This window comes from Quercus lobata, chromosome 5 (assembly GCF_001633185.2).
Source record: "Quercus lobata isolate SW786 chromosome 5, ValleyOak3.0 Primary Assembly, whole genome shotgun sequence".
Taxonomy (NCBI): Eukaryota; Viridiplantae; Streptophyta; class Magnoliopsida; order Fagales; family Fagaceae; genus Quercus; species Quercus lobata.
This window is the reverse complement of record NC_044908.1, coordinates 13,815,394-13,887,482: the sequence shown is the minus strand read 5'-3', so window position 1 is coordinate 13,887,482 and position 72,089 is coordinate 13,815,394. Positions and strand designations below refer to the sequence as shown.

General features: G+C 35.6%; 4 protein-coding genes across 4 annotated transcripts; 1 reads left to right on the top strand and 3 right to left on the bottom strand.

Moving 5' to 3' along the window:
- Window positions 1-43,792: 43,792 nt before the first annotated feature.
- On the bottom strand, window positions 43,793-45,065 carry LOC115990002 (probable WRKY transcription factor 19). The gene is made up of 3 exons (XM_031113867.1): window positions 44,964-45,065; window positions 44,518-44,859; window positions 43,793-44,431 (listed from the first exon to the last, which is right to left on the bottom strand). The coding sequence occupies exons 1-3, from the start codon at window positions 45,063-45,065 to the stop codon at window positions 43,793-43,795; spliced, it is 1,083 nt and encodes a 360-aa protein (XP_030969727.1).
- A 33-nt stretch (window positions 45,066-45,098) lies between these two features.
- Window positions 45,099-48,756, bottom strand: LOC115990001 (TMV resistance protein N-like). Its single transcript, XM_031113866.1, has 3 exons — window positions 48,509-48,756; window positions 48,234-48,467; window positions 45,099-46,062 (listed from the first exon to the last, which is right to left on the bottom strand). Exons 1-3 carry the CDS (start codon window positions 48,754-48,756, stop codon window positions 45,099-45,101), a joined length of 1,446 nt encoding a protein of 481 aa, XP_030969726.1.
- A 13,212-nt stretch (window positions 48,757-61,968) lies between these two features.
- LOC115990000 (TMV resistance protein N-like) lies at window positions 61,969-66,932 on the bottom strand. Its single transcript, XM_031113865.1, has 3 exons — window positions 66,805-66,932; window positions 63,902-64,838; window positions 61,969-62,409 (listed from the first exon to the last, which is right to left on the bottom strand). Exons 1-3 carry the CDS (start codon window positions 66,930-66,932, stop codon window positions 61,969-61,971), a joined length of 1,506 nt encoding a protein of 501 aa, XP_030969725.1.
- Window positions 66,933-69,073: 2,141 nt separating this feature from the next.
- LOC115989999 lies at window positions 69,074-71,296 on the top strand. The gene is made up of 5 exons (XM_031113864.1): window positions 69,074-69,875; window positions 69,962-70,132; window positions 70,211-70,689; window positions 70,767-71,148; window positions 71,196-71,296. Exons 1-5 carry the CDS (start codon window positions 69,074-69,076, stop codon window positions 71,294-71,296), a joined length of 1,935 nt encoding a protein of 644 aa, XP_030969724.1.
- The last annotated feature ends 793 nt before the right edge of the window (window positions 71,297-72,089 follow it).

Here is a 72,089-nt window from a genome sequence, read left to right as displayed (position 1 = left end):
CCACCCCACGGGGTACGACACCTTAGGGCTTAAATGTTCACACCCATTTCCCTTTTTCTACATAAATTCCTCTAAAGCCATGACCGGGCATCGCCACTTGGCCAGCGACTAGCTTTTCAAGTCCACTCTCTACAAATCATATTGTGAGGGACCTTTATTGTGTGAGCCCAAAAATGTTAGTGGGCCGCAAAGGAATCGTGTCCTTACAATTGGCGCCGTCTGTGGGAAAGCTTGCGCGATGGCACAGGTGGCGGTGGAATCGACTCATGGGCCAGCAGAAGTTTCTGGGATCTCCTCCGTCTCTGGCGGCATATAGTTGTTGCTCCGACGTAAGCTTCTGCTAGGGGCTACGTCTCGCAGTGCTGAGGGCGCGGGCATCTCTAGGGGCTTCCAGCCCCAGGCCAACTTTTCTCGCCCTGACGAAGGGGCTTATGATCGAAAAGTAAGACAAGTACATTAACAGATCATAAGTTTTGGACAGAACCAAGGCCTTGCATGGTCCTCGGACTCAAGCCTATGGGGAAACCAAGTACATTAAGAGATCATAAGTTTTGGACAGAACCAAGGCCTTGCATGGTCCTGGGACTCAAGCCTATGGGGAAACCAAGTACATTAAAAGTTCATAAGTTTTAGACAGAACCAAGGCCTTGCATGGTCCTCGGACTCAAGCCTATGGGGAAACCAAGTACATTAAGAGATCATAAGTTTTGGACAGAACCAAGGCCTTGCATGGTCCTCGGACTCAAGCTTATGGGGAAACCAAGTACATAAAGAGATCATAAGTTTTGGACAGAACCAAGGCCTTGCATGGTCCTCGGACTCAAGCCTATGGGGAAACCAAGTACATTAAGAGATCATAAGTTTTGGACAGAACCAAGGCCTTGCATGGTCCTCGGACTCAAGCCTATGGGGAAACCAAGTACATAAAGAGATCATAAGTTTTGGACAGAACCAAGGCCTTGCATGGTCCTCGGACTCAAGCCTATGGGGAAACCAAGTACATTAAGAGATCATAAGTTTTGGACAGAACCAAGGCCTTGCACGGTCCTCGGACTCAAGCCTATGGGAAAACCAAGTACATTAAGAGATCATAAGTTTTGGACAGAACCAAGGCCTTGCATGGTCCTCGGACTCAAGCCTATGGGGAAACCAAGTACATTAACAGATCATAAGTTTTGGACAGAACCAAGGCCTTGCATGGTCCTCAGACTCAAGCCTATGGGGAAACCAAGTACCCAAGTACATAAAGAGATCATACGTTTTGGACAGAACCAAGGCCTTGCATGGTACTCGGACTCAAGCCTATGGGGAAACCAACTACAAAAGAAAAAGAAAGAAACTGCTATGGCCTATAAACCTCAAACTCCATCTGAAGAGAACTCCTCGTTAACAGTTGGGTCAATCCCTCTATTGCACGGGTTCCCCGGTCTGCCCTCGGATCTCCAGTGCAAAAAGGGTTGATGCAATACAGTACAACATATTACTCCAAAAGCACAATCAAATTCCCTCGCTACTTGGACATTGGTCTAGTTTGCATCGCGCAGCACTCAACAGTTATCCCGAGGAGAAAGGTATGTATAAAGAAATAAACACATCTTTTATTAAGACGAATGAACAGTACAATGTATAATGAAAAGCTGAAACGAGCTCACATTAGAGCTAGCTACGTAAGTAAAAGAAGAATACAAGAGAGTGAAGGTAAAGCCGAGGAGATATCTCAGACGAGAGGTTGGCTACTACTTCGAGGCTTTATTCCTCCTCAAAGCCTCTGCACGCCCATAACTCATGCAGCAAAAGAACCTGACTCGAGCCTCACACCGCTGAAGGAAAGGTGCAGGGAGTCGGAAGTTGAGGAGCCTTCACCAAAAATTTGCCTGCAAAGAGGCAGAGGCGCTGAAGGCGGAGAATCTTTCTTCTGACACACCAAAATTCTGGCGTGAACAGAACCTGCTTCGGATTTTGACTAAAAGAGGGAGAAATACCCTTTCCCCTCTGACGAAGCGAAGTGTTCCTTTGAATTTACGCCTCCTTTGCCCGTAACTTACTACTCTGAGTCTCTGGAGGACACGACGCCTCCGTGGCGGAGAGAGCTCTTTTTCCCCAACCCTCGCTTCAAACATGATATGCTCAGGGAGGAAACTGAAGGACCTGTGCACAAGTAAGGCAGCTTTCTATCCTATTTATTCAAAAAGCTAAAGTGGTGGCACTTAATGCACGCAACGTCCCAAGGAACGCTACTGACAAAACGTCTCCGGCTCGATTTCCCACGCCATCTGTAACCACGATATTAAAGGAGCCTCGTAAAGGCGCACCTCGAACACTGGGACGCCAAAAAGTACCGCGTGACCAAAGACTACGGAGATGCCTCTAAATTGGTGGGCCTAATAAATTCGCGTCCCAGGCCCGTTCTACATGAAGGCCCACGGACTACGGCCCACGCCAGGGAATAACTGTTGCCAAGGGCAACCTCCTGCTCGGAAACTGGTGAGATACCTGAGGAAAGACCAAGTGCGTAAAAAGGGCATAAAGTTTTGGGCAGAACCAAGGCCTTGTATGGTCCTCAGACTCAAGCCTATGGGGAAACCAAGTACAAAATTTTTTTTTATTTATTACAAGTTTTGGGCAGAACCAAGGCTTTGTATGGTCCTCGGACTCAAGCCTATGGGGAAACCAAGTACAAATTTTTTTTATTTATTACAAGTTTTGGGCAGAACCAAGGCCTTGTATGGTCCTCGGACTCAAGCCTATGGGGAAACCAAGTACAAAATTTTTTATTATTATAAGTTTTGGACAGAACCAAGGCCTTGTATGGTCCTCGGACTCAAGCCTATGGGGAAACCAAGTACAAATTTTTTTTTTTATTTATTACAAGTTTTGGGCAGAACCAAGGCCTTGTATGGTCCTCGGACTCAAGCCTATGGGGAAACCAAGTACAAAATTTTTTTATTTATTACAAGTTTTGGGCAGAACCAAGGCCTTATATGGTCCTCGGACTCAAGCCTATGGGGAAACCAAGTACAAAAATTTTTATTATTATAAGTTTTGGACAGAACCAAGGCCTTGTATGGTCCTCGGACTCAAGCCTATGGGGAAACCAAGTACAAAAATTTTTATTATTATAAGTTTTGGACGGAATCAAGGCGTTGTACTTTCCTCGGACTCAAGCCTATGGGGAAACCAAGTACAAAAATTTTTATTATTGTAAGTTTCGGACGGAACCAAGGCGTTGTACTTTCCTCGGACCCAAGCCTACAGGGAAACCAACCGCTCGAAAAAAAAAAAAAAAAAAAAAAAAAAAAAGGTTTGAATTTCGCAAGATGGGCTATTTAATAAAAAGGTCGGGTCACTTCATCCACGGCTTAAACACTTTAAAGGGTAAGGCCCAGCGAAGGAGTAAGGAAGGTGCTAGAACGCCCCAGTATTTATTGGCCTAAGAGGGCTGTTCATTTGGTGGGTGATATGTCTTCAAATAGTTATTTCTCACACGGCATCAAGCCTTCAATTCTCTCCTCGGCCAACATGGGTAATTATTACTTTTCACTGGTCGGCCTTACTGCGCCAAGCGTTTTTATTAGAGTTTTAGCGACATCTTTTTATTATCAAGTATTTTGGCCTTAGTTGATATTGATCTAAATGCTGTATTATAATGCCGAGCGGCGCTAGCAAATTTATAAAACAGAGACAAAACATGCAAAATGAAATAGAAACAACTTTTATTAATATAAGGAATTATTACAATGTACAAAAAGGGGCTTCAGCAAGCCTATACAAAAGAGGGGCTGCCGAAGCAGCATTAACATCCACAGTACAGATAAGCAAACGGTCAGGCGCCTTTTAAACTCGTCTTCAAAGTCTCTCCAATCTCTGCCTCATTACTGCTCGTACTAAGAGAGGAACTCACTTCAAAAAGAAAATGGATGAAGAAGAAGGAAATAGTAAGGAAGAAATCAATGAAGAAGATGGAGGGGATGAATGAAGAAGATGGAGGACATGAGTAAGAGAAGGAGGAGAAGAAGAGGGAGAGAGATGAAGAGACAAAGAGAGGAGTAAATGAGGGAAAAGGACAGCACCAGGGCGGAACTGGTGCTGGGAAGACTATAAGAAGAAGGCGGGGGAGGGCACCAGGGAGCAAGAGAGGGAGAAGCAGAAGCACTTAGCCCCTGCCTCAGCCCTGACTCCTAACACGCTGGTGCCATGTTAGGTACGCTCGTGAGGAGCCGGGTGGTGCTGGTCTTGGGTGTTCTCAACTCAGTCACGCCGAGAATTCGACATGACGAGCCCCTGCTTCGGATTTTGGCTGAAAGAGAGGCGGGACAGATCTTAAGTCTGCGCCACCCTTGCCCTGACCGAGCCATTTCAAGTTTTATCAGAACATGGTGTTTTGAGGAGGTGTGGTTCCTTCATCATTCGTTATGGAGGGCGTGTACGGATATGATGTATAACAAACGGGCTAAGTAGACGCTAAAGGAGGATGCGGGTTTCAGATCTCAGAAGAAAGAAGAGGAGTCTGTACGAAAGTGACTGCCTCCTGCTTGTCTTCTTATAGGAGGGGAAAAACGGATGGAATTAAATGCGTTCAAAGTTTCCAAAAGAATCTGAAGAAAAAAGAGGCGCCCGTTCCGTTTCCCCACCTTATCAGATGAGCCGCCGGACATAAATGTGCCTTGTGAAGGGAATTCATTTAAGGGCGCGTCTGGGACATCCAAGCGGCAGGAGTAGATCACGAGCGGATTAAACGGAATCCCTTGAAAACCGGCTGACTTCCTGGAAAACCGCTCACATAAATGCGAGATTGAACTAAACAAGCCATATTAAGGGCCCGGGTTTGCCAAAACCCTCCTTTCCAACCCGGAAGTCGGATAGAAGGGTTTTGAGGGGCTATTGTGGGGCCCAACAATTCGTGGACCAGGCCCATTTGCCCTTAGAGAGTCCGAAGGCCCAATCCGAGGAGAGTTGTGGCCTAAGCTCTACAACGCAGAGCGCAAAATAATTTTGGGAGGCAGCCGAGGACAGTTTAGTCCTCGGCAGATCCATAATCCCGCCGGAACAAAGGGGTGAAATTGGCATAGGGACGAATTTGTAAGGAGATCCAAAATGCCTTGGGGAAGTTATCCTTATTACCCTTCCAGATAAGACCCAGCGCCTGACAGAGCCGTACTCTGCAGCTCTATCAAACCATCCCCAACAATTCCGGGATTGGACTGATAGGACAAATGTCAGTGTTTGTAAAGATTGACCCTACACGTGGACGAAGGACAGCGAATGCAAGCTAGTATAAAATAAGGAAGTAAGTAAATCTGAAGGGGAGTCCCACCCCGTCTCCAAAAAAAGAAAGACTACATGGGGAAACATCTCAATAACACCGGACTTCACGGAAGAAAGTCCGCCGCTGGGTAACCGGGATAAGGCCTCAAGAGGTCCTCGGATCATCTCCGAGGAGCTCCACCCCACGGGGTACGACACCTTAGGGCTTAAATGTTCACACCCATTTCCCTTTTTCTACATAAATTCCTCTAAAGCCATGACCGGGCATCGCCACTTGGCCAGCGACTAGCTTTTTAAGTCCACTCTCTACAAATCATATTGTGAGGGACCTTTATTGTGTGAGCCCAAAAATGTTAGTGGGCTGCAAAGGAATCGTGTCCTTACAAGATACAAGTATGCTATAGTACATTTTCAATAAAAATTTTCAATAAAAACTAGATAAGTTATTTTCAAACTGTTGTCATTAATATCTACCCTTAAAGTATATATTAATCATTCATTTTTAGAAATATTTTATGAGGAATTGAAAAATCTATCAAAAAAGTTAGTAACTTTTTCATTTTTCTATAAAAAGTTTCATAAAATGGTTTATTAATGAAAAGTTTCATAAATTGATTTATACATAGATTTCTCTTATTTAAATGGATTACTTGTGAATATCAATCCCTCTATAGGTTATTTTTGCTAAATAATACTCTCTCTCTTTTTTTTCCAAAAATAAAGGGCAAGGTTTAGTTATAGCCAATGGCTACAATTCCCACTAAAAAAATTAATATGGTTATATATTTTAAAAACCTAACAACTGGATTACGTGTTTTTAATGTTCTTAATATGTATATCAAATTTCATATCAATTAGATGTTATTTATTATTCAATCCATAAAATTATTTTTTATGCTTAATTTTAGACTACAAAAACTTGAAATTTAAGTATTTGATTGATGACATAGCTATTGATTTTTTATCTTTTGAAAATTTTGCAAGCATGGAGGATATAAGAAGAAAATATAATCCAACAGTGGATTAGTCAAAATTCACATATAACAAAAAGATAATTAGTGAAGTTATAGCCATCAACAAACTTTGTCTTAAAAGAAAAAAGAAATGATTAACAAGACAAAACTATAAAGATGAAATGATATATGTACTTCTCTATTAATCAAGTGGTCATCCACAGTGTAGCTACAATTTATTCAATACAAGAATCCACATTTGAATATGAAAGTTCAATTAGTGTATAAAACACTATGAATGTTTAGACCCCCAATTAACAAATTACCAATTCAAGCTTAATATCAAACAATTAATGTGCGGAATATGAACATAAACTTAATACAAAATTGATAAACAATCTAAACCAAATAAAATCACATCCAAAGTAGAAATTAAATGACAAAGATTAAGGGAAGAGAAATGCAAATACAAGGACAACACAGCAATGTGTTATCGAAGAGGAAACCGAAGCCCTCGGCGTAAAACCTCTCCACCACCCTCCAAATGGTAAATAATCCACTAAAGAATGTAGTTGGGATATATGAATAGCAGAAGACCCTTCAAGCCTAATCTACCCAATGTACCTAAGCCCTCCAAGCTCCTACTCCAACGAGGTTCCGCCGAACCTATTTCTTCTTTGGCTTACCAAATTCTGCTACTTGACCATAGCATCTACCAATATGAAAATGGTCTTTTCTTAATTGCTTCCCAAAGCACCAAACAGCCTTCTCACAAATATGGGTATGGTGAGAAAGGGTTTTGGTAATATACCTCTCAAGGATTTAACAATGGAGAGGAAGAGAGAAGAGGAATTTGAAGAGTCTCTATGTGAAGATTGTAGATGAATCAATCTTGTTTTTCTCTCTCAAAATTCTCTCTGGAAGCTCTCTACATTTCGTGGGTATAAGGGTCTATATATAGTACGGTGAGAAAGGAATGCGAAGAGTCAGTTTTTCCTAAACAGGGTAGTTTAGCGACTTGGCCTTGCGACTGGGCTAAGTCGCAAGTTCAAACCGCGAGCTAACGGCCTGGCCAGCCTGGGACTTTTGTCCTGTAGTGCAACAGTTGGCATGACTCTTTAGCTCCCTTGCATACTTCACACATGTGCCAACTTTGGCGGCTTGCCAGTCACGAGTCACCCGCGAGTCCAACTGCGAGTCTTTGCGTCCTTGCACAATCTTGAGCATTTCTTCACACTCTCTTACTCACTATCCTTACATGATTTTCACCTAAATACAGGGTTACTAATTGCTAAAATACAAGCAAATTTGGCACGGAATAAAGCCAACAAGATGGTTGATAAAATTCAACCTTACAACTCCCCTTTTGGCTATTCCGTGACAAAACCCTAAAACAAACTCTAGACTTAATATGTAAGTTGGGAACAGTTGAACAAAACTCATTCACACCTAACTCTAGAATCTGATAAGCTCTTGAATCATATAAACAAGAATCTCCTGAAACATAACAACACAGTATCATCATTGTATGTAGAAAAACTTGTAATTGCATATGAGACAAGCACAATGCGATCAAGTAAAATGGAATGAGAAATAAACCATGGCTTGACCAAATAGGCAATCACTATAAAATAGTGACCACAATGCTCATTCACACTTGGAATGAACATCCGAACATACAAGTCAATAAGCTCAATGCAAATCACTTGCATGCCCAACAGTCAACCAATGCACAATACATAAAGTATATGCATCTAGAAACAAAATGCTACAAGGGCATAAGAGTGAGAGTACTTAAAGAAAATGTATAACATTTTGCTAGAAGTACTAGGCAACAAAACATAAAGGCTGCATAAGCATGGTATAAACCATAAAAGCCTACAAAACACATGGAAACAAACCCTAAAAGCTTACAAAAGCAACATGGGTACAAACTCGAAAAGAATACTAAATAACAACTTTAAATATTAACAAAGCAAAGTATCATAAGTGTTTTAAAAGTAAAACAGATCCATGAGTTTTAAACCAAAACAATAACCAAAGTAACATAGCCAGACAAAACCAAGAGTTTATAAAGACAATAGAAGACTATAAGTAAATAACTGATAAACTAGGCTAGCCAAAGTTAGGCAATATGTCCAAAGGTATGTGTGAGTGTATATGACAGCTTTCTCCTCTTGAGCACACAACTCCCCCTTTTACTATGCACACTTCCCTTTGTGTTGCTCTCCCCCTTACTATAAGCTCTCCCCCTTTTTGGCACGAATAGCTAAAGGCTGTCCTCTAGCTTTTGCTGAATAGCATTTAGCTGATTCTTCATGGTCGTGAGGCACAATTGAACTTGATTATTGGGGGAGTAGATAAGTCTTTCAATTCCGGCAATGCGCATATGAAGATTTTCAAACAAAGGACCCAACCTATCAGCTTGAGGACCAGACTGTTCTGGCTGATTGCTAGTCGGCTGTAACTCAGGGGTGATAGGAGAGATAGTCGTGGTATGCATAGGTGTATCTGACCCATGAGCAGATGTTGTAGCAAGAGATATGTGTTCACTCTTTGGTGTTTTAGAAGAGTGACTCTTGCTAGCTTGGAGAGTTATCATGGATATTGGTTGAGGACGGTTCATCATTTTTCCATCTGATAAGGGATTGACACCTTCAAGAAGTATGATCTTCATGATGAGACTACAAAATGGAATACATGCTCGTGTTGCTGATCGAGCCACGGTCTTCCCAATGGTCTAGAATATATGGGCACAGATATTAATCAAGGCTCCTGTAATAAGATCACATAGGAATTTAGCTTTTCCAAGATTGATGAAAGCAGTGTTGGACAACGGGTAGAGATTGGAGAACATGATCAGCTTTAGTGTGGTTAACTCAGGAGCAAACTTTGCAGTGTTTATAGATGTGCCTTTACTAGAGACTACATGATCAGGCCCAAGAACTTGCAGAATGTCTTGAACCTTAGGAGTTCGATCATCATAAGGGTTGAGGTCCACATCCTCAGGTCTAGTGATGTGAAGGACCTTGGCTATGTAGTTCGGATTGATGGAAAAATCTTTTCCTCTTACCCAGCATTTTAACTCAACTCCAATGTATCTGGCATTTGAGAAGAATTCCTTAACCAACTCTTCCATCGGGTCTTCGAAATTCCCGAACAGATTGGCCCAATCTTTAGCTTCAAAGATTCTAGGGATAAAAGTTGTCCCCAAAGTGTCAAACTTTACCACTCGTTCCACTATGGGAGTAGCATCTTCAAAAATGCTTGAGTGAGTCTGTGAATCGAGAGGAGTTTTGAATCCCTCACGGTTTGAGTCTTTAGACAACTGAGATGAGAGACGAGTTCGTTTAGCAATAGGGGATGATGAAACATCAGTTACAATCTATTTTTCTTTGGAAGATCGGCGAGACATCTACAAAAGAACAAACACATAGCAAAGATCCAAGTGCACAGACACATGACACGAACATCAACTTGATTAGATTCAAGATAGTAAAAAAAATGGAGACTCATTGAAATTCAGACCGAGATATCACTTAAACATAGTACATGAACCCAGTCAACAATATGTGAGAATTAGCAACACTGAAGCAATGTATACTAAAACATGTAACAGATGTTCAGCAATGATGAATAAACAGTCACAGTTCAGTACGCTGTAAACTATGGTCAATCACAAAGTCACAAATATCTATCATTGTGACATTCTACCATGAGAATGATATGCACAAAGCAACACAGTCAAGATACACATCTAAGAAATAGTCAAGAATACAAGTGAAGCAAGCATCAAATCACTAGAATCAACAAAACCCCTTTAGCCAACCCAATAGAGTAAACTCATTCCATACATGAATAACATATGTCACAAAACTCAAACAACAACACAGAAATCAAGAAAGCGCATGCTATAAACATGAAATGCTATAAGATAATAAGAAAACCCATACCTTTTCTTAAAGAATGAGGTTGAAATGATGTAAAAATGGAGGTTCTTCTTCGAGAGTGACATGTTGAGTTTGAGAGAGGTTTGAAATGGGGAAGACAATGAACAGTCATAAAAATTCAAGGGAAAAACTGAAATGTTTTAAAAACTGTCCAATTTGCGCAAAACATGCGTTTTTCGTGACTGAGTCAAGTCGCGTGCAAGTCGCCAGGGCTAGCCATCAAAACATTTGAAAGAAAACTTTTGAAAAAATTTTCTAAGTGTTTTTCGCGACTGGAAGTTCCACTCCCGAGAGAGTCACAAACTGAGCCGCGAAAATCTCTGTGTACCTTTCGTGACTAGACCTTTCACCCATGAACAAGTTGCTAACTTGAGTCGCGAAAAGCATGAAATCCTAAATTTTTGAAAAATATTCTAAGTCTTTTTCGCAAATGAAGCATTTACCCGCCAATGAGTCACCAATGAGTTGCGAAAAATCTCTGTGATGGACTCGCAACTGGGGCATGCGACTGGTTCTACTCGCAACTGAGTCACTAGAACAGGGCAACACAATTTTTTGAAATTTTTGACAATTTTTGTAAAAACAAAGTACTTTCCAAAAGCAACTAAAACACTCAAAAATCTTTTTGTGATTGATCAACAAAGATTGAGCATATGAAAACACATTTAATTAAGTACAATCACACAAATGAATATGGCATTCATTGAATATAAACATGTGTATTGTGTGTGAATATCAAAAATGAGATAGTCCTTATTCTAATGTGAAACTTCAATGATCAATTTAATTAAGTCATATACAACTAGCATTAGATGATGTGACCCATTTCAATTATAGAAATATGCATATATGACCTCTCACAAAAACTTGAGTACAATATCTTTAAAGCTTTTCATTTGGCTCCATGTTTAACATATCATTTGATCTTTTTGAAACAATACATCTCATTGTGAGATTGATGCCTAAAATTTTTTATATTCTACTTTGATGAGTTAGCCTTTGACTTTTTGGGCATCATACAATTTTAATTTTTGGACGCTTTCCCTTTTTCCTAGTCAAATACTAGTATGTGCGATAGGCTTTTGCAACTCAATATCTCTTTTCATTTGGAGATTTACATTTGGTGAGCTATTTTTAGCAAAAACAATAAAATAAAGAGTGAGAAGATATATAGACACAAATCTATGCATGTCTCAAGATTAACAAAACCATTCACTAATCATTCATAACAAGGTTGAAGATTTATGTACAACAGTCACATAGATTTCAAGATTTCTCCTACAATGATATAAGTGCATAGGGAACAAGTTATGCTCGTAGATGCACAAAGCCATTTGCACAAAGGTACAAGATAAAAACATATTTTGAGACAAAACTCAGCAATGATGATCAAACTTTTTGGATTTTCTATTTTTTATGTGGTTTTTGGATTTTTGACACACAAGAAGGAAGAGATTGATCAAAAACTACAATGTAAAAACATTTTAAATGAATGAAAGCAAAAATAGACAATTTTCAATTCACATAATCAATAAACAAACTAAAAGTCACACGACATAGGAAGTATTAATGCATGGACATGTTGTAATGCTTATGCATGAGTACCCTTCATCACCCACACGTCATGTGAGTTTGGGATGATATCCTTATAGGATTGGATACAAGATTTAGGACTTTCAAACCTTCTAATGAAGCTTTCCGAGCAGTTGGTGAATGCACCAATCATCTTCATCACGTCCATCATTCTGGGATTACCATTTCAATCTCTTGATGGCTCAACAGCCCAAGTCCTCTTGTCATTTCTTGGCATTCTTGACCTTTGATCACTAGCATTCCTCAGTGCTCTCAGGTTATGACAATTGGGTCGGGTGTGCCCTTGAAGTCTGCAGTGATGACACACATGGTTCGTTATAGGACCTCTTTGCGATCGTGGAAGAGATTTTGCTCTAGCTTTAAACCTGACCACGGATTGATTATGGTGCTTGTTCAACACCCACTGGTCAGTTACATTCTTCTTCTTCTCAACATTTTCCTTTTCAATAGTAGAGGCAACTACAATCAGTTCTTTGGCCTTTACAAACTTCACTTCTTTAGAGATGTTCACAGCTGAACTACTTTCTCCGATGCATCCTAATCTGGTTTTGTCAAAGAAGGTCTTCTGAGAGGGAAGGATATCATTAAGCTTCTTTGTGGAGACTCGCTCTACCTTGGCATTTGCCTGAACTACCTCAAGCTCAAGGAATTTCACCTTGGTGTAAGCTTCGGTTAGTTCGCCATTTAGCGTCTCTATCTCACACTTGGCCTCCTTATATCTCACTAAGAGACTTCTATAGTCCTCCTCAGCTTTCTTCATCTTTTTCACAGCTGCCTTGGCCACCCTTGCATATTCTCCTAACTTCTCAAGTAGAGAATTGTAGTTCTCTTTAAGACCAGCTGTATCTTCATCTTCTTCAACATCTGATTCTTCTATAATTCCCATGAATTCCTCATCACTATGCTCCCCAAGCTCTTCCACAAGCAAATTTAAGTCCTCCGAAGACTCAACATGAGCAACAGTCATAAATGCTGAGAAATTCCCTTCTTCATCACAGCTATCCTCTGAATCAGAGGTGGAGGAATCTGAGTCATTGAGAGTGGTGGCATACACCTTGCCTTTCGATCTCACGTAATTAGGACATTCCTTTTTGAAATGGCCTTGTCCATTACACTTAAAATAAGTGACTCCTTGAGTAGGTTGGGATTCCTTCCCTTTTCTCTTTTTGAAGTCCTTCTCCTCCTTTTCGAAACTCATGAATTTTCCTTTATCACCAAATTTCTCACTGTTCTTGAACTTTAGAAATTTGCGAAAATTCTTTGCAAGGTAGGCAACATCCTTTTCTACTACATCCTCATCCGATGAACCAAGACCTTCTACCCCTTCATTTATCGTCTTAAGAGCCAGTGATTTGCTCTTTCTTTGATTTGGTAATGAAAGTTCATACGTTTGGAGAGAACCAATCAGCTCTTGGACTTTGATTTAATCAAGGTCTTTGCTCTCCTCAATTGCAGTCACCTTTACACGAAAGCTCTTCGGCAATGAACAAAGAATTTTTCTTATAACTTTCGAGTCCTCCGTTTTCTCTCCCAAGTTAAACTTGCCGATGACCACTTCATTTAGCTTATTATAGAAAGAGTCAAAGGACTCATCCTTGCTTATTATCAACCATCGCTCAAATCGGGTAGTCAGCATCTGTAGCTTTGTGTCCTTAACTTTCTTTGTACCCTCATAAGTGGTCTCCAAAATTTGTCATGCTTCCTTGGTAACGGTGATATGAGAAATCCAATGAAACTCATCTGGAGACACACCACAAAAAATTATGTTAAGTGCTTTGCTATTAGCATTTGACGCCATGAGGGCTGCCTTATCCCAAGTGGATTTGGTTGCCTCAGGCTTTGTCCAACCTATTTCAACAACATCCCAAACAGCATCATCTATAGAACACAAAAATGCTCTCATCCTCACCTTCCAAAAGACATAGTTGCTACCATCAAAATATGGTAGAGCATTTAAAGATTGAGACCAGTCCATCTCAACATGGGGTCAAGGATCACACTAAGGTAATGAAACCAATATAAGTGAACCTGCTCTGATACCAATTGAAAGTTCAATTAGTGTATAAAACATTATGAACGTTTAAACCCCCAATTTAGAAATTACCAATTTAAGCTTAATGTCAAACAATTAATGTGTGGAATATGAACATAAGCTTAAAATAGAATTGATAAACAATCAAAACCAAACAAAATCACATCCGCAGTAGAAATTAAATGCAAAAGATTAAGGGAAGAGAGATGCAAACACAAGGATAACATACGATGTGTTATCGAAGAGGAAACCGAAGCCCTCGGCGTAAAACCTCTCTGTCGCCCTCCAAGCGATAAACAATCCACTAATGTAGTTGGGATACATGAACAGCAGAATACCCTCCAAACCTAATCTACCCAATGTACCTAAGCCCTCAAAGCTCCTACTCCAACGAGGTTACGCTGAACCTATTTCTTCTTTAGCTTACCGGATTCTACTACTTGACCATAGCATCAACCAATATGAAATTGGTCTCTTCTTAACTGCTTCCCAAACACCAAATGGCCTTCTCACAGATATGGGTATGGTGAGAAAAGGTTTTGGTAATGTACCTCTCAAGGATTTGACAATGGAGAGGAAGAGAGTAGAGGAATTTAAAGAGTCTCTATGTGAAGATTGTTGATGAATCAATCTTGTGTTTCTCTAGGGTTTCTCTCTCAAAATTCTCTCTAGAACCTCTCTACATTTCGTGGGTATAAGGGTCTATATATAGTGGGGTGAGAAGGAATGTGAAAAGTCAGTTTTCCCAAATGGGTGGTCTGGCAGCTTGGCCTCGCAACTGGGCTAAGTTGCGAGTTCAAGCCGCGAGCTAACGGCCTAGCCAGCCTGGGACTTTTGTCCTGTATTGCAACAGCTGGCATGACTCTTCAGCTCACCTACATGCTTCACACGTGTGCCACTTTGGCGGCTTGCCAGTGGTGAGTCACCCGCGAGTGCAGCTAAGAGTCTCTACATCCTTGCACAATCTTGAGAATTTCTTCACACTTTCTCACTCACTACCCTTACATAATTTCCACCTAAATACAGGGTTACTAATTACTAAAATACAAGCAAATTTGGCATGGAATAAAGCCAACAAGATGGTTGATAAAATTCAACCTTATAATCTCTCCTTTTGGCTATTCCGTGACAAAACCCTAAAACAAACTCTAGACTTAACACGTGAGTTGGGAAGAGTTGAACAAAACTCACTTACACCTAACTCTAGAATCTGATAAACTCTTGAATCATATGAACAAGAATCTCCTGAAACATAACAACATAATATTATCATTGTATGCAGAAAAACTTGTAATTGCATATGAGACAAGCACAATGCGATTAAGCAAAATGGAATGAGAAATAAACCATGGCTTGACCAAACAGGCAATCACTATTAAATAGTGACCACAATGCTCATTCACACTTGAAATGAACATCCAGACATACAAGCCAATAAGCTCAATGCAAATCACTTGCATGCCCAACACTCAACCAATGCACAATACATAAAGTATACGCATCTAGGAACAAAATCCTACAAGGGCACAAGAGTGAGAAAAGTTAAAGATAAATGCATAATATTTAGCTTGAAGTATTAGGCAACAAAACATAAAGGCTGCATAGCATGGTACAGACCATAAAAGCCTACAAAGCTTATGGAAATAAACCCTAAAAACTTACAAAAGCAACATTGGCACAAACACAAAATACTGAGTATAAACTTAAACAATATAAACTAAAAGTTCTTGAAGTTTCTTGCCTTCAAAACAATGAGAAGTTATAATGCACTTGGAACATATATACTTGTAACCTGAAACATTTGCACAAAACACATTAGACCCTCAAGGTAAAGCAAGTAATAAAAGGACAAGTATAATTTAACAATTAAGTTGCGATCAAGTAAAAATGATGTGAAACATGTGAGCAACTTGATCATACACCAAAACAGTCATATAGAAATGATTACAATAATCACATAACAAAGCAAATAATCATCTGAACATGCATTCAATGAAGCATAATAGCATAGGGATATATGCATGTCCAAAACACAAACATGGTGCGATGAGAACAACAAAGCACCATAAAGCCAACAAGAAAACAAATAGAACAAAGTTTTCTAATTAACACAATGTTTTCTCCCCCTTGGTATATGCATCTCTCCTATGGAATATCTCTCCCCCTACAAATGTGCATGAGAAATAAAATTTCTCCACCTAAGGATGTGCACAAGAGTCATATAGAAATGACATAAATACTCTGGTATACTCTCTAGAGTATACTCTCCCACTTTTTGTCAGGAATAGACAAAGGGTCAAGGAGAAAAGAGGACAAGAGATGAAGGTATGAACAATGATAATGATGCATGAGAGGTGTAAGATGAATGAGAAAATGAAGCTCAAACCGAAGACAAAGTAAAATGCTACAAAGCATAAGGTAAACATGACATGCTAGGATGAAGAAACAAGGTATAGACTAATGCATGACAAGGGTAGCAAAGGTGTGTGCAAGAGGTGGTTATGTGCAATGCATGATCAATGCATGAAAAATGCACATGTAGGATAAGGTGTGTTAAATACACAACCAATGAACCAAACATATTCCTAATGAGGAAACATGAGAAACCCCAAAGTTTGATGCTCATTGGAGTCTAAACAAGCGAGAAAATACCTAAGAGGCATTTTATCAAACACCTAGCATGCACACTACGAACAACAATGTGAAGCAATGCATGGACATCATGAAATCCACCCTTAATACATGTTCTTTATGCCACAAAAGGCCAACATCCATTGCAAATCAACAAAAGAAACCAATCTCATGAAAAAATTTAACAAAAATTAAGTTTTCCCAACCCCTATGATGAAAATCCCAACCAAGAGCACCAAACTCTCCAAAACATAATTTAAATATCAAAATTAATGAAAAGAGTTTATAATTACCTTAGAGATGTTAATGGAATGAAAAACCATTCAAATTGATTGAGTTTTGATGTAAAAATATTGAAAGAGGGGTTTAAAAGAGGATGGGAGAGGTTTAAAACAGGTTTCCCACGAAAAAGCTCTTTAAAAAGCTGATTCTGGGCGTTTCGCAACTAGGCGAGTCGCGAGGTTCAATCACGAAAATTTTCGCGAGTCATGAGTGAGTTGCCAACAAGTCGTGAGTGAGTTGCCAAAGCTTTTGGATGAACTCATGACTGGGGTTTCGCGACTGGCGAGTCGCTAGTTGAGCCGCGAAAAACTCTGACACTTGTTTTTCAACACAAAATATGTTTAAACACTGAAAAACAAAGTAAGTACTAAACATGAACACAAAGAGTGATAAAAATCACTTCCAAAAATATATAAAAATGATCAAAAATCTTTTTAGATTAATCCATATATGGTTGAGTGCACACACATCCCATTTAGACAAACACCATCGAACAAATGAATAAGACATTCATTGAACATTAGGCATGTTTGTTGTGTGTGTGTATCAAATGTGGAATAGTCCTTAGTCTAGAGTGAAACTTTAATGATCAATTCAATCAAGTCATATACAACTAGTACTAAGACAAGTGGTCTATCTCAATTATAGAAATGAACATATATAACCTCCCATAAAAAATTGATTACATATTTTTGAAACTTTTCATTTGGCTTCTTTACAATTCATAACATTTGATCATTTTGAATCAATACATCTCATTTTGAGATTGATGCCTGAAATTTTTGATATTTCAATTTGATGAACAAGCCTTTAGCTTTTGGGCATCATACATTTTCAATACAAGTTGCTTTCCATTTTTCCTAATCAAATACTAGTATGTGCGATGACTTTTGTAGCTCATTATCTCTTTTCATTTTGAGATTTACATTTGTTGAGCTCTTTTAAGCAAAAACAATAAAAAGTGTGGGAAGATATACAGGTACAAGTCTACGCATGTATCGAAACCAACATGACTATTGACTAATCATTCATGACAAGCTTGAAGATCGATTTACAACAATCACACAAAGATGTCAAGATTCTTCCCACAAAGATATAAGTACAAAAAGAATAAGCTAAGCTAGTAAATGCACAAAGCCATTTGTGCAAATGTACAAGGCCAAACTCACATGTGATATGTGCTCAAGTATATACGATCAAACTTTTTGAATTTTACACTTTTATGTGGTTTTGGATTTTTACTCACACAAAACTATATAAATAAAAAAAAGATCAAATGTGAAAACAATCAAAACAATGCATATAAAGAGATGCATGATGCATAAATGCATAACAATGAAACATTTAATGCATGAAGGATCCTACAAAGATTGAAAGAATTAGATCAAGGACCAAAAGAGTAAAAGCTCAACCATAGGAACCCTTCCTCGTCCAAACACAACGATTGTTTGGAATAAGTGTCTTCTGAGAAGTGAGATGAGGGTTGGAAGAATGAGAACCAGAGATGCATATAGACAAGGAGTTAAGAGCATTAAACACTTTCTTTAACAACATGCTATTTTTACTCAAATTTAGTTTACCCTTTTTAGCATAGCTTCCAAGAAGCTCAAGTTTCTCTTTTCTTTTGATTCTTTTAAAAACATGAAATTTAGAGCATTGAGGTCTTAGATGACCAAAGGCACCACAATGGTGACAAACAATGTGTTTAGGTTTACTAGGCTTTTTGAGAAGGGATTTAGTAACATGGTTTTGTTCCTTCTTCAACTCATGACATTGAGGTCTTATATGACCAATCACTCCACAATGGTGGCAAGTTGGAACAAAATTAGATCCATCCAAAACCTTAGGTTCAGAACTAAACGGAGGCTTTGACTTAACAGCCTTTCTCTCCACCTTTTGATTTCTTTTATGTGGAGGAATGTACACTGATTTGTCATTTGAGGTAGAACACACAATAGGCACAAAATCGGGTACCACAACATGATTGCAACAAATATTATCATCTTTTTTTGCAATAAGTTTAGCAATCAAACACTTGACATGCATCTTAAGAGATTCATTTTCACATTTTAGCTCATCAACAAGTTTGTTAGACAAAACAAGTTTAGCATCCAAGTCCATATTCAAACATTCAAACTCTTTCAGCTTTTCAAGAGAATTTTCAGCAAGTTTCTTATATTTTTCAACCAATTTGTTTGCTTTATCAAGCTTAGCAATCAAATCATCATTTTTACAAAATAACTTGTTCAAATCCTTATTAAACTTCTTAGCCTTTTTCTTCAAGAGTTTGATGTTAGGAATATCAACAACATCCAAAGATTCATGTAACATAGCATCACAATCATGAGAATTATCACTCATAGAGGCATTTTCACAAACACATGGCATGTTATAGTCATCACCAACCAAATCATACAAAAAGGAATACAAAGCACTATCCATGGCAAATAAACACAAGGGGTCAAGGATCACACTTAGGTATTTAAACCACAACAAGTGTACCCGCTCTGATGCCAATTGAAAGTTCAATTAGTGTATAAAACACTATGAATGTTTAGACCCCCAATTTACAAATTACCAATTCAAGCTTAATGTCAAACAATTAATGTGTGGAATATGAACATAAACTTGAAACAGAATTGATAAACAATCTAAACCAAATAAAATCACATCCACAGCAGAAATTAAATGGAAAAGATTAAGGAAAGAGAGATGCAAACATAAGAACAACACACGATGTGTTATCGAAGAGGAAACCAAAGCCCTCGGCATAAAACCTCTCCGCCGCCCTCCAAGTGGTAAAAAATCCACTAAAGAATGTAGTTGGGATACATGAACAGCAGAAGACCCTTCAAGCCTAATCTACCCAATGTACCTAAGCCCTCCAAACTCCTACTCTAACCAGGTTATACCGAACCTATTTCTTCTTTAACTTATCGAATTCCGCTACTTGACCATAGCATCAACCAATATGAAATTGGTCCCTTCTTAACTGCCTCCCAAACACCAAATGGCCTTCTCACAGATATGAGTATGGTGAGAAAAGGTTTTGGTAATGTACCTCTCAAGGATTTGACAATAGAGAGGAAGAGAGTAGAAGAATTTGAAGAGTCTCTATGTAAAGATTGTGGATGAATCAATCTTGTTTTTCTCTAAAGTTTCTCTCTCAAAATTCTCTCTAGAAGCTCTCTACATTTCGTGGGTATAAGGGTCCATATATAGTAGGGTGAAAAGGAATGTGAAAAGTCAGTTTTTCCTAAACAGGATGGTTTGGCGGCTTGGCCTCGCGACTGGGCTGAGTCGCAAGTTCAAGCTATGAGCTAACGACCTGGCCAACCTGAGACTTTTGTCCTGTAGTGCAACAGCTGACATGACTCTTCAGCTCCCCTGTATGCTTCACACATGTGCCACTTTGGCGGCTTACCAGTCGCGAGTCACCCGCGAGTCCAGCCGTGAGTCTCTGCATCCTTGTACAATCTTGAGCATTTCTTCACACTCTCTTACTCACTACCCTTACATGATTCCCACCTAAATATAGGGTTACTAATTACTAAAATACAAGCAAATTTGGCACGGAATAAAGCCAACAAGATAGTTGATAAAATTCAACCTTACAGATTGTTCTTTGCAGACACATGCAATGTTTGATTTATCTAGCAAATATTCTTTTTTGACTTTAAATTCTAAATATGTGCTTTTAATGTACAACTAGCCGCGAACCCACGCGTTGCGCGTGATAATTATTTTTATGGTGGTTTTATTAAATTTTTTTTTTACAATTTAAACTAATCTAATAATGAGTAATGTATTTCGTAATTATATTTTTATTTATTATAGGAACAATCATAAATGTAATATAGGAACAATCCAAAACACCAAAAAAACGTAAACTAAAAAAAATTAATAAAACTTAACAATGATTAATTGAACCAATATTATGATAAAGTTTTGTTTTTGATAATCTATTAAGGTTATTTTCTTTGTAGAAATTATAATTTCGGCCACTCAAAACATATTATCAAATAAAAAATTATTAGCAAAATCTAAGAATTAAATTTCTATACATGCATTGTTATAAAATAATAATAATAATATTGCAAAAGTTAAAATTTGTCACCTATCGGATTATTTTTGTTTGGCTAACCTTTACTTTTCTTTAAATAAATGGCATTATAGAGTACTTCTAATATAACTATTAAGAGTGCTTTGTCCACCACAAAGGATTAGAAAATAAACAAAAATTAGTAAAGTCTCATAGTTTAACATCTAAATTGAGCACTATAAAAAATCATAATATGTAATAGAATAAATACCAAATTATCCAAATCATGCTATATAATAGAATAATATTATATTTTTATATGCTATATTTAATTCTTTTGAATGTAATAGGATAACATTTAACAATCAAAGAGAATAAAAAATAAAAAAACACAACAACAACAATTTAAAAAACAAAACTAAATCACAATTTAAAAAACAAAACTAAATCGCATTAACCCACAAATAGAGTTTTAAAGAATATAAAAATTATCAACCTAAAGTAGAGATGCAAGAAAAATAAAAAAAATCCACCAAAAAATTTAGAGAGAGAGAGAGAGAGAGAGAGAGAGAGAGAGAGAGAAAGGGAACCTTTTTTATTGTGAGGGAAAACTATGCATAGAATAGAAGAGATAGTGACAAATTTATAGTAAGAGAATGTGAATAAGAAAAGACAAAAATAAAGGAAGATGAATGGAAACATGAAGAATGATATTAATGTAGAGGGTAGTGGGGAGATGAAAAGGTAAGGGAGGGAGAAAGATTGAAGAAGTAGTGGGGAGATGAAATGGTAAGGGAGAGAGAAAGGTTGGAGAAGTGTAAATATTAAAAAATATATATATATTAAAAACAATTATAAGAAAATTGGAAAAAAAATAATATTAAAAAAAAACCCTAAAACTTGAAAGGCTTCAATGTTTTTTTTTTTTTTTTTTTTTTTTTCCTTTAAGCTGAAAAGGCTCACACAAAATCCTAAAACTAAACTGAAAAGGTTTTGAGTTGGGCTTAATAGTGGAACTAAATAAATAAGAGGTGGGCTAGATTAATTATACAAAATTGTTATAGGGTGATAGTGGAAGTAAATAAATAAGTAGTGGGCTGTATTTATTATAGGGTGATAGTGGAAGTAAATAAAGTAGTGAGCTGCATTTATAGGGCTGAAAATTGTAAAAACCATTTTAAAATTGTAGGATAAATTATATTTAAAAAGAAAAAGAAAAAGGAATGACGTAGTAGCTGATGTGGCGCAATGTGAGAGCAGCAGCATTAAACGCTACGCTTCAGCTTTTAGTAATATATAGATGTGTACATTGTAGTCAATTAACCTTAACACAAGTTCTTCTTCCAAAAAAATCTTAACACAAGCAAAACTTTCAAGGTTTATACAAATAACTCTGTATGCTTGATAGGTGCCAATTCATAACCAAAATGAGAAAGAATGAAAGAAAGGAAGGAGGAAAAAAAAAACGCTATCATCTCATCAAAATGAGTAGTAGCTTTCAATATACGTTTAGTTACGGTCACAAGCTTGTCAAAATGCTAACGTGAGAAAGTGAAAGAGAGAAAGAATAGCATAGGTAGTGCCATTCAAGTCGAGGTTAAAGGTGTGCATGGGGGTCTTAACACAAGCAAAACTTTCAAGGTTTATACAAATAACTCTGTATGCTTGATAGGTGCCAATTCATAACCAAAATGAGAAAGAATGAAAGAAAGGAAGGAGGAAAAAAAAAACGCTATCATCTCATCAAAATGAGTAGTAGCTTTCAATATACGTTTAGTTACGGTCACAAGCTTGTCAAAATGCTAACGTGAGAAAGTGAAAGAGAGAAAGAATAGCATAGGTAGTGCCATTCAAGTCGAGGTTAAAGGTGTGCATGGGGGTGTCTGATTCAAGTCTGAGGAGTGTCCATGTCATATAAGTTTGGGTTCTTTAAAGTGACATCGGCAAGAATGGAATTTTTGAGCAGTGAGCTTTGAATTTAGACATGCCTTCTTCACGCTATTGCTTTTGTTTTTTTTTTTTTGATAGGTTCACACTATTTCTTTTGTATTTGTAATCTAATACTAATAGAAGAATGATGAGAAAAAAATCCCCCAAGTCCTTCTTTTTGGCATTTTAATCATATATAAATCCTTTTGAACAATCTGCATCTACCGTGAGCAATAAAGAAAGTGTATAATTTTTGACAAAAGCTCTTTGAACTTGGCTGAAGTATATAGTATAAAGGGGAAATTGATAAAGTGGTGGATGTATATCAACACCCAAATTCTGCCAGCAACCCAGCTGGATATGGATATGTTGGATGGGACCATCTGGAAGCACTGTATTGGTTACCAAGCTGCATCTATACACTCCTTAAAGATTGTAGTATGCAATTGAGACATTAGCTTGCTTATCTCTTCCATTTCCGCCATTATAATATTTGGAACTTACTTTCCTGAAGAGATTTCAGATCTTACCCTCATATTTCAACACATAAGCTGTGACAAATCCAGAAAAGGGAAAGGAAATCTATGCACATCAACTTCACTAATAGTCACATCAACTTCACTAGTAGTATGCAATTGCGATGTTAGCTTGCTTGTCTCTTCCATTACCCATTATAATATTAGCAACTTGCTTTCCTAAAGAGATGGCAGATCCTACCCTGATATTTCAACACCCCAGCTGTGAAAAATCCAGCAAAGAGAAAGGAAATCTTTGCACATTGGCTTCACCAGTAGTCACCACATGAGCAGATCCCATTCCTGAAGTGATGAAATCGCTTCACATCCCTCACAACAATCTCTTTGTTCACAATTTTCATAATGAACTTGGTTGCTTCATAGTAATCCCCACTCACCCTAAGGTTATTTATGATCAATAATTTGGTTCCTGGCCCCGTGTTTAAGAGACCATAAGCAATAGCAAGCCTCCATTGTGATTAAATAACTTTTTTTTTTTTGACTTCCTCATCAAGGGAATGCAACACAAATTCAATCTTTGGGACATATCCAATCGCTCTCATTTCATGATCCAACTTATCCAAAAGTTGCATCATATTTTTCATATTGATAATGGCTCTTATCTTCCATAAGAAAAGCATGAAGTTTCCCCTTCACTTCTACTACACTATACCCTGGCACTTTCTTCATCCCTGTCTTTTTCATGATTTTTCTAACACTAGCTACATCATCCCACTTCCTTGCCTTTTCATAGTAGTTAGAGACCAAAGAATAAATTCCCAAGTCATCCGAATTTAACTAAAGAACCTTCTTTGCGGCCATCTCTCCAATAAACATGTTATTTTTGCAGCAACCTGCTAGGAGAGCAACCCAAACAGCAAGCCCCAATTCAGCATTCATGGAATCTATTAGCTTGCAAGCCTTTTCAACTTGACCTGCGCAAGCCAAAAGACCAACCATACAAACATAATGCTTTTCAGTTCGAGGGACCTTATATTCACTAACCATGTGATTAAACTAGTATTGGCCTTCTTCCACAAGATCTGAGTGACTGAAGGCTGAGAGAATGGAAGAAAAAGTAGCTTGATCTGTTTTTTAATTGTTTTTGTCATCTCTAGGAAGAGTGATAGAGCTTCTTTTCCATGCCCATGAATTTCGTAGCTGGTTATCATTGCATTCCAAGAGATTGCCTTCGCAATTTGTCTGATCAAACAGAGTGCGTGCCCAAGAAAGGGCTCCACATTTTGAATACATGTTAATCACTGCAGTACCTAGAACTTTATCAAAATCAAGCCTTCTCACAATATATTTGTGTAGATTTACCCAATTTTGAAAACCCAACTTGTGAAAATGCTAGAAAAGCACTCAAAAGACACTAAATCTGGTCTGTTTCCATAACCCTGCATCTCTTATAAGGCATCTTCTTGAAAACACGACAAGCAAGCTTCAAATGTCCATTCTTGGCATACATAGCCACAAGGCTAGTTTGAACTACAACGTCCATTTGAAGGTTTTTCCAAATCAAATACGCATGAAAAGCCTACAATCATGTTAATTGGGATGCCTTGTGTATCTGCTGGATAGGATGGGTTTAAGGGTGAAAGAGAGTGGGTGGATTAAGGCATGTGTCACTTTTGTCCAATTTTTAGTTCTAGTGAATGGATCCCCTAAAGGTTTTTTTGGAAGCTCACAGGGTTTGAGACAAGGTGATCCTTTATCCCCTCTCCTTTTCCTTTTTATTATGGACACCTTAAGCAGGATTCTGAGAAAGACTAAGGAATGTGGTCTGATTCATGGTTTTCATGTGGGATCAATGAACTCCATTGGTGAGCGCATTTTTCATTTGTTGTTTGCAGACGACATTATTTTATTTTGTAATTCTTCTAGGGAGCAGTTGCTTTCTATGAGGTTGGCCTTGTTGTGTTTTCAAGCTTCTACAGGTTTGAAGGTTAATGTGGGGAAAAGTGAGATTGTCCCCTTTAAGGAGGAGAATAATCTGGATGCTTTGGCTAATATCCTTATTTGCAAGGTGGGCAATTTGCCAATGAAATACTTGGGGATGCCACTTGGTACTTCATTTAAGACAGCTTCTATTTGGAATCCCATTCTAAAGAAGATGGAGAAGAAATTATCGGCATGGAAACGCCTCTATTTATCAAAGGGTGGTAGGCTCACTTTATCGAAGAGCACTCTTTCTAGTTTTCCAACTTATTTTTTATCATTATTTATTATTCCTAAAGTTGTGGCTGCTAGATTGGAAAGAATCCAAAGAAACTTTTTATGGGGATCTTCTGACTGGAGCTTCAAATACCCTTTGGTGGCTTGGGACAACGTTTGCTCACCTATTGAAATGGGTGGATTGGAGATAAGAAATGTAGTGTCCTTTAATCAAGCTTTATTAAGGAAGTGGTTGTGGAGGTACGGGCATGAAGTTACTAATCTTTGGTGGAGGATTATATTCACTAAATATGGGGAGGGTAAAAGGGTAACTAAATTTGTAGGAGGGCCCATGGGTGTGGTTTGTGGCGTAATATTAGTGCAGGGTGGAAGAGTTTTTCTAAGCATTTTTCTTTTGTTGTGGGTGATGGTACTCGAATCCTCTTTTGGCATGATAGATGGGTTGGGGTTGATCCTCTTAAAATCCTCTACCCCAAGTTATATGTAATTTCGGCAAACAAGGAAGCTTGTATCTCTTATGTTTTGTGTCAATAGGAGGGGGAAAATGTTAGATATTGGAACTTGAGATTTTATAGGGATTTTCAAGACTGGTAGCTTGCTACATCTTTTTCTCTACTTGATTTTATTCAAGCTCATCTTCCACGGGGAGTAGGTTGCGATTCTTTGTGTTGAGGCCTTAATGGAAGTGGTAAGTTTGATACTTGTTCCTTTTATAATGCATTAAGGGAGGCCCCCAACTCTATTTTCCCTTGGAAGGGCATTTGGAAAGCAAAGTTTCCCAAAAGGGTGGCTTTTTATTGTGGACAGCAGCCCATGACCACATTCTTACTTTGGACAATCTCATGCTTAGTGGTCACTCTTTGGAAAATCGGTGTTGCATGTGCCGATGCAGTGGGGAATTTATGAATAATCTACTTCTTCACTATCATGTAGCACATTCTTTATGGGTTTTTATGCTTCAAGCTTTCGGTATTTAGTGGGTCTTGCCTGGCTCTATGGCAGAATTATTATTTTTGTTGGAGTTATTGGCTTGGGAAACATAATTCAAATATTTGGAATCTAATTCCAAGTTGTTTGATGTGGACTATTTGGACGGAATGTAATCGCCGTTCCTTTGAAGATTCTAAAGATGTGTTTTTTAATGTAAAATGTGTACATTGTAGTCAATTAACCTTAACACAAGTTCTTCTCCAAAAAAAAAATCTTAACACAAGCAAAACTTTCAAGGTTTATACAAATAACCCTATGCAAGTGCCAATTAATGAAAAAAATGTGAAAGAATGAATGAAAGGAGGGAGAAAAAAAAATGCCATAGGTAGTGCCATTCAAGTCGAGGTTAAAGATGTCGAGAGTGTCCACATCTGATAAGTTTGGATTCATTAGGACATCAATGAGAATAGAATTTTCTAGTAGAGCAGCGAACTTTGAGTTTAACCATGCGTTCTTCATGCTATTGCTTCTGTGTTTTTGAGAGGTTCTATTGCTTTTGTATATGTAATCTAGTACTAATAGAAGATGTGAAGAAGAATGAGAATAGGAGTCAGGCAGTGAAAAAGCCACGTGTGAGGGTGAAGACATAAAGCCTAAATGTGGTACTGGCACCAACAAGCTAAATGAGAAGCATTCTGATTCCTTTTTTAAATAAGCAGGACACATGGCAGAAATTCAAAATTTTCAAAAAAAAAAACTAATGCATGCTACCATTTAAAACTTAGCTGATTTGGAAACTGTAAACGAAGATAATTTTGTTTCTTTCTCAAAGAATGCACCACAGTGGAAGAGGGATCTGCAGCCGCCATATCATTCACAATAGGAGCAGCATTCTCTAATATAATTTGCAAGAAACAGAATTGATAAAAAACTAGTGCACCAACAATAAAATGAGAACAAGTTGTTTTATTATTGTCTTCAAGGTAATGACATTCCATCCAGTATAGGTCTTGCATACTTCACATGTTCAATTAGATTAATAGAGTTTTCTTAAAATTAAAGTGAAATTCAAACCCAACAGAGATTGCATAAAGAAAAACGCAACAGGAATTTACAAAAGCTTTCACTAGATTAATTAAGTCAGACTACTTCTTTCTTATATTTCAAATTCCAACCAACTGGGACTAGCCAATTAGGCCAGTTGATTTCTAAGATTCTGCTTCCACTACTAGAACTATGATGGTTCTTCAATCACAAGTTGTCTTTCTTAAGTCAATTCAAGAGTTGCAATTAGATACAGCAACTTGGTATAAGGTTTGTGGAGAAGTATTTATAACTATCACAATACAAGTGCCATATTCACAGAACATGGTGTCCATAGACTAGATCAGCCATGTTTTCGAAACTTCACCCACACCCAAAATGCTAATCCTGACCCTTCCAGGCTCAAGTGTGCTATTAACTCTCCCTTATTTTAAAATAAAAAGGCGTAAAGCACATTTTTGTCCCTATATTTTTACGCGATTCTCACTTTGGTCTCTATCTTTTTTTCACAGCTTTTAGTCCCTATCCTGAAAAACGCGTCTCTTTTAGTTCTTTCCGTCAATGTCCTAACGGCTCCGTCCTACATGGCAGATGGAATTATTAAAATAATAATAAACAAATTATTTTGACATTAAAAAATGTCACATCAGCATTTAAATTTTAAAAAATTAATTTATTAATTTTAACTAAATAAAAAAATAAAAAACAGAATTAAAAATTACATAAATTGATATCTAAATGTATCTTAAACAAAAACAACAATAATACAAATCTAGATTTAAGAACATAAACCCAAAAATTAAAATCCAAAAATTTTAAACCTCAAAATTACCATTTTCTCAAATTCAGCAAAATCATCAAATCCTAAAGCCCAAAGTACCAAATCAATCCAAAAATACAACACATCCAATCCAAACAAAAAAAAAAATCTCAAACTCATTAAAAACCCATCTCAGACAAGATGAACCCAGCAAACCCACCTCAAAATATTTCAAAATTTCAAAACCCAGCAAACCCACGCTCTCAAAATATTTCCCAAATTGATTTCAGCTATTCTGATAAGAGAGGACTATGTAACGACCGGTGAGTTCCGTGGAGGGCATGAAAGTACTAGTGAAAAGGTCTTTCTTTTCGACCTTTGTCACGTCGAACAACACGGGAAAGCTTTTCCCGTCAAGCAAAACGACGACGTTTGGGCTGGAAGCGATGAGAGGACCCGGTGGCATGTTGGCTCTGAACACCGTTGACTGGTACTTTTGGGCTCGAGACTTGAAATATTCATCACGGCCTTGGTTATAGAAATAATCAAATCGATCTCTGATTGGACCAACAAAAGGGAGACCATAGTTTCCTGGGATTTTTTTGATCGGAAGTTTGGTGGGTTCAGGTTGTGCCACCACCGTGGCCGGTGGCGGTGACACAGTTGGCTTTTCGGACACAGAGGCAGTGATCGGACGGACAATAAATCGACGCGTGGAAGGCTTTGATGATTTTCTTGAAGATTGGAACTTTGGTTGCAGAGAAGGAAAAGCTAGAGAAGTGGATGCCATCTTAACTACTGGGTTTTTTTTCTTTTTTCTTTGAGAGAAATCTAAGGCAAAAATGTTACAAGGATTTATGGGTCTTCACTATGTGGTTTTGATGCAGAAACTAGTTGAGAAATATTTCGAGAGCGTGGGTTTGCTGGGTTTTGAAATTTTGAAATATTTTGAGGTGGGTTTGTTGGATTCAACTTGCTTGAGATCCTTCTCAAAAAAAAAAAAAACTTGTTTGATATGGTTTTTCTGAGTTTGAGATTTTTTTGTTTGGATTGGTTGTGTTGTATTTTTGGATTGATTTGTTACTTTGGGGTTTTAGGATTTGATGATTTTATTGGGTTTGAGAAAATTGTGATTTTGAGATTTTTAATTTTTGGATTTTAATTTCTAGGTTTGTGTTCTTAGATTTGGATTTGTGTTTTTATTGTTCTTGTTCAAGACATATTTAAATCTCAATTCATGTAATTTTTTATTTTTTATTTTTTTTTAATTTTTTTATTTAATTAAAATTCATAAATTTTTTTTTTAAATTTAAATGCTGACATGGTATTTTTTAATGTCAAAATAATTTGTTTATTATTATTTTATTATTTTAATAATTTCGTTTGCCACATAAGACAGGGCCGTTAGGACACTGATGGAAAAGACTAAAACGAGATGCGTTTTTTTGGACAAAGACTAAAAACGGTGGAGAAAAAAAATAGGAACCAAAGTGGAAATTGCATGAAAATGTAAGGACGAAAATAGATTTTACACCAAATAAAAAATGTGACTAAGGGACAATGGGGTAGCGATTCCCCTCTCCTCCCAAAGGTTGAATATAGAGCCCAATACCTGCAATTTTGGAGGGTTAAGGTCATAGAAGGAGTTCGTCATATCATCAAAAATGGTAATTTAGTTTTAAAAGAAAGTGTAAAGATTCAAGAAAATTAACGGTGTCAAATCCTGAAAGTGGAAGTCTGTTGAGAAAGCAATTCTTAAACATTGCCAATACCAATCAATGATTGCTGTTAGAAAGTGGAATAAATTCATTAAACCTAACAGTAAATCAAGATATATATACTTCAAGAATTTATCATAACAAGTTCTAAATATTAACCATTTTTTAAGTTAGGTTTAGACTGGGAAATTTAAATGTTCCTTTTCATTTTCTTAATTTTTTATTATGATCATCAAGGTTGACAGCTTGTACATAATAAATGAGCTATGAAAATCTGTGTAATGCAGAAAATTTAACTTCTTTCCTTTCTATACTGATTGGCTTCTGTTTATACATAAACCTGTAGATCAACATCAAGAAGTTTTTTCTTTCAACCTGAAGCAAAAATGCATCATGATATTAGTTTCATAAGAAGCCAAAACATATGGGCAAAGCCCAAAGAACTAAGTGAAGGATATCTCTTGACCTTGTATTAAATTTTTGAGTCAGGCAACCGAGGCAGCCGAAGAATTATTTGCAAAAGTCACAAACCCAAAGCCTCTACGAAAAATTTTCTTCACATCCCGCACATACCAGAACAAATGGCATGAGTAGAAAAAAAAGTTAGTTAAAACCGTAAAAATTTGAGGGCCACAGTGAAAGTTGAGCTATCAGGTCTTACACCGTCCAAGATTATCCTATGATAGAGACATGGAACTTCAACCGGGTACTCTTTACGCGAACACACAATGATCATGGCATTCCATGCATCTATGCCTCTTTGAGACAATACATCAAACAATTTTCGGGCAGTTTCAATGTTGCCCATATTTTCAAAGAATGCGATGAGTCCACCATTGGAGCTTCCGCGCTTGAAGAGACCAGTCAAGAGCATGAGTGCATAGGTTTTGGCAAATGGGTGCTTTGTGTTTACAGGCTAAGAGGAGAGGTATAAGACGCTTTGGACATGAAATGCTTCTCATATGCTGATGTGAATGTTAACAGGAAATTAGTGTTTCTCTTATGGTGATGCGAAAGCCAAACAGCTTGAGCAAAGTAAGAGCAATTACATCAGTTTGTGCATAAGATTTCGTCTATTTTACACTTAAAACTTACTTTTTCTATTTTATACCATCATTTTTACAAAACATTCACATCAGTTTATCTATTTTACAAGATATTTCAATAAAATATTATTTCTTCTCAAATTTTTTATTATTTCTCTCAACTACCTTTACATACTCTCTCTCTCTCTCTCTCTCTCTACCATTTTTTTTTTTTTGATTTGTTGCTCTCTCTCTATACCCATCTCTAATCCACACCCTCTCTCTAATCTCTGAATCTCTCATGGCCCAATCTCAAGCTTCCACCATCTCCGATCCTCATCAACACCGTGACACCTATCCACAGACTGCCACCATCTCTGATCCTTAAAGGAAACGGAGCTTCCAAGCTCCACCGTGACACCCACCCACAGACTTCCACCATCTCTGATCCTTAAAGGAAACGAAGCTTCCTAGCTCCACCGTGACACCCACAGACTGCCATCGATACTCTCTACTCTCAAACCACTCTCTGATCTACAAGCCCTGAACAGCGCATGAACCGTAAGAAGTCAAGCACTGATCTATCTCTCTGTTGGTTTGTCTGTGTGGGTTTGTTTGTGTGTTGATTTGTCTGTGTGGATGTGCTTGTGTTTGTGGGTGGGTGTGTTTGTGTGCATCTGAGGGAAGATGAGGAGAGGAAAGTCAGTTTGTTGTGCACGGAGAAGAGAGAGAAAAAAGGTGCGAAAGGAAATTAATAAAATAATAAATACACATGCTACAGTAACCGTGCATATATGCACGGTTACTGTAGCAATTGTGCATAAATACACAATTATGCACAAGCTGGTGTGGGTGTTTTTTTACTCAAATTGTGTAAAATTAGCCATTTTTTTCATTTTGCACAATTATGCCCAAGTTGATGTAATTGCTCTAACAGTCCCAAAATAGGTGATTACAAGATTTGGCTTCATCATTATACAGCACACATGATAAATTTTCCTATCATTCAATTTGGTGTGATTGACCTCTCCAAGTAAAAGTCGAAGAAGGCCATATCTTAATTTTTTTTCACTTTGGAAACTTTATTAAGATTTTATAATTTTACTACTTTTTTAAAACCTCAGCTTTAAATTGTAATTTTTGAAATTGTAGAGTTTAATTTGTTACAACCCCAAACTCTATGGTTTAAATTGTAATTTTCTCTAAATACAGTACTTTTTAGGAGGGGCTATAATAAGTAAATTAAATCTTAAGAAGGGAGTAGGAAATCTAACCTATTAATTTTTAACTATATATATACACACACATTTTAAAGGGAAAAAAGAAAAGAAAGGGTCTTAATAGTCTAAATGTGTTTTCGTTCTGACTCCAAGGTCATTTGTTTGAGAACAACTAATATGGTCCAACATTTCATTAAAAAACTCTCATCTGTTTAAAATTGCTGAGTAAAAAAAAAAAAAATAACAGAAATTGATTACTGACTTTGGAATTTTAAACTAGTGTGAGTCTTTTAATGAAATGGTGGACAAATAATATGGTCCACCATGAAGACCATATAATTTCTCAATTTGTTGGAAGAATGGTAAAAATAAGTAAAAACATTTGACAAATCACAAGTGAATTGAATGAATGACAAATGCACCGTCAAACACTCAGTTTGTTCTGAAATTTGTTGGATGGGTCATGGGTGCAGCAAGGAATTTCTAAGGCAATAAAACTATAAATAAAAAGTTAAAAGACTTGAGGCACATGATGTATCTACCTATATCCATTCCATATGAGTACTGCTTGGAATATGATGATTGGTTTTTGTTTTTACAAAACAATAAGTTTATAAGTAGAACTTGTTTCATACAATCTAATATAACCTATTATAGGATTGGTGCAAAATAATACTTCCTCCGTCCCACTTTGTTTGTCCTCTATTCCATTTAGGGATGTCCCAAAATATTGTCCATTTTTTAAAAATAAAAGTCATTAATTTACTAATGTTCGTATTATACCCCTATTAATTTACTAATTCAATTTTTTGATAAATTTATTTAGGGGTTATTTTGTAAACTTATACATTTTTGAAATGTAGACAAGATAATAAATGATGTTCCCTTAAAAAGTTTGACTTTTCAAACAGGACAAACAAAGTGGGACGGAGGGAGTAATAGTGTAAGTGATGAGTCCATATAAAAGTGTTGTTACAATCACAATTTGCTATTTACAAAATATATTACACCTTGTGGTATTTTCTTTCTTAATAGAAAAACTATATCATTGCTTTAAACTTTTGTTTTTTTGTTCCTTAAGCAGTCGAGTCAACCGATCAGCCTTCATGGCTTGATTCCTGTTAGATTGCATTTAGCGTGAGCTTTCAACACTACAAAGTTTTGTGACATAATATCATCGCTGATTAGAATGAATCTCCCATTATCGTTACTAAAAAAGAAATCAAATAACAGATAATACCAATGCCAGTAAACTGTTTTAAATAAGTAACAACCTTTTCTTGCCAACTTTCTCCTTCATGCAATCAATGTGGTGAAGGTTCGGAAATATCTATTAACAGTAGATTATACAACACTTTCATGTGATTACATAATTAGCATGCATTATTATTATTACTAGTCGCAAACCCATGCGATGCCTTGGAATAAATAATTATTTTGTAACTGTAATATGATCTATAATTTGTTCTAAAATTTGTTGAAAATAATTTGTTCTTCCTAAAAATTCAACACTAATTGGGCTTTAAATTGATTCTTTTGCAGGTTGCCTTTTCAAGTTTAGCTCAATTCTTTTTTCTTCTTAATTTTTGGGTTGAAAAGCATGAACTTTTATTATATTTGGGATAAACTCTTTAGTTTTATGTTAAAAAAAATACCAAAAAAAAGACATTAGAAATTAGAAATGTGAGCCCTAAAAACGCAATAAAAATTATAAATATTCAAAAGTCCTATTTGGTCCATATTGTCCTCTTCATTCCACTTTGGTTCTATTTAGTCTACTTTGGTCCTATTCGGTCCACATTGGTCTTATTCTGTCCACTTTAGTCCTATTCGGTCCACATCAGTCCTATTCGGTCCAGCTCAATAGATAACCTATCTATCGAGATTTATGAAAATCAGTTTTTCAGGTGTGATTTCACACATATCAGTGTATACTTGTTTAGGTTTTCTTTTCTCACAACCCTAAACATATATAATAATTATTTTAAGGGTCGTCACATTGGATGCAAGTGGATGCAACTTAATGCAAAAGTTTTTCACAAGCATATTGTGACCGGAGATATATGCCATAGTTTATCTTTCTCTTGAAGAAGCTATTGCGTTTGTATGTTGTAGGGTTTTGTAACCAAGGAGTTTCGTGATCTTCATCGTATTGATGAACTGAAGAACTCTGCTACCAACATCTTTCTCAAGTGGGTGGTTAGTCATGTACATGGATCCGTGCATCGATTGGTTAGTCACGTATTAGGAGCCGTGCATTGAAAATGAGAGATTGTTACTACAAAAAAAGTCCAATTGTGTATTGGGGTAAGGGTTCAACTGTAGGTTGGTATAAGGTACTGGGATTCCTTTATTTGTAACCGCTTGTTTTGATAATAGTAGATTCTCGGGAGTAGTGACCTTAAATTCACTCGATGGGATTTTGCCTCGGTGGTTTTCCCCATTTGTAAACAAATCACCTATGTCAAATTTATTTTCTACTGAATTTAACTTAATTGGTGATTTGTTTGTCCTACCACGCTTATTGCATGTGTAATTGAATCTAATTAATTTCACTTGGCTAATTAATTGGTTAATTTACCAAAGAGGTCAATACATTCTTGGCCTATCAGAAACCTAGTCTCCCACATGGCCATATACCAAATAATCTCTATATCTTTTATAACATCAATATAAAAATTTATAAAGATGGAAATATATATATTTATATATATATATATATATATATATATTCAATTAGAATTGAAGCTAAAAATCCAATAAACAAATTAGAGAAGGAGAAATTGGGGAGGTTGTTTTAGTGATCAAGGAATAAGCCACTATAAACTTACTAAGCTTCGCTATATTGTATCATTTACCAAGTAATTCCCCTCTTTCCATGTAAGAAAGGTGGTCAAGATGAGTGACTTTTAGGTGAACAAATTAAGTTTGTTTGACGCACAGTTATGAAAAGAGGATGATAAATGCTACGCTACCATTGAAGAAGCCACTATAAATATTGTATCACTATCTATCGTGTACCAAAGTTTGGATTAGCACTATATGCAAGTAATTCCCTTCTTTCCACGTTGTAGAAACATGAGCGACTCCTGAAATAATTTTCTACACTCATGACCTCGTTTTAATTGTGACTTTAATGTGAACAAGGTTTGATGTCTCATGTCAAAGGCTATATTTCTAGTCTAAGTATTTGTTTTTGTTGAATCCACAGGACTAGCTAGGCAAACCGTAATCAATTCAATTGTATTCATTTTATAAGAGTCTTAGTTTTTCTTGGGTGTGTTTTAAGCTCCATTCTCGACCAAAGATTCAAGACAAGAAAAACAGAAATTTGTGATATTGAAACCACTTGACACCAACTCAATCGATCAAGAATCACTTATCTCAACCAGTCAACCTATTGATGCAAAAGTCTTGACTTATCAAAATTTGTGCATTACAGAATCCACGTATGTTTCAATCAGCCTAGAGTTTAGTGGTTTTCAAGACAAGGTATAAAAGCGACCCTATGGCACATATTTCAAGACTTTGTAGAGTTGTGTGGTGTACACAATCATAGGAGATATTTGGGTACTCTCTAAAGCATCAACTGGAGATCCAAATTCATGATTTTGAAGATCTGGTGATCAAGATGAAGTTATTGCATTCGATTAAAAAAGAGTTGTTGGAGTTAATCTTCAAATGGGTACTTAGAAGTCATCAGTAAGTGTTCACATTCAACAGAGTTCACTTGTAGAAGAATCAGCCAATTTAGAGCTGCATGTGGTCACGTTAGTAAATAACACATGAGATAGTAATAGATTTAAAATTAAGTCTATTGTATATATTTCAAATTTACATAGTGGAGCTATTTTCCTTATGGTTGTTAGTTAAGCCCTTGACAGTGGTTTTTACTTTGGAACTGTTATTCCATTGGTTTCCCTAGGTAACCTAATTATGTATTCATATATTTATTTGTTGGGTTAAAATGAATTGACCCATTTGCAAATTAATTAATTACCCAAGTTAATCAATTAGTCAAATTACATGCCATAGCGTGGTAGCATAAACAAATCACCAAATAACTAAATGCAGCGGAAAATAAATTTGACACAAGTGATTTGTTTACGAATGGGGAAAACCACCGAGGCAAAACCCCATTGGGTGAATTTAAGGTCACCACTCTCAAGAATCCACTATTACTAATCACAAGTGGTTACAAGTATAAGGAATCTTACCAAACCCTTTGGCCTATCTCAAAATACCAACCTACAGTTGAACCCTTATCCCAATACCCAATTGGACTTGTATTGTAGCGGCAATCTCTCTGTTCAATGCACGAATCCCAATACGTGACTAACCAATAATGCATGGATCCCAGTACGTGACTAACTCACCAACTTGAAGAAGATTTTTGGCAGCAAAGTTCTTCAATTCATTAACAATGAAGATCAAGAAGCTTCTTGGTCACAAAAACCTTGGCGTAAAGATGCAGTAGTTTCTACAGAGAATATGATGAACTAGAGCAATTTCTGTCTCCGATCACACAATGCATGTATTCACTTTACATCACTTGGTGACGGCCCTTAAAATAATCCTTATATATGTCTGGAGTTGTGAGAAAAGAAACCCTACACAAATACTCAAGGATATGCGTGCAATCAGATCTGAAAAGTCTAATTTCATAATTCTCGACAAATACAACTTTTGTTGAGCTTGAACAGTAATCCTCGATAGAAAGGATTCTGTCGAGACTTCTGTCGAGCTTCAATCAACAGCACTTCCTTCACTTGTTTCTTGGTCAGACTTGTATGGCTTCAATACTTAACTTGAACACTTATTTCTTGAAGTACTAAACCTATTCTAGATCTACCCAATTATAAGTAAAGTGTATTTTGTCAAAGGATTAGGCAATGACATAAATATATCCCTAACATTATTTATTTACGAAATATGGTGTATGATAATATCTATAAAGTCTAGAACATAATTAGAATTATTTGGCTTAAAATACTAGGATGGAATACAAAGGTGCTAAAGCGAGAAGACGGTGAAAAATGCAATAATAGATTGGGTGTTTGTCCTTACTCCTACAGACACTTTTGTAGCATCCTCACCAAAAAAAAAAAAAGGAATTGAGCTTTCTTCTATCTTTTTTGGATAATTCATAATTTTTTACGGTTACAAAGAGAAACACTTTGAACAATGAGACTTCAGTTAGTCCATTACAACAAATGCATCTGGCCTGACCTATACATTAAAAGATCATCTCCATTTGAAAATAGTGTGACATCATCCCAACCTAGTTTTACATAAAGATATGAGCCTTCAAACTAAACTACAGCATCAGATTGGTGTTAATCTTACCCAACATCTTCTTTTAAAAAATAAAATCAATCACAAACCCAACTACTAGCAAAACTTTTAAGTAGAAGCCATGAATGATGGAATGCAGTACACTCCAGTTATAACAGATGACACTGTTTAGGTTAGGATAGAGTTGCAATTACTTCCTTTGAACATCATTCTAAACTTAACATCCTTTATCATTCTCTTCACTTTGATTTCCTCTGTTTTGACCTCTCCATGAATTATTGAGTTTCTCTGAGACCATATGTGATAGACATTATCACACCAAACCACTCTACACAAGAAACTTCTAAGGCTTTTTCCTTTGATACTCGGCTACCCACATGAGTACCTATTGGACCCAAGCACCTGTCCATCATATATCATGATAACATACACATGTTTGCGCACATATCCTATGTACTTTTTGAGAAGTGTACTCAACTAAAATTTCATTAGACAATGTCACAAAACCGAACCCCCTATGACACATTTTTCTTTCATCTTGAAGCAAAATGCATCGCGATATTAGTTATGCCAATAACATATGGGCAAAACCCAAAAAGGATCTAATAATTACTAATATGTATTATATAACACAAAATATGCAATTACAGTACAAAATGAGCTTACATGATGTGCAAATAACATGAAAAAACCATGCAATCAGTTACAATTAGTACCAAGAAAAGCCTCTGAGCAATTACTAATTTTCAATTCTCGTCCTAGGATGAATTTGGCAGAAAATCTCATCTGTTTCCGATTGGTGTTCATTTTCTCTCTTGTAGTCATATCTCAAACATCTTAATTTCAACCATTACTAGTGTTGCACAATATTGAATTTTTGCTATATAGATAAGGTGGCTCTGCAAGCAAGACCATTTTAAAACCTTGAACAAACCCAAGCTAGTTCAACAATACATTTATCACATGCTTCATAGCGATGGTTGAAGTGATTGAAATAATATTTTCATCAACTAACCATCCACACATTCTCAATTAAACTGAATAAAAATAAGCTAATTTTATCTTGGTAAGATACACATCCAAAAGATAGCCAAACTAACTGAAATACAATTGCACATTATCAATAGTAGCTTCAATCGGAATACATCCTAAGAAAAGCCTCTTTCCCCACTTAGCAGTTGAACTTGTCAAAGGCTTAATAGCACAGTCATCAACAGAAGCAAAACCTACCGCCATTTCTGTACAATCATCAGCAAGTCCTCTTTACGTCCAAAAGATAATAGTCAATTCACAGGCATCTGACCAGTTACATGAGCATGATTTGCAGGAGAGGTGGAGTCAACAGCAATATGCACATCCCCCACCCCCAAAAAAAAAAAAAAAAAAAAAAATGACAACTTGAGAGCCAATATACTAGCATAACATATAAATATTTTCTAATGTACAACAAGGAAATCCATAATGACTGTAAGCAGAACTATTTGATGTCCTGCAAAATGGAGAACCAAACCAAAAATTAAGGAATAATATGGGCTAATTTAAATCTTGAGGATACATTTTCCAGTGCAGGTTGAGATGCAAAGAACTGTATAAATCATGCACATGAGGTCTATCAATAAAATTCCAAATTGGGACATTGTTCCATAAAAGCATCTGTGAACACTAGCATTGGGCCCAACATCACACAGATCATATACACAAGCAGTATGCTTCTCTCAGTTGTTACTTCCTATGACCACTTAAAATGACGTGAAGGGCTAGCAATCACATATTCTAATGTAAATTTATTTGTTGTCAGTGCCAATCTAATTCAACTATAATCTAAAAACAACAATGGTCTTGAACCTCTTAAGTTGTCTATTACCATGTTTATCCAAAGGAATAGAAAATATAAGCATTTTAGCAATGTTAATCTATCAATTATTGAAGAGTGAATACCCATTTTGTAGTAAAATTTCCCTTTTTTATAAAATTCTTGAATTTCTCATCTTCAATAATCAACTTGTTGGGCTATGTGGAGCCTGTCTTGTGTTCAATTAGTTTGTGATCCGATCAGACTTGGATGCATTACGGTTTTAAATGAGACATTTTGTGAGCCTTAGTTCATGAAGTAGAGGCCTAGGCCAACAAGATCATTTGTGGCTTGTTTTGGACCCATTGTTTTGGGTATATATTTTTTGCTTCAAAATTATGGGCTCCAACATCATTGTACTGTAGCACCTCTGTATATTTCTCCTTGACATAGTGAAAATCACAGCAACTTCATGGATGTAGGCATATTGCCGAACCACATAAATCTTTGTGTAGTGTGGTTGTTCTTTTTTTTTTTTTTTTTTTTTTTTTTCTCTAATTTCACAACACAACATCCTACCAATAAATAATTGGTAAGGTAGAGTGCCTAAGTCAATTTGACTTGCAAAAGACCACATATGATCTAAAATCAACTTTTGATGTCCTTAACAAAAGTGCACAGATCTAAAATCAAATCAAACAATAAATAAAAAATCATGTAGGAAAGTATTCAACTATGGAAAATTTGATTAGCAAGAAAATTAAAAAAGAAAAAAAATGTTTAAAAAAGAAAAGAAAAAGAGGAAGTGCTAATATGAGTGAAAGGATGGAAAAGTCATTACTCACCAAATCACAAAGAGAATAGGAAAAAAATGAGATATTTTTCTTAAATTTAAGACAGGAGGAAGAGCACAGTAGTATTGAAGGCAACTATGCAAGTAGTGGAGAGGTTGTTTTCCTATATCTTTAAGAATGGTATCAGTGAGGTTGTCTCAGTCTCTCAAGGTTAAATTCCTCATTAGAGCCTCTTGTTCTACTAGGTCATGCCTCATAAATCATAATTATAATTTTTCATTTTTCTTTCACAATTATCAATCATCAATTGATGAATGAGACCCCAATTAATAGATAAAGAGGCCACACAATCCTTTGTTGCTTGCTAAAACACTACATATCACCTTGCGGTTAAAAGAATAAGCCCAAATTTTTGCACCATTAAGGTTGGTCGATTTCTAGAAATTGAATCCTTGGTTCTAGGAATTGATGCTTTTGTATTATTTGGTAGTCTAACCCTATTTTGATTTTGTTTATATATTTCAAGGGGTCATGAGTTCATACTATAATAATGGTTTTGTTGATAAAATGCCAAACTCCCTTCCAAGATGAACTTCAAGGACCTAGATTCAAAAAGCCCCTTCTTAAAATCTAGAATCACAATGAGAAATTGCATAGATAAGCACTAAAAAGCAACAACCCTACCTGCTTCTCACAACCTACATACCTACAACCTCAGCCAAGCCAAAGAGCACATCACTTCATTATTGTGCAATGTACATGCCATATAACCTACAAATATTGTCTCAAACTTAAATACAAGCAAAAACTGAATATCAAATTACAAAACCAATATGATAGATAGTAGCTTACCTGCTGAACCAGAGCCACGGGGTGAGGATGATGCATATGCTCTTCTGGGGCTTCCTTATCAAGTGACCCAGCTCATGTATAAGTAGTACAGCAATGTGGTCGTCCCATAACCTATCCCCAAATAATCAACAATATTCTCCTCCAAACCTTTTTGGCATAGTTCCAACTGGTACCTTCAGAGAACATATATACAAGAACCACAATAAGGTCCTATTTTCTTGGAAATATACATTTTATTTAAAGGAAAGAAATTGCCAGCAAAGCCAAACAAAACTGGCTTGCTAGAGCTGCACTTTTGTGTACTAAAAAGTTTCTAAGAAAATTATAGGATTAGAAAAAAAAAAAAAAATATATATATATATATATATATATGTGTGTGTGTGTGTGTGTGTGTGTGTGTGTGTGAGTGTTTTGAAGGGAAACTGAACAATTAAGAACTCATGAAATAAGTCAGAACCGCTATTTCAGCCCATATGATTCAAAAGCTTTTTACCCTTTTCACATTAATTAATCTCAAGCCCAGTTCCACTCCATCATCATCAGCGTCAACCCCACAGACACTCAAAGATATTGTAGTGGTCGTTGTAGTAAGCACCAAACCCTGTGCTCTGGCGGTAGTAGGATCATCTTTGCCATCTGGCATTGCATAGCCTCTTTATCTGCTATTGGTTTCTAAATGACAAATAAGATGATGAGAAGTTTCTAATTCCAAATGTCCAGAATCATATTTAGATGCTTGTACACTAGAAAAGAAAACAATTTTAACTAAATAAACAAATAAAATAAAAGTTTATTTAGAGCCCAACAATAAAGACTATTCTGATCAACAAATACACAAATAGCCTCATCACACGTGCTTCACGTGTGCAATGGGGCTTTTTTTTTTTGTTAGTGGTTCTATTTTGTAGAAGAAAAAAAAAACTGTGTTTTTTTATTTTATATATATGTATATAATTCTTATTTTGAAAATCTAATTTATAAGTGAATAAATCAATTTGAAAATTAATAGGAGAGTGATCCTATTTTTTAGGCAATGTTTTAGTGAGAGTTAAAGTTGTATTTTTACCGAATTGTCCTTTAGTTTGTCTCTACTTAAACACAGGGGTGTAGGGGCATTTTTGAACTAAAAAAATGAGGAATCCAAACAGGGAAAGCCCTTTAAATAATAGTATAGATAATGATATTTAACTAATAGAAGATAATCCATCAACTACAATATTATATGGAAAGATAATCCACACACATACACACCAGGAGTTCTAGACAAAACTTCATTTCTAAAATCAAATTGTCTAAATGAAAAAAAAAAAAAATTTTGTAATTAAGTTTCTTATATTGGGATCCAAATAAAAAACAACAGGAGCCTAATTCAACTATTACAGGCCCAATTCTAGGGCAAACTCAACACAAAATTTGAAAACTAAAAGGCAAATTTCCAAAGCGTCATACAACTGAGAAAAAAAAAATCATTGACTCCATTTTTAGATTTCAAAAGGATTAATGTGGTGAAGAAAAACAAAATCACAACACTAAAGTGGGGATGCAAATATTCAATTGTATTCTCCTATGGAAAATATTGTAACACATACAATAGATAGAACAACAAAAGTGCTGATTTTATCCTTTGGCATAATTGAACAAAAATGATGAACAGTACACACAATCAATTGCAAACTAGTCCCATAAGAAAGAGAAAAAGGTGACTTACAAAAAAAATCAAAGAGAAACAAAAAGTTTCTCAACTGTGCAGATTCATCAAAGTTGCCACTTTCACGAGGATTCCTCTTTCCTCACTCACAATCAGAGTCACCTTGTCCTTGTATGCATAAATTCCCAATCCAGTTTTCAATTAGATTAGGGTGCTCTGTCCACTTTGGGTGTGGTGGTTCATCATCACAGCTTTCCTTAATTTTGATATCTTTATTTGAATTGCCTAAATCATCATCCTCATAATAAGGAGTGATAATGCAGCTGCTAGACACAAGCTTAGTTTGTTTGAGATCTTCAATGTCTTGCTCAAATATCAAACGGGCTCCGCATTTCGTAATCTCCAAGCCTGGACTTTCGGTTTCATATGTAATCTCAATTTGGGTGAATTCATTAGCATCCAATTCTTCTTTCCAGTGGCTTTTGAAGTGTATTTTATAGGGAAGATATTCGAGCCAAAGATGATATGATTCAATCTTAGCAAATTGCTTTGATAAAGGAAGCCACACTCTGGGAATCGCCTTGTCTCGATATCCGTTGGCTTTAACGAAACAACTAAGAAAATGAAGTTGGTGAACTGGATGATGCTGGCGGAATATATAAATAGTGCACATTGCGATTCCCATAAATTTTCTATCTAATAATAAATGTGAAGGAACTTGCAGATTCACTGAAGCCCTCATATTTTGGTGCCTAAACCAATTCAGAATTTCACTTCCAGGAATTGTGAGATATGTGAACTAATTTGGGTTACAGCATCTCTGAAACAAACAAATCATGATGTTTAGAACTTCACTCAAATGCAAGAGAGAAAGAGAGAGAGGGAGAGAGAGACATACCTTAATGATATAATGTCTACGAATTGTTGACAACAGGTCACCTTTGCCTTGATTATAAATCAATTTGACACAATTGAAAAGACATATTACATTTGCCCGAAAATCATAATTTGGACTTAATGAGAATGTTTCCAATGAGGTACACCCTGTTGCATCAATAAATTGCATATTTAATGGAAGCTTCGGCAACATTTCAAGTTGAGTGCAACCACTCAAGTAAAGGTATAGCAAAGTAGATAGTTGAATGATGCTTTCGGGAAGGCAAACAAAATTGTTTCCTTGTACATTTAATTCTTTTAAAGATGACAAGGACCCAAGAACATCAGGAATCGTTTGAATATTGCAATAACTTAAATCCAATTTCGTCAAAGACCATAAGCCTTGTAAAGAACACTCTAACATGCCCATGGGATCTGGACTTCTTTTTTGTTTCATTAAAGGAAAACTCAAGAGCTTTTGAATGATTTAGATGATAGCCCCACACATCCACGAAGAGATAGTACTTCGAGATTTTTTAAGTAAACAATAGATAAAGGTAGCCCTGTTATAGCAGTTCCACTCACGTCTAGCTTTTCTAGGCCTTTGATATTACCCAAATTCTCTGGTAATTCATCAAGTTTTGAGCAACCAGATAAAGTGAGAATTTTCAAAGACATCAAATGACAACATGCATTCGAAAGAGTTGAAATATTTTTACAGTCTCTTAGATCCAATTCAATAAGGCCAATTAAATGCTCCACTGATAATGGTAGATCTTTTATAGCTGTCTCACTCAAACAAAGTTTCGATAAACATGACATATTTCCAAAAATTTCTGGAAACTTCTTTAGTCTTGAACAACCACCAAGATCAAAAATTTCAAGTGCTTCCAAGCTGATCTTGTGAGGAAGGCTTTTGAGACATTTGCAACCATTCAGATCCAATCGAATAAGTTGTTTGAGATCTCCAAGAGATGTGTGAATCTTATATAGTCTTGTACAATGTCGAAAAATCAACTGCTTAAGCTTTGGGGCTCCACTAAGATCTGGCATCTCAATCAAGTTTTGAGAGTCACTTAGGTCAATGAGTCTTAACTTGTCTAAATTCTGTTATAAACCAAAAAAATTATTAGATAAAGTCAAGCCTTAATGAAAACAAATAAAATGCACATTTGCATAACTAAAATTCTTACCATCTTTCCATTCCATAATTGTTTGATGCCACTACAATGCATTCTCAATTCAACAAGTTTGTTTAGTTGGAAATTGGTTGGTATGCATTTTAAATGATATCCATGCCATTCAAGAAGATGTAACTCATTAGAAAGATAAATGAGGCCTTGTGGAAGTTGCACCTTACCTCTAATGAGGTCCTTTGGAAGTTGCATACTACCATTTATGAAGTCTTCTGGAAGTTTCTCACTATTAATTTTAAGCAATCTCAAATTTTTCATCTTTGAGAAGGCTTCAGCACTCAGGTGTTCCACCTTTTGAATAGGTATGTTTAGCATTATGCCTTCAACTATCTTTGTTCCCTAATAAACAAAAAGAATGAAATTAAAATAATTGGTAAATTCTTAGAAAAATTTATAACAACATAAATACTTCTTTAAGTTCAGGCTTGTACTAGTCAACTTACATTATTATTCTTCAAAACATGAATGACATCCTCATAAATCCACAACCTACTACGTCTACCAGGTTCTATAGGAGATTCACGGCGAATGATTTCTTGACCCATATCTTGCAACAAATCATGCATCCACAAATTATCCTAGTCATCAATGGTTATGAGAGATTTGTCCTTAAGAACACCAATATTGTAGTTAGGATAATAGCAAAAACTTTCCAGTATGTCTCTTATGCAATCTTTGTTCTCCCCTTTGAAAAAACATGCAATATCTAAAAACAATCCTTTCTGTGTATTTGTTAACCCATCAAAGCTTATTTGAAGTATATCCAAAATGTTTCTATCAGGTTCTTCGTTTAGTTTATCTAGGACACTTTTCCATTCATTCATTCTTTTAGCAAACAACAAAGAACCTAAAACTTTAAGAGCTAAAGGAAGGCCTTTAGCATAATTCACAAAGTCCTTAGACAAATTCACATAATCTTCTTCTGGATGAGGTTTATGAAAAGCTCTCCAACTAAAAAGCTGCAAAGCATCATCGTTATTCAATTCCTTGGCTGTATATATGTAATCCACACCACATCTTATCAATAAATGGCTATCTCTGCTTGTTACCATGATTCTACTTCCAGGACCAAACCAATTATGCTTCCCTACCAATGCTTCTAATTGCTTATCTTCATCCACATCATCAAGAATAATAAAAACATTTTTAGTACATAGTGTATTCCTTATAACATTGATTCCCTCACAAACATCCCATATATTTATTTCACTTTCCATGAGGATCTTAGAAAGTAGTTGTTTTTGTAAAGAAACTAGGCCTTGATTTTTAGTTTCTTCTCTAATATTAGCAATAAAGCTTCTTGCTTCAAAGTTACCAAAAGTTCTTCTATAAATTTCAAGTGCAAGGGTTGTTTTGCCCATTCCACCCATCCCGCATATCCCAACAAAGCGAACACCACCCAACCCTTCACCTATGTATGAATCCAACATTTCCTCCACACAGGAGTCCATTCCAACAAGGTCCTCAGAAACACATGGGAGTTTGTGATACAACTCACTAAATATTCTTCCAATGATTTTTTGTATAATTATTGATTCATGTCTGCAAAGAAAATAACAAAACAATAATTTTTATGACGCAAAGCTAGCCACATTTATAGACAAAACATTCATCATAAACATAATCTTAGCTTTGTTAAGCCACATTGAGAGTGCCTAATTATATTTAGAAATTCATTATTAGATGCATTATGGGGACAATTTTAGAGCTATTAGGGGCCAAATTTGTTGCAAGGTCTGTGTAAAGTATATACTTGCATGTCTAGAATCTAGTCCTACTAGGATTAGAATAGGGTTAGTATAGGTTATTCTATAAATTGTTAAATACTCTCTTATCATGTGGCCAATTAAAAAAAAAATTTAATAATAACAGTGGCGGTTCAAGGAATTTTTTTTAGGGTGGTCACTAAGAAACTTAAATTATACAAAATTTAATAAAGAGACAATTTGAATATATCAACATCACAGGAAAAAAAAAAAACATGAAATATTACAATTTGTTTGTACTAACAAAGAGAATATGAAAAAAAAAAAAAAAAAGACTAATAAAAGATAAAGTGTAAATTGAAACTATGAGAATTATAAAGGGACCACAATAATTTCATAATAAATCTTATGCAACAAATTGTTAGCTTGTAGTGGGTAAAACATGTCAATATTGAACCTGAATTAGAATTAGTAATAGCTTACCATATAAGATTTATTGTGAAATTATTGTAAAAATGTTGTGGATGTAGCATTACTCTTATATTTATAAAACTCAAATTCTTATGATTCTCAAGTGAAGGTGTTCAACTTATGGTAGTCAAAATAAGTCAATTTAGTATATAATATATTTTTTTGAAGTATATACATATATATATATATATATATATATACATTTTTTTTTTTTAGTCAGGGTGGTCACAAAACATATTAGTTTAAAATGATTATTTATATAAATTTTTTTCTTGACAAGTGAGGGTGGTCCTAGGACCACTCCCACATACAAGTAGAGCTGCCAGTGTATGGACGTATGAGAAATCTACCAAAAAAACAAGTATATATGCGATTAGAACCTACTTATTATAGACTTTGGAAATAACTATTGATTAAGTAGGTGTTTAAACACATTTGTCCTGTAATGAGTCTTGTTACGCTTTTGAGATAAATAAGTACTAGACATTTTGAACTAAAAGGAGTCAAGAATTTGAATTGAGGCATTAAGGGTGTGTTTGTTTGGATGTCAAATAGGGTGGATGGAAAACCTTGGAGAGAAAATGGAAAGAAATCCTTTTTTGGAGTGTTTGGTTGGTGGGGATGAAGGAAAATAAATGGTGGGGATTATGTGTTTTCTTCCTGAGCCTACCAAAAAGTTTTCTCCAAAATGGAGAGAAAATTGAAGGGAGAAATTGGGCATTATTTTTGGTCAGAAATGCCCATGTGCAGTTGGATATGGGCTTTGTCCACGTTGCATTTTTTTCCCCCTCCTGGACATTGTTTTTTTTTTTTTTTTTTCTTTTGCTTTCTTTCGTGTTTTTTTGTTTTTGTTTTTATTTTTGTTTAGATGTGATTTTTTTTTTTTTGGGATATGATTTTTATTTTTTAATAAATTTAGGTGATTAATTTTTTTTGGTTGTTTATCACTTTTTTAGTTTTTGTGGTTTTATTTTTTAACAAGAGTGTGTGTAAACTTATACAAACTCAATTTTTCCATCCCACTACTTTTCACTTTCAACCAAACAAAAATGAGGGAAATTAAAATCTTTTCTATCCTCCCACATTTCCATCCTCTCGCCATTTTCTATCCTCCCACTTTTCTACCCCTCCAACCAAACAGACCTTAAGGGTCAACTATAAATACCAAACCAATCACTTTAAAGTATGCGGATTAATTGTTAAGTTTGTGTCTTAATTTGTATATATTGAGTAAATCACTAATATACATATACTACCATGCTTCAAACTACCCAAAGGTTCTTCAACCAGAGTCCAATTTGATATTATAATGTCCTAAGTTCGTAATATACATACAGGAGATAAACATAAAATTTCTCTAGTTTGATTGATTAGAAAGAGTAATAATAATAATAATAATAATAATAATAAATTTCTTGTTAGTCCATGGGAAAGTCAACAAAATTTTAGTGTAGAAAATTACGATATTGATAATAGTATGATTCAACAAAACAAAAAGATAATAGTATGAACAAAATTACTCAAGACAAATGTTACCTATCATGCAGATGCCATCCAGATATATGAGCTAAGTCTTTCAAAGCATCTTTCCACACTTGCACATCTTCTGTGTTAACCCTGGTATCTTCCTCATGTTTAACAAAGGATTCAGCAAGAGTGCCACTTTGGTTTCTTACATCCGAGGGATCCACATGATAAAAGACGGGCAAAACTGTCAATTTGGTCTTTTTCATGCATTCAAAAGTTTTTGCTAGTTCAGTTAAGCACCACCTTGAAGAAGCATAGTTTGTTGACAAATGATGATAGCATACTTGGACTCTTCTATTGCTTTCAAGAGCTCTGGGGAAATATACTTTCTTCGCTCAAGTTTCTCATCATCCCTAAAAGTGATAATACCCTTTTGTTTCAAAGCAGTATAAAGATGATCTGTGAAATTCTTGCGGGTGTCAACACCACAAAAACTGAGGAACACATGGTATTTCCATTGAGGGCAAGAAGAAGAAGAATAAGAGGATGAAGAAAATGAAGAGGACGAGGAGGGAGCTGCTTGAGTGGCCATGGAAGCAATTGGTAACTTACTAGCTTGTTAAGCAATATGTACTAGAGAGTGTTACAGACTTAGAGAATGGGAGCAACAATAAAAGATTAAGGGCCTGTTTGGTTCAAAACTCATAACTGAGTTATCAAAACACGTGGGATCCACACAAATTTTTTTGTTTGGCTTTGTTTTCAACCCTTGTTTCCATCACTCAATTTTCTGATTTTTGAGTGACGAGTTATGGAAACTGAAAACACATTTTAGGTGTTTTCAAGTTATGGAAATAGAATTATGATGGCATTTTCGAAATTAAACCCACATACCAACCGCAATATTTGACAAACTTTGGGATTTTTTTTTCCTTTTTTGGTGAAACCTAGCTGTAACTGTTAAAGTTGAAAACTAGGTTTGAGATAAGGTGCCAAACAGGGGGTTTGGGAAATTAGGGTATTTTAAATGATGAGTGATGAGTGGTGAGTGGTGAAAATTGAGTGATGACAAATTATAAACCAAACAGGCCCTAAGTTTCTCTAGCAAGGTTGAGTGAACTTCCAGTTAATTGTTTAAAAAAAGATTTAATAATGTATAGAATGATTTTTTTATTATAAATATTTTGGAATGTGAATGCGTTTGTTTATCATTTTTATTTTTCTTTTCCAGGCCTTGTTATTGTTCTGACCGTGCTAGACAAGTTAGTGACATTTCACATTTGTCATTGTTTTTTGGACTTCAACTAAATTTGCTTCTTTTTCACTTGGGGACCACCTGTGCAGACCTTTTCTTTCTCCTTTATTTTATTTTTACTATCGAATTCTAAGAGCATTTGCAACAGTGTAGCTATAATGCTAAAATTTAGCTCCACAAACACAAAAACCTTGCTGCAGCAGTGGAGCTAAATCTAAAAAATTTAGCTCCATTGCTACAGTGCACATCTATAAATAGATGTGCACTGTTCATATCATCTAAAATAAAAAAATATTATTTTATTAACTTCTCTCTCCACTTCTATTAAAAAAATATTTTTTCCTTTTTCTTTATTTTCTCTCTCTCTCTCCGGCCTCTCTTCTTTCTTCCTCTTTCCTTCTCGTTTTTTTTTCTCTCCCTCATCTACTCTCTGCTTCGCCATCGCCGATCTTCGTCATCGATCTTCATCGTCGTCGATCTTCATCGTCGTCGCCCAGTTGCCGTCCCACGCCGCTAACTCGTCTACTCTCTGCTTCGCCATCGCCGATCTTCATCGTCATCGCCCAGTTGCCGTCCCACGCCGCTAACTCGTCTACTCTCTGCTTCGCCATCACCGATCTTCATCGTCGTCACCCAATTGCCGTCCCACGCCGCTAACCCATCTCACCGTCATCTAACTCAAGCGCACCATGGAACCATCGAAGCTCTACGCTTGGTCAATATTTTTGGGTTCATGGGTTTGTGGGTTCACGGACCCATTGAACTCAAGTGCGCCACGGACCCATGATCGGCGACGACAGGAATTCTGGGTTCATGGGTTTTGGATTGCTGGGTTTGTGGGTGTTTGATTTTTTTTTTTTTTTTTTTTTTTTTTTTTTTTTTGGGGTTTGGTTGTGATTGTGGATTGTGGTTGAAATGGCGGTTTGGTGGCTGTGTTGGTGGTGGTTTGGTAGCTGTGGTTGTGGTTGTCGTGGGCTGTGTTGGTGGTTGTGGATTTTTTTTTTTTTTCCTTGCCGTGGGCTGTGTTGGGTTATGGTTGTGGCTGTGTTGGTGGTGGCCACATGAAGGTTGTTGCCATGGTTGTCACATGAAGGTTGTTGCTAGTGGAGTGTGTGGCTGTGATAATTGTGGCTAGTGAATATATTATTTTATTGTAATGGGATGGATTATTTTTTGTAGTAGTTATATTATTTTATTGTGATGTTTATATTATTTTATTACGTTGAAAGCTAAAATAGATCTACTGCTGTAGTATGTGTATAGGTAAAATAGGTAAAGTAACTTTTGGTGGAGCTAAAAAGCTAAATTTTTAGCTCTACTGCTGTGGATGCTCTAACCAACCTTTTTAGCTATTTTCACGTGGGCTCCATTTGTGCAGACTTCCATATGCTGGGAATTTTTTTTTTTTTTTTTTTTTTGATAAGTATATACCTAGAAGCTATCCAAAATAAAATAAAAAGAAAACACCTTGAAGACAAGGGCCCGCTTTCACAATTGCACTCACTCAAAATATCACAATTTATCAAAATGGTCTACCGTGAGTGGTGAAAAAAAAGGTGATAAGTTGATGTAAAAATTGGTGAACAAGTTTCTACCCTATCAACCGCTTAAACATATTGTAAAATTGAGTATAAAACTGAATTTATACTTATATTTATTTTAATGGATTACTTGTGAATGCAGTCCCTCTCTAGGTTATTTTTGTTAAATAATACTCTTTTTAAAATAAAAAAGGACAAAGTTTGTTTGTAGCCAATGACTACAACTTTTACTAAAAAAATTAACATGTTTATATATTTTGGAATTCTATTTGCTAGAGTGTTTATTCTTTATGTTCTTAACATGCATATTAAATTTCATGTCAATCAGATGCTATTTACTATTTGATTTATAAATTAATTTTTAATGCATAATTTTAGATTACAAAAACTTGAAAATTTAAGTATTTGATTGATGATATAGTTATTGATCTTTATTCTTTTGAAAATTTTGCAAACATGAAGCATATAAGAAAAAAATGTAATCCAACCGCGCATTATTCAAAATTCACATCTAATAAAAGAATAATTAGTGGAGTTAGAGCCTTTGGCAAATTTTGTCCTAAAATAAAAAAGAAATGGTTAGCAAGACAAAATTATAAAGATGAAATGATATATGTACTTCTCTATTAGTCAAGTGGCCATTCACTCTGTAGCTATAATTTCTTCAATACAATAATGCAATTATGCTATTATGTCAATAAGTTAGGTGATCTTAATAAGATAATACCTTGTAGAAAAGAAAACAAATTGGATTATAGTAAATAGAATGTTACCAATTCATTGACGTAGTATTTCTACATCTTCTTATGCTTCACTGTTTTTTCCTTTTTACGTCATCTTTCTTCTTTTTCTTCTTCTTTTGTTTTCTTTGACTATCAACTCCAACTTTAGGAGCTTTTTCCCCACATGGGATCCATCCGTGCAGACCTTCATATGCATAGAAAAATACCTGGAAGCTATCCAAAAACCCCCAAAAAAAAAAAAAAATGAAAGGAAAAGGAAAACACCTGGAAGTGAAAGGCCACGTGCATATGGAATCTTTTTTTTTTTTTTTTTTTTTCTAAAAAAAGAAAAAATTTTTTTTTTTTTTTTTTTTTTTCTAAAAAAAGAAAAAATTGTATGAGGAACCTGATTCTCACGTGGAAGATGGGTCAAGAGTTCATTTTCTATGACCTGCTATCAATTAATTTTTTATTAGAGTCGGTGGGCATCCCACTAAAAATTGTCACATAAAGTCTTTCTTCTTTATTCTAATACAAAATGCTAGGAAAACAGCTGGAGGGTAAGGGCCACTTGCACACGGCATCTAATACAAAATGCACTCACTTAATATCACAATTTATTAAATTAAACAATAATGTCATTTTGTAATCTGGGGATATTTAATTGAACAATAATATCTTTATTTTAAAAAAAATATTATTAAAAATAATACAAATTTTATTACAAAAAATTTATTAATAGATGTGATAATGAATATGATTGGTACTAGTTCAATAAGATAATAAATAAATATTAAAATTTTTGTATCTTTTATACTCTCTTTTGAATGAACTCTCTGTCATAGACTTATATATTACAATATTAATATATAAATAGAGAAAGTTATCTGGTAAGAGGTAGCTTGTTGATCTTTGTAACAAATTGGTCATGAGTGATACCTATGAGCCAGCATCAAGAGGACGGAGAGATAATTTTTTATGTTAACATGGGTTATTATGGTTGTTCTACTAAAATTACTATATTTTGAAAGAAACTACTCAAGCCTCTCACAATATATCAGCATAGGGGAAGTGGAGACAATTAGGCAATACTTCATACATGTAGATATAACTCTTAAAACTCAATTACAAAAGCTAAGCAACATGATTTACAATTATTTGAAGTACAACCAATTAATTCTCAATTTCAAAGCAGTTATAGTTTTTGTCTACCAGCTGCCTAAGATTTTTTTTTTCCTTTTCTATAGCTAATAAATATAAGTTACATATGAAAAAAGAAAACTTGGGAGCAAAATAACAGATCAATCAAATTTAAACACAAATGCATTGATTTAGCGGTTAATGCGAAGATAATTTAATACAAAACTAAGGTCATAGGTTGTGCTACGATAAGATGATATTGGGTAAGCTTTGTTGCATATGGTATACAAGTGAGATGATAAGATAATTTTAACGTCAATTTGTACTAATATCACATGACAATGGGAACATAAAGCTGTAAAACTAAAGATTGCCTAATTTGTTTTACAGCTTTTAACATCATCTTGAGGTGGTTGGCTATTTCAGTTTTTCTGACAGCATGAATATCAGATGATTTAATTTGAAAGAATGTCCACTTGCTCAACCTACCCTGATTGAATTTAATTTTCTAGCTGCTTAATACCTAAGGATCTTCTGAAGAGCAAAATATGACAAAGCCAAATCAATTAGAAAATCTTGTTCTGCGATTTTGCTACCATAGCAGAAACCAATTAGTCACCAAGCCGCAGAAACCCACCTTCCAATTAACAGAAAATCTGGAAACACAACAGAAGTATACCATCTAATGCATGACAGAAACTAACACTAAAATGTGAGGTCAAACAATAATTGCTCATCAAACCAATGCCTGTAAAATATTAGTTTCTAGCTTAGTGAAGGAGGAAGGAACTTAGGGAATCATCAACCTTTAATTCTCATTTCTATGGAAGAATTTTACCAAAACTTAGCAAATTTATGTTTTTGCAGGTTAGGAAGGTAAAATGTTATAAATAGTTAAGTCTTTTACCCAGAAATGAGAGAATTAAATAGCAAAAAAAAAAATTATTTTGCATGAATGGAGGACAAATATTGAACATAGAAACCAAAAATTTCAGTATCCTTAATCAAATACAGGAATTGTTCATAGTACCTTCACCATTATTACATTTTCCAATTCACCAAACTCACTCATGTATTGCCTAAATCCTTCCCAGAACCTGTAAAAAACCACATCAAGAAAAGGATATATTATTAACAAGAAGAACATGTCCTAAGGTTTGAAGATACAAATACTATCAATTTTTGGACTTCACTCATCATAACAACTAGGCTCAGAAATAACAAAGGAGAATGGCACATAAAAGAAATTCAAGTATATGCCAATGAATGATAGATATATTTTTGATCAGCTTGTATTCCGACAATCTATCATGCCAGCCAAGGTTTGTCTCGTTCCATTTGAGTGGCAAGTGTGTCATGTGCACCATGATCTGTGAAAGGAGGCAAGATGGTGACTTACAAAAAATTCAGAGAAGAAAGTTTATTAGCCTTCTGGATTTGCCAAAGCTACCATTTTCACTGGTATTTCTCATAATCAGAGTCACCTTGTATGCTTAAACTCTCAATCAAATTTCCCAAACTTGGCATGAATCTTTCAATATTATTAGGAAGCTATATCATATTTGGGTAAGGTAGGTTATTAGAGCTACCTTCTTCAATAGCATGTCCTGCTACATCTGTTATGTCTATGTTGGATGCTGGATGCTGGTGTGATTGTATTTGATGCCCTAGTAAGAGTCAAGATGTAATTATTAAAGCTAGGATTTGTGACGAGAGTTTTGTTCTTCTTTTAATTTATCTATATCATGTCTAGTTATTTTGTTGTTGATACAATTATGCTGTGCATGTCTTTGTACAACATCTTTTCTTAATAATATATTTTCATTTATCCAAAAAAGGAAAATTGGGTACAATATCATGTAGGCATGCAACTTTGGAAAATTTGATTGACAAGAAACTTAAATAGAGGAAATACGTAAATTTGGTATAAATTTCTGCTAGCTACTGAAGTATTCGTCCACAAAAATTTGGAAGAGAAAAAAAAATGAGGCAGTGCTAATTTGAGTTGAAGTTACCCATGGTAAAGTCAAATCACAAAGAAAAGAGGAAATAAATGAGCTATTTTAAATAAATCTTTGACAGAGGACTAGAGGGTGGATGACACACTAGTAACATAGAAATGAAGAGCTCAAAAAGCAGTGCAAGCAGAGGAGAGGTTATTCTACAAATCAGTTTCCCTTATCTTTAAGAATGGGATCAATGGTATTCTCTTTAGTTTGAAATATCCATCACAGCTACTAGTTCTACTGGGTCTTGCTTTACCATTACAATTTTGCTTATTTCTTTCTTTATTATCAAACATCAATTGACAAACGAGGCCCCAATTATCTGATAAAAACACCATGTAGTGACAAAGCCCATGCTTCTACACTGCCAAGCTTGGGCAACAGCTAGCAGTTGAAGCTTCAATGCAACTGTATTGATTCAACCAATCTAGAAATGACCCACATATTATATAGGAGAACCATGTCAATTCACCAGGATGGAACAACATGACATTGGTTTCCAAATGACTAATAAGATGATTTTAATTCCAAATTTTCAAGGGTGGTAGCTGGATGCTCATAGACTGAAAAAGAAGTGTGTAGATAAAGGTCGTAGCTAGTGCACAAAGTTTCCACTTTTTGCAGAGTTTGAAAGAGGTCATGGTAGGTAGCCTTAACACAATTAATGATATTCAATTAATAGCAGAGAATCAATCTATTGCAAATTTCAAAGAAAGAAATTAATATTATTGCTTTACGTAATTAACTCAACAGAGCTAACCTGTCATACAGAGACACACATCAGGAGTTGACAACATTTCATTTCTAGAATAAGATTTTCAATGAAAACAAAAAATAATGGTATTAATTCAATTTCTTATTTTGGGACCTAAAAAACAAGAAGGCTTGCATCAGAAGGAGCCTAATTTAACTAATATAGGCACAATTTCAGGGCAAACTCAGCAAAAACTCCAAATACCTAAAAGCAAAATTTCCACATATTTCTAATCAAGAAAAGAAAACAAAATCAGCAAAATTTGTAACTACCTCAGAGATCATCAACAATATAATCAAAAAAATAATTGATCAAGTTTTAGACTTTGGAAAATTTCAAAGTCCAGGTGTATATGTTATACTACAAGACCAATCATTTGAAGGCTACAATCCCAAACACATATCTGAGAGCAAAATCCTTTCCAAGTCTTTCAACATATAAGGTAAATTTCATTGCTAGAATAACAATCAAATTACCTTAGACATAAAAGACCAAGTTGCATAGGTTTAAATATTAACTAGCCACGAACCCGCGCGTTGCGCGTGATAATTATTTTTATGGTGGTTTTATTAATTTTTTTTTTACAATTTAAACTAATGTAATAATGAGTAATGTACTTCGTAATTATATATTTTTATTTATTATAGGAATTAACAATCATAAATGCAATATAGGAACAATCCAAAACACCAAAAAAATGTAAATTAAAAATAATTAATAAAACTTAACAATGATTAATTGAACCAATATTAGGATAAAATTTTGTTTTTGATAATCTATTAAGGTTATTTTCTCTGTAGAAATTATAATTTCGGTCACCCAAAACATATTATTAAATAAACAATTATTAGCAAAATCTAAAAATTAAATTTCTATACATGCATTGTTATAAAATAATAATAATTAAAATAAAATTGCAAAAGTTAAAATTTGTCACCTATCCGATTATTTTCGTTTGGCTAACCTTGGCTTTTCTTTAAATGAATGGCATTATAGAGTACTTCTAATACAGCTATTAAGAGTACTTTGTCCACCACAAAGGATTAGAAAATAAACAAAAATTAGTAAAGTCTCATAGTTTAACATCTAAATTGAGCACTATAAAAAATCATGCATGTAACAGAATAAGTACCAAATTATCAAAATTATGTTGTGTAATAGAATAATATTATATTTTTATATGCTATATTTAATTCTTTAGAAAGCAATAGGATAACATTTAACAATCGAAGAGAATAAAAAATAAAAAATAAAAACAACAACAACAATTTAGAAAACAGAACTAAATCGCATTAACCCAAAATAGAGTTTTAAAGAATATAAAAAATTATCAACCTAAAGTAGAGATGCAAGAAAAAAAAAATCCACCAAAATATTTAGAGAGAGAGAGAGAGAGAGAGAGAGAGCCTTTTTTTTTTTTTTTTTTTTTTTGTGAGGGAAAACTATGCATATAGAATAGAATAGATAGTGACAAATTTATAGTAAGAGTGTATGAATAAGAAGAGACAAAAATAAAGGAAGATGAAGGGAAAGAGGAAGAATGGTATTAATGTAGAGGGTAGTGGGGAGATGAAAAGGAAAGGAAAGGAAAAAAATTGAAGAAGTAGTGGGGAGATGAAATGGTAAGGGAGAGAGAAAGGTTAGAGAAGTGTAAATATTAAAAAAAATAAATGTTAAAAACAATTATAAGAAAATTGGAAAAAAAAAAAGAAAAGAAAAAAAAAAAAAACCCTAAAGCTTGAAAGGCTTAATTTTTTTTTTTTTTTTTCCTTCCTTTAAACTGAAAAGGCTCACACAAAACCCTAAAGCTGAACTGAAAAGGTTTTGGGTTGGGCTTGATAGTAGAATTAAATAAATAAGAGGTGAGTTGGATTAATTATACAGATTTATTATAGGGTAATAGTGGAAGTAAATAAATAAGTAGTGGACTGGATTTATTATAAGATGATAGTGGAAGTAAATAAATAAGTAGTGGGCTGTATTTATAGGGCTGAAAATTGTAAAAACCATTTTAAAATTGTAGGACAAATTATATTTATAAATAAATAAAAATGACGTGGCAGCTAATGTGGCTCAACGTGAGAGCAGTAACATTAAACGCTACGCTTCAGCTTTTAGTAATATATAGATTAATTGACTTTTTACTTCACCTACAGACACACACACATGTATATAAGATAGGTTAAAGTTACACTTTTTTTAAAACATATATTTTCATGAAATCTAATGGTGGAAAACTACTATTCATGTCCTTAAACGAGCTCCCTACCGACAATATATATATATATATATATATATTCCAAAATTTAACACATTCTCTCTCTAATACCGAAAGTTATCACCTTCTCTCTCTAAGCTCACCTCCTCCTCCTCCTTCCTCTCCACTACTTTTGCTGAGTGCCAACAACTTGGTTGTGTTGGCCATAAAACCAGTTGGGTCCAGCATAAAGTAAACCTATAGCCTTCAATTTCAATGCCACCAGAGAAGATAAAAAAGTATAGGGAAGCTACTATCCATACATTTGGTTGTCATTATTGTAACAACAACGGGCTTTTGAGTGGTAGAGGTTTAAATGATGAGAATGTAAATAGAATAACACAATATTTACATGGAAAACCCTTCTAAAGGAGCAAGGAGAGTGAAAAACCACAGGTGAGGCAGGGAATCCTCTACCTCTAGCCACTAGTATTACTGATATTGGAAAAGGGTGAACAATGAAGTATCTTAGAGTGGTGAATTGTGCTCTTTATGGAGGTCAATCCTCCTCCCAAAGGGAGGAGATGGACCCCTTACAAATGCTGAATCCTTATTGGCAGTGAATACAGTACAAAAACATTTTCTGAAGTAGAGGAAATGTGAAAATAACCCCTAACATCCCCAAAATGACAAAAGGTATGCATAATCAGCCATCAAGCAATAGTTCCACAAGAACTTCTTTATGTTGCCCAGCATTTCAATGAGCATGTTTAGAGGCCATTTGAGCATATGTCATTCTCACTTATCCTTTAGTCCATGGCTACAAGAAGGAAAGGGAATTGTACCCTCTGCATATGCTCAAACTCTAGCATTCTTCCCCCAAAACAGGGAATAAAATACACTGAATCTAATCTAAAGAGCTCACAACCTCAATTAGTCACTACAATCAATTATATTATACATATATGTGTTTGTATGTATGTAGCCACAAGTGATGTACTAAAACGAATTACAATTGGAAAATGGGTGCTCTTCAGACCAATTCTGTAATGGTCTATATTATCAACTAAATACTAGAACATGTGAACTGTATCCAGAAATAAAAAAACATATGAAATTCCCTTAGTTGTGCTATACACCCAATTTTGCTTTTGTTAGATAATCCATGTTCTAAATGTCAAACCAAATAATATCGAAATTTTTTTTTGAATTTTCATGCGGCAGAAGTAGAATGCACTGTTTTATTTGATGAAAAAAATGTATCGCCTTTGACACTAGAAAGGAAGAGAAAAAAAAAAAATTTAAGAGTTCAAAAGGATTGATTACCGGAGCTGTTAGAGGCAAATCAGTTTTGTAGATACATTACTAAGCATGCAGGAAGACACTTGGATTAAAAAAAATCCTGCAAATTCTTTTCTTTGGCATTCCAATCAGAGAAAAATCCTTTCAATAGTCTGCATCTACCATGAGCAATAAAGAAAGTGTATAAAGTGGTGGATGTATATCAACAACCAAATTCTGCCAGCAACCCAAATGGATATGGATATGTTGGATGAGACCATCTCAAAGGACTGTACTAGTTACAAAGTTTCATCTATACACTAGAGGTTGTAGTATGCAATTGAGATGTTAGCTTGCTTGTCTCTTCCATTACCCCCATTATAATATTACCAACTTGCTTTCCTACAGAGATGTCATATCCTACCTTGATATTTCAACACCTCAGCTGTGACATTCTTATAAGGCATCTTCTTGAAAATAGGACTAGCAATCTTCAAATGTCCATTCTTGGCATACATATCCACAAGCTAGTTTGAACCGCAACATCCATAGGAAGATCTTTCTGAATCAAATGCCCATGAACAGAAAGGCCCAGTTTTTAAGTCCCCAAGATTTGCACAAACCTGTTTCAACCCCACCATCACAACCCCATCTCCTTCCACTCCCTCCTTTTGCATTTGCCTATACATATCAAACGCTTCTATTGGCATCCCACTCTTTGCAAGCCCACTTATCATAGTTGTCTAACAAACAAGATCCCTTCTCAGCGTCCTATCAAATACCACAATTTCGTCACCCATCTTCTGACACTTTGCATACAAATTCAAAACTGAAGACCCAACTAACGCAGAATCCATTGCTCTACACAAAATTTCCTCCCCCGTTTTCAAATCCGACAACCTCGTACTTGCCATGAGGGCCACCATGAAAGTCAAGATATCGTTATCAGTTCTAACACCTTCCAAGATGACAAAATAGATTTAGAACTTCATCTGGGTACTCTTTACGTGAATAGGCTATTATCATGGTATTCCATGCATCTATGCCTCTTTGAGGTAATACATCAAATACTTTTCGGGCAGCTTCAATGTCGCCTATCAAAGAATTTGAAGAAGGTGCAGAGAGCTTCCAAGGAGATAAAGCGGGTGCAAGAAGAAATAGGTTGCGTATCAGAGAATTTGAAGAATGTGAAGCTAGAATCTGAAGAGAAAGATAGGAGATTTGAATCTGCTGAAAGCCATGTTGCTGCCCTTCAAAAACAAGCTCTGCGGACCTACTTCTTGAATACAGCCGTCTATTAGAAGACAACCAAAATCTTCAGACTCAGGCTATGGGATATAGATAGGAGTAATTCTAATATTAGACACCAAGGTTTTGTCCCACTTGGGATATGGCAGTTAATTTTGGTCACCAGTGACGTTGATGAAAAGTCTCATGTTGCAAGGAAATGGTCTTTTATTTATTTGGCCCTGACATTGGGAAAAGTGGATATGGAATAGGTTTGGTTTTTTGGTCCATTTCCAACTCAATGTTGTTCTAGTTGATAGCCACTATTCTTCTCTCAGTTTTCTGGAACAGATATCATAATTTTGTTTACTAATTTTTTCTGTGAGATAATTGTTACTTGTCTGGGGTTTCGTTATGGTTATGTATCAGTTAAAAGGGAGTTTGTGATTTAACACAACAAACGCAAATAGAAAGAACAAAAAATGATAGACAAATGTATCAATGGAAGAAGTGATTATGGTAGATTTTGAGCCTGGACCTATCGTTATCTAAAGTGTAGAATGCAAAAATACTTGAAAATCTATGCTACCAGACTTTTTGTAGAGTCTGAAAGAGGTCATGGTAGATAGCATTAACACAACTACTGATATTCAATTGATAGCAGAGTATCCATCTACTGCAAATTTTAAAGAAAGAAATCAATATTATTGCTTTATGTTATTAACTCAACAGAGGCCAACCTGTCATACAAAGACACATATTAGGAGTTGACAACTTCATTTCGAGGATCAGATTTTCAATGAAAACAGAAAATAATTAGGAGTTGACAACTTCATTTTGAGTCTCTTATTTTGGGACCCAGAAAAACAATAACACCTACATCAGAAGGAGCCTCATTTTTTTTTTTTGGGTACAAGATAGAATTCTACTCTAACCTAATTTAAGTGTATATTTGTATGAAACTCCCTCCTAGAGACTTGAACCCTAGCTCTTACCCCCCACATCCCACAAGCACTTATACTTGTGAAATGACCATTGCACCTAGAATGTGCAGTGGTCCATTTTTCTTTTTTAAGTTGCGCATCATAAGGAGCCGAATTTAAGGGGTCCTTTAAATTTTAAAATAGTTGTAATAATTTCAAATGATAAAAAAAAGACCCAGTTGCACTTAAAGAAGCAATTTTATCCCCTTTGCTGCAATTTCAACTCACACGTAGACCCCCCAAAGCCCCCACCAAATGCAATACAATTAATTAAAAGAAGCAAAAGGAATGCTCTCTTGAATCTAATTTCAAAACAGGGTCCAAAATTTCTTCTTTACATTTAATTTTACCACGCTGGAATGGCACGCATCTATTGCATGGAAAGTTATAATAAACTCTAGAAAAAGAGAGCAATAAGCAGAGTGCCAAATTTACCCCCCATACAATCAGTTGTGACACTATGTCCTCGCCAACTAGAGTCCAATAACTTCTAGGTATCAACTATTAGAAATTGGAATCACAAATTAGTTAACCCATATATATGGCCCTCGTCACAGATCAAAAAAAAAATTCAAGCATATGCCAAATGAATATTTAAAAAAGAAAAAAATAAATAAGAAAGAGGGGACTTACAAAATAATCAGAAAAAAAAGTTTATCAGACATGCATATTCATGAAAGCTAGCAAATCCAAATTCACTAGGATTCCTCTTCCTCTTCCTTGCAATCATAGTCACCTTGTTCTTGTTTGCTTGAATTCCAAATCCAATTTCCCAAACGTGGAATGAATCTCTCGATTGTATTAGGGAGTACTCGTATCCTCTTTGGGTGTGGTACATCTACTTCATTAGAGGTACCTTCTCCACTTGGTCCAGCCATATCTCCATTGGAGTCATCACGATCACTTCTTCGCTTAGTTTTTGTATCTTTTGCCGAATCTTCAAAACCATCCTCATATGGAGTGATGACGCAATTGCTACTCCCAACCTTAGTTTGCTTGAGATCTTCAATGTCTTGCTCATGATATACCAAACAAGCCCCACATTTAGTAACCTCCCAACCTGGATCATTGGTTTCAAATGTAACCTCAATTTGGCTGAATCCATTTGCATCGCTTTGACTCAATGTTTCTTTCCATTCCTTATCGAAGAAATTATAAGAATAATATATCAACGAAAGGTGATATGTTTCAAACAAACCAAATTCTTTAGATATATGTAGGCCCAATTGATAAGCTTCAAATCCGTTGGCTTTAATGGAACACCAAAGTGAAGGCGGAGAATCATCAAGTCCAAAAGCTTGATCAAGTGGGTGGCGTAAAACAAAGCACGTGGTGATTCCCAAAAATTTGTTACATAAATATGAAGGCACTGCAATTTCACCGAATCCCCCACATTTTGGTTGCTAAACCGTTTCGGAATTTCATTTTTAGAAATCTGGACACTATAGTATGAATGACTTTGATTATAGTTTCTCTGAAATCCAAAAAAATAAAAAAATAAAAATCATGATGCTTAATTAGAACTTCACATGCAAAAAAAAAAAAAACACACACAGAGAAAAGACAGAGACCTGGTAATTAATGAAATAACATCTTAGCATTGTTGACAACATGTCTTCGTAACCTTGATTCTCAATTAATTTGATGCAATTGAGAAGATCCAGTGTTGGACAAAATCATCATCTGGTCTTATTGATAATGTTTCCAATGAGGTACAATCTCTTGCATGAAAATTCTCAATACTTAATGGAAGCTCTAGCAATGATTGAAGGCTTGTGCAATAATTTTAATCAAGAACTTCAGATTAGATAGTTGCATCATACTTTTAGGAAGGCAAACAAAATTATTTCCTTTTAGATTCAACTTTGATAAAGATGACAAACAACCAATAGCATAAGGAATTGTTAGGAGATTGCAATAACTTATATCAAGTTTAGTCAATGAACATAAGCTTGATAAAGCATGCACTAAAATTCCCATCGGATTCGGATCTAGACTTCTTCTTAGCATTAAAGGCAAATTTAGGAGTTTAGTGGAAGATTTAGGTGATAGCCCTTCACATCTACGAAGAGACACTACTCTAAGATTTTTTAAGAGATTGATGGATGCAGGTAGCCCTTTTATAGCAGTTCCACTCGCATTTAGCTCCTTCAAGCCTTTGAGATTCCCTAATGTCTCTGGCAATTCATCAAGTTTTGAGCAGCCTGATTATGTAAGCATTTTTAGAGACATCCAACTACAACAAGAATTTGGAAGAATTGAAAGTTTTTTGCAATCTCTTAGATCCAATTTTTTAAGACCAGTGAAATGCTTCACTGATAACAATAGATCTTTTATAGCAGTCTCATTCAAATAAAGTTATGACAAATGGGACATATTTCCCACAACGTCTGGAAACTTTTTTAGTCTTGAACAACCAGAAAGAATTAAAACTTCTAGAGATTCCAAGTTGATCTTTTGTGGAAGGCTCTTAAGACACTTGCAACCATTCAAATCTAGTCGAATAAGCTATTTGAGATTTCCACCGGGCTCTTTAGGGGATTCACGACGAACTATTTCATGGCCCATTTCCTATAGCAAATTATGCATCCACAATTTCCCTGATATGCCAATGGTTATGAGAGATTTTACCATGAGGATATCAATATTGTAGTCTAAGTAGTAACCAAAACTTTCTAGTACATCTCTTATGCCACCTTTGTTCTCTCCTTTGAAGAAACATGCAATATCTAAAAATAGTTCTTTTTGCATATTCGTTAACTCATCAAAACTTATTTGAAGTATATCCAAAATTTTGTTATTTAGTTTTGATTTTAGTTTATCTTGAGTAGTTCTCCATGCATCGATTCTTCTACCAAATAGTGAAAAACCTATAACTTTAAGAGCTAAAGGAAGGCCTTTTGCGTAATTCACAAAATCCATATACAAATCCATATAACTTTCTTTAGGATGGGTTTTCTTAAAAGCACCCCAACTAAAAAGCTCCAAAACTTCATCATCATTCAACCCCTTCATTGTATATATATCATCCATTCCATTTCTTTTCAAAAAATGACTATCTCTACTTGTTAGAATAATTCTACTCCCTGGACCAAACCAATCATGTCTCCCTACTAATGCTTTTAGTTGTTCATCTCTATCCACATCATCAAGAACAATAAGAACCTTTTTATTATGTAGTGTATTTCCTATAACATTGATTCCCTCATGAAAATTCCATATATCTATTTCACTTTCTATAAGGATCTTAGATAGAAGTTGCTTTTGTAAAAAAAGTAGACCTTGATTTTTAGTTTCTTCTTTAATATTAGCAATAAAGCTGCTACCTTCAAAATTGCCAGAAATTCTTTTATAAATTTCTTGTGCAAGAGTTGTTTTGCCTATTCCACCCATCCTGCAAATCCCAACAAAGTGAACATCACCCAACCCTTCACCTAAATATGAATCCAACACTTCCTCCACATGGGATTCTATTCCAAAAAGGTCCTTGGAAATGATACTTTGGAATACTAGATTCAATTTGCTAAATATCCCTTTAAGGATTTCTTGGATAGCAATTGATTCATGCCTACAAAGAAGATAGTAGAACAATAATTTTGTTAACTGTACAATCATATCATATATAATATATTAAAGTGGAAGCACAATTAAGAATCTAAATTAGATTCTAATTACACTATAATTTTGTGTCCTATTATTTGATGCCAAGTGTCTTTAGAATGCAATCCAATTTTATGTCAAGTGTCCTTCCAATTATACTCTAACTGTGTGTCAATTATATTTACATGCAAATTCCAATATCTAAATTTAAAAAATATAAAAAGATCTAATTCAAATTTATTATACTCCTACGTAATACCATGAATGTGTACAATGATACAATCTATTATATATATATATATATATATAAACACACACTCACACAAACATACACAATGATGTATGTATATATTGCATCCCTAGATTTGCATGGGTTTTAAACTTGTGTAATATATTACACTGAAAGCTCAACCAAGAATCCATACTAGATTTCAATTGCTCTTGAATTTTGTGTCAAATATAAATGGCTTATAATTTTATGTCAAGTGTCTTTAGATTTTTTTTTTTGCACTCTAATTCTATGTCAAGTGTCTTTCAACTGTACCCTAATTTTGTGTTAATAATTATATTTCCAAATTTATACATCTAGACTTTAAAAAAATATATAAAAATTCTCCATTTGAATTTATTATGCTTTTACTTAACCTATGAATGGTATAGTGTATTACTTCTTAGAGAGGAATATATATAATTGTGGTTGTTCTTGATTGCACCTGTGCACATACATGGATCATAAGCCAATATATAATAAATACAAGAGAGTGAGAGACAAAACTTCGTTCAATAGCAAGCTTATGACATAGCAATGTAACTTAGGTTTCATTTGTTTCTATTTTTGTACTCTTTTTTTTTTCTTTTTTGCTTTTATTCTTTACAATAAGAAAAACTAAAAATAGATATACTAAATAGACCAATTGACGTGTTATTGCATTTAAGCATTAAAATCAAATAAAACTTTTTTTTGTTTTTGGTTTTTTTAATACAAGATATAAATTCTACTGTAGTCTAATTTAAGTGTATATATATATATATATATATATATATATATGTGAAATTCCATTCTGAAGATCGGAACTCTCGGCTCTTGCCCCCTAGACTTTATATGCACTTATACCTGTGGAATGACCATCGCGTTAAGGGTGTGCGGAGATAATAAACTTAATTTTTAATCAAGTGGAAATTATAAAAAGGAAAGAGTCATTGAAGTGAAGTTATCTAAAGTAATAAATTTTATGTAGGTTTGGAGATATGCTTGAAGGCTATATAATGTGATGCAGTTGTCATTTACATGCCAAGATTGAGGGAAAATGATAAAAGTAGCTCTTTTTCTTCTTTCTTTTCCATTTGTGAGTAGTAGGTGGGGTTTAAATTCCAAATTTCTTATTCAATGACATAAAACTTTAGCATTTAAGCTATTTTGAATCCATGCTACCTCCAAGAAAAACTATTAATTAATGTTAATTAATTAGATGTCTAAACTTCCTTCTCAAAAGAAAGTAGATGTCCAAACACAGTTGTCCTGATCATGGACTGGATCTGAGTCTTGTTACACTTATAAGATACATAAGGAAGTATTAGACATTTAGAACTTAAAGGAGGAAAGCATTTGAAATGAGATATTAGGGGTCAACTACAGCTAGGAAAGACTCTTTGACTAGACAAATCACGTATAGAATGCGGATTAATTACCAAGTTTGTGTCTTTATTTGCCCACATTGAGTAATTCAGTAATAGACTACCATGCCTTAAACTATGTACAAGGTTCTTCGAGGAAAAACTGAAATTTTCTTTGATTCTATCGGACAAGAAAAAGAAAATAAAAATTTTCATATTAAATGTTAATCTAGGGGGAAGTGAATAGTTTTAGAGAGTACAAAATCACAAAATTTATACTTATAATTTGAACAAAAATACTTTGGAAAAACAAATCATACCTATCATTTACGTGCCATCCAGAAATATTGCCAACTTCTTTCAAAGCAGCTTTCCATGCTTGCACATCCTCTATGTTAATCTTGGGATCTTTTTCATATTTATGAAAGGCTTCAGCAAGAATCTCCATTTGGTTCTTTACATCAGAGGGATCCACGTGTAGCAGAAAGCCGGCATGCACAGGTCAACAATTCATTAATTAGAGAACAAATCCTCTTCTATTGCACGACTTTGCTACCAGCTGTCATGATTATCTTCCTTTTCATTTTATTTATTCTTAGTTGAATAATTTTGGTCTTTGTTTTGCCACTTGTACGCGCATCTACTTTGTTTCAAATCAGTAGTTGAGCATAATTATCTTCCTCATTGATTGATTCCGGAATGAGTATTGGATCCAATACTCATTTTTCTCCATTAACCATAATTATCTTCCTCTTTATTTTATGCTATGTAATTTGATAAGGGTAATTGTTAGATCACACACACACTTTGTTGCACACACCATACCTTCAATTTATTTTTTGAACTAAAATCGTTCCTTCAAGTCACGATTTCAATTCAAAAACTGAAATGTGTGTAATAGACACTACCCAATTGATAATTTCAAGTCTTTGTTTTGCCTTGAAGATTCTAGGAAGAAGGAGAGGGTAAGGTGCATGCCTACACCGTTCAAAAATTGAATTGTTGACTTTACTCAAAACATATGGAAGTCTATGTTTGGAGCACTTGATTGGGAACAAAAGATCTTCGTTTGAAAATCAACAATATAAACAAGCATATGGTACCGCACATGTGCTTAGTCTTAACAATTATAAGCATATGGAACCAGAGTGCTATAGGTCAACTAGCCCTCCTCCTCTTCCCGCTGTGAATGTCCAAGATAATACAAATTCCCTATAGGTTTAGGGTGTTAGATATTATCTCAAATTCCTATTTGGATTTTAGTGAGCTATTAGGTTTCTTTGGTAAGAGAGGAAATTTTTTTCCTTATTGTAGAAGACAAAAATTCTCCTTAGTATAGGATGAAAAATTATTCCCTATTAAAAAAGTAATTGGATATTCCTTGTCCATCAATGAATAGAATTTGAGCACTATATATAGGTATTGTTGAAAAGGATTGGGTGACTTTTAGCTAAGGGTCCTTCCACATTAAGAGAAGAAAAGACTCTTTTTGAAGAACATAGAGTAGGTTTCTTTGAAACATAATTTGAGTGCTAATCTATTTGTGTGTGTGTGAGGTTTATGACATAGTTTTTTTTTTTTTTTTGTGAGATATTTTGTTTATGTTTGTTTTTGTAAGGTATTTGAGTGTTGATATCGCTCCGAATCAGTAAGGTGGATGGCCTGGCTTCGGTGGGCTATCGAAACGGCTGATGGCCTGCAAGGAAGGAAACGCAATCAAAGAGGAGACCGGAGAAGACCGGTCGAACCCCCTCCGATGGAGAAGTTAGTTTTGTAGAGAAGGAAGTTCCAAGTATTTTGGAAAATTGTCTGAGTGAAAATCTTACCTTTGTCGGGTTCAGACCGGTCCCTTATATAGGGAGCCTGGGACGGTTACTTGTCCAATAACCGTTCCAGGATTTGTGGAAACCAACAACTCCGGAGTTAACTACCTCAACGGATATAAAATTGTAACCGCTAATGGAAGTTAACTTATTCGAAGGGTTTGTTGAAAGTCTAAGTGTTGAGCTTCCGTCTGTCTAGCATAGGACGGTTTGGTTCGTCCAAAGATATCTATCGATTGTTCATGGACGAACCTAATGGACGATCATGCCTCATGGAGGACAGTTTATGGAGTGGTGCTATTATTCATGGACGCTTCTTCCTCTTTTGGATAAACTCTGGGATCAATCCTGCGTTGTAGGCTCTGGACGAGCCCGTTGGACGAGCTGGAGATGGGAATTATTTTCCGCTTCTCTATCAGTTGCCCCTTTGTCCAAAGGGTCGTCCAGGACATTGTCGTGATTTCAACAAAGTTTCGCTTTTTCGTACGCCACGTGTCACGAAACCGTTGGTTGGCCAGTCGCGTCGATCCCGTTTCCCAAAGAGATCGCCACGTGTCAATCTCTGAGTGGTGAGTGTCGCTTCGTTGACCCTGTTGCTGGGGCCTATAAATAGCGCATTCTCTTTCATGCCCCTCACTTTTTTCCTCATTCTCTCTTCTACCAACTCGTCCAAGATTCTCGTCTAGCTCTCGTCCTAGTTTCATCAGGTATTTCCTCTTCCTTTTTTCTTTTTAGGCTCTCGTTTTAAGTCCTCTACATTTCAACCATGCCTTCATCTTCTAGTCTAGAGAGAGAGATAGACGACTACCAGGACGGTTCTTCTGAGAGTGACGGTAGTGTAGATAGTTCGTCCTGTAGTGACTCCTCAGACGAGCATTACTCGTCTGGGGTTCCTGGCATTCCCTTAGAGGAATTTCAGGAACAACGACATAGGGCGGCTTCTGGATCTGGGGCTAGCTCGTCCAGACAGCCATCAAGTCCTCCTCAAGACGAGGAAGAGGACGAAGATGTAATCTATAGTTGTGCCCCAGAGGTAGCATCCACCTTAGACGGTGCTAAGTTAAAAACTCTTGTAGATAGATACCAAATCCCTAAAGAGCTTAACCCTCGTCTACCCCAGCCTGGAGAATGGTGTTGTTCCCCTTCCTCTGGCTTAGGGGTATACGCTTCTTACCTATTAGCTGGCCTTAGGTTTCCCTTAAACTCTTTCTGCAGAGACCTCTTCCAAAGGTTGGGTATTGGGCCAAACCAGCTCAACCCCAACGGTTGGAGGACGATAGTTGCCATGCAAATATTATGGCGTGAGGCATTGGAAGGGAACCGTCCAATTACAGTGGACGAGTTCCTTTACTGTTATAAGCCCTCAGAGATCAAAAAATCTGCTGGGTTCTACCAGTTCTCGTCCAGAGGTTCATATTACAGTCTAATAACGGGCCGTAGTTCGTCTGACCGGCTTTGGAAAAAAGAATTTTTTATTATTTCTGGAAATTGGGCTGGGGACCCAGCTGATGTGGGTATTCCCCTCTTCCCTCCTTTTACCAGCCCTCTAGGTCGTCTTCGTCCTGAGGGTATGTTTTTCTTTCCATTTTATCTTGTTTGTCCTTCAAAAAAATTTTATCTGTCACTCGTCTAACCTTTTATCTTGGTGATGCAGCTGTCGTTCGTCCACGTTTGGATAAGTTTTTCTTGGATCAGATAGAAGTGGTTCGCACTTTTCCAGGAAGGACTTTCCACGACTTGGTTACTTTTTCTCGTCTAGCAACTTGGGGACTCGGTCCAACTCCTACTGCTGAGAATTTAAGTCACGAGGAGCTCACTCGTCGAAGTAAGTGATCGTCCACTGTTTCAGCTCTCCTTTCCTTTTTTTTTTTTTTTATATATATATTAAATTTCCTCATCATAGGAATAAGCACGATGAGGGAAAACAAGGAGAAAACAGTGGCTAGCGGGGACGAGGATGTTGCTGCCCCTACTGCTAAAGTGGCTTCCGTCCAGGCTGGGAAGAGGAAGTCTAAATCAATCTCGAGTACTGTGGATCTGGACGACCTCCCCAGTCGTCGTGGCCACAAAAAACAAAAGCCAAGGACTTCTCTCCCAAAGGTTCCCAAGTTCGTGCCACCAACAGTGAACTTGGACGAGCCTGTGGTGGACGTGGAGCCCGTCCAAACGGTTCATCCTGTTCCGTCTGATCCTCCCCCTGCTCCCAAAACTTCTCACAAGTCTGGCTCGTCTGAATCCTCTGATCGTCCCTCTAATTTGGTTCTGGACGAGGGTTATGCATGGAGGACGTTCAAAGGGATCGTCACTGATCATGAGGTTAACGAATGTTACAACATGTCAGTGAAGGAGTTTGAGCGTTCTGGCATCCATGACCTTTTCAAGGTAAATTTCTTCCTCGTCCTTGTGTGTAGACATTTAATTTTGAATGAAATGTCTAACTCCTTTTCGTCGAAATGCAGGCTATGTCAAAGTTTTATACAGCGACCTGCCAGGCCAAGGAGCTTGCTACAGAGGCCAAGACAGCCAAGGATAAGGCTAAGGAGCTGGGCCATGAGGTTTTGCTTAAGAAGGGGGAGGTCATTAGGTTGACAGAGGATTTTAATCGTCTGCTGGGAAGCGAGACGAAGTTGAAGAACGAAGTAGAGGAGCTCAAAGCTGACAACTTAGAGAAGGATACCCGCATCGTCCATCTCGAGGGACAAGTTTCAGAGCTTACCTCGTCCTTGGAGAAGGCACGTGAGGAAGCAATTGCTGCCTTTAAGAAGTCTGACGAGTACAAGAATCGTCTAGACAGTCATTATGCAGCTGGGTATGAAGACTTCCGTGCTGATGCCAAGAGGCGTATCCTGATTTGGACTTCAACTCGTTCAAGCTCCCTCTTGCTACAGAGAGTTCCGCGTTGCAGACGAGTTCCGAGGACGTCAACATCATGGACGATGCTAACACTGAAGTCATTCAGGACGATCCCAAGACGAGCTTGCCCAAGTGAAATCTATTTCCTTAGAAAATTTACTTTTATTTGCCTTTTCATAGAAGTGCCTGTTGTTTTGGGCTTTTTACTTCTTTTTCTTTTTTAAAGTTTATGCAAGTACAATCATCTCGTCCAGGATTATGGACGAGTTTTATATACATTTTCATATTCAAAACTAAAGGGGTTTTTGGACGTTGGTCGTCCACCCTTAGAATTTCATGAAAGAAATGAATACTTCTATTTTTACTTCCATTGTGTTTGAATATATATGTTTCCAGCTTTATGTATGAAATTTTTATTTTCATCAATGTGTGGTTCGTCCATCTAGGAATTCACTTCACCTCGTCTTGGGCATGGGGGTGAATTTTATTACATCACCAAGAAAGTAAATTGGTTCCTTTTGGCTAGATTTTTCATTATTCCAAAATTATGGACGATCATTTTGTCGTCCTTGATGATTAGACTTTTTAGCGATTTCTCGTCCAATGTAATGGATTGTTAAGCTAGTTTTGAAGTCTTCGCTCGTCCGCGTCTTGGACGAACACTTTTGGGAATTCATCTCGTCTTGAGGTCTAGACGAGTATTCCCTTTTCATCTCGTCCTTTGTTCTGGACGGATGAAACTTCGCTTTATTTTCAGCTTATTTTTCATCTCGTCCTATGTTCTGGACGGATGAAACTTCGCTTCAATTTTTAGGTTAGGTTTCATCTCGTCCTATGTTCTGGACGGATGAACCTTAGTTTCAATTTTGGGTTAGGTTTCATCTCGTCCTGTGTTACGGACGGATGGACCTTAGCTTCATTTTCAGCTT

What these genes read in the sequence shown, in the direction of transcription:
- LOC115990002 (XM_031113867.1), bottom strand. Translation starts at nt 45,065, where the DNA reads ATGGGTCAAGAAATCATTCGCCGTGAATCTCCTATAGAACCTGGTAGA. An exon ending in ATGTTTTGAAGAATAATAAT is followed by an intron (nt 44,860 to 44,963) that starts GTAAGTTGACTA and finishes TTTGTTTATTAG; the next exon opens with GGAACAAAGATAGTTGAAGG. An exon ending in AATTATGGAATGGAAAGATG is followed by an intron (nt 44,432 to 44,517) that starts GTAAGAATTTTA and finishes GGTTTATAACAG; the next exon opens with AATTTAGACAAGTTAAGACT.
- LOC115990000 (XM_031113865.1), bottom strand. Translation starts at nt 66,932, where the DNA reads ATGGAGATTCTTGCTGAAGCCTTTCATAAATATGAAAAAGATCCCAAG. An exon ending in GGATGGCACGTAAATGATAG is followed by an intron (nt 64,839 to 66,804) that starts GTATGATTTGTT and finishes TCTTCTTTGTAG; the next exon opens with GCATGAATCAATTGCTATCC. An exon ending in ACAATATTGATATCCTCATG is followed by an intron (nt 62,410 to 63,901) that starts GTAAAATCTCTC and finishes TTCTTCGATAAG; the next exon opens with GAATGGAAAGAAACATTGAG.
- LOC115990001 (XM_031113866.1), bottom strand. Translation starts at nt 48,756, where the DNA reads ATGGCCACTCAAGCAGCTCCCTCCTCGTCCTCTTCATTTTCTTCATCC. An exon ending in AAAGCAATAGAAGAGTCCAA is followed by an intron (nt 48,468 to 48,508) that starts GTATGCTATCAT and finishes TGCTTCTTCAAG; the next exon opens with GTGGTGCTTAACTGAACTAG. An exon ending in GGATGGCATCTGCATGATAG is followed by an intron (nt 46,063 to 48,233) that starts GTAACATTTGTC and finishes TTTTCTTTGCAG; the next exon opens with ACATGAATCAATAATTATAC.
- LOC115989999 (XM_031113864.1), top strand. Translation starts at nt 69,074, where the DNA reads ATGCCTTCATCTTCTAGTCTAGAGAGAGAGATAGACGACTACCAGGAC. An exon ending in CGAGGAGCTCACTCGTCGAA is followed by an intron (nt 70,133 to 70,210) that starts GTAAGTGATCGT and finishes TCCTCATCATAG; the next exon opens with GAATAAGCACGATGAGGGAA. An exon ending in GCATCCATGACCTTTTCAAG is followed by an intron (nt 70,690 to 70,766) that starts GTAAATTTCTTC and finishes GTCGAAATGCAG; the next exon opens with GCTATGTCAAAGTTTTATAC.